At 52.1% G+C, this 72089-nt stretch overlaps 2 protein-coding genes and 1 long non-coding RNA gene across 3 annotated transcripts; 2 read left to right on the top strand and 1 right to left on the bottom strand.

The window, feature by feature from the left end:
• The first annotated feature begins 4841 nt into the window (after window positions 1-4841).
• Window positions 4842-6238, top strand: LOC142916527 (uncharacterized). Its single transcript, XR_012936533.1, has 3 exons — window positions 4842-4997; window positions 5425-5623; window positions 6063-6238. It is a non-coding gene; the product is annotated as an uncharacterized LOC142916527 (long non-coding RNA).
• Window positions 6239-13836: 7598 nt separating this feature from the next.
• Window positions 13837-48374, bottom strand: LOC142916550 (mutS protein homolog 4-like). The gene is made up of 21 exons (XM_076061672.1): window positions 45550-48374; window positions 44887-45044; window positions 43269-43520; window positions 41867-42063; window positions 39779-39886; window positions 38627-38742; window positions 37932-38105; window positions 36344-36513; window positions 35149-35216; window positions 34351-34425; window positions 31751-31815; window positions 27584-27761; window positions 26505-26633; window positions 24303-24406; window positions 22857-22981; window positions 22020-22220; window positions 21487-21605; window positions 20133-20261; window positions 19794-20034; window positions 15585-15673; window positions 13837-15488 (listed from the first exon to the last, which is right to left on the bottom strand). The coding sequence occupies exons 1-21, from the start codon at window positions 45552-45554 to the stop codon at window positions 15297-15299; spliced, it is 2895 nt and encodes a 964-aa protein (XP_075917787.1). The 5' UTR covers window positions 45555-48374; the 3' UTR covers window positions 13837-15296.
• A 219-nt stretch (window positions 48375-48593) lies between these two features.
• Window positions 48594-55464, top strand: LOC142916551 (uncharacterized). The gene is made up of 3 exons (XM_076061673.1): window positions 48594-48677; window positions 53980-55167; window positions 55414-55464. The coding sequence occupies exons 1-3, from the start codon at window positions 48627-48629 to the stop codon at window positions 55462-55464; spliced, it is 1290 nt and encodes a 429-aa protein (XP_075917788.1). The 5' UTR covers window positions 48594-48626.
• Window positions 55465-72089: the final 16625 nt, after the last annotated feature.

Consider the following 72089-nt stretch of genomic DNA (forward strand, 5'->3'; position numbering starts at 1 on the left):
AGAGAGGCCTGCTGTTCATCACACCCGTGCTGGTGAGAGAGGCCTGCTGTTGAGGGGCCTGCTGTTCATCACACCCATGCTGGTGAGAGAGGCCTGCTGTTCAGCACACCCGTGTTGAGGGGCCTGCTGTTCAGCACACCCGTGCTGGTGAATGGGGCCTGCTGTTGAGAGGCCTGCTGTTCAGCACACCTGCGCTGGTGAGAGAGGCCTGCTGTTGAGGGGCCTGCTGTTCAGCACACCTGCGCTGGTGAGAGAGGCCTGCTGTTGAGGGGCCTGCTGTTCAGCACACCCGTGCTGGTGAGAGAGGCCTGCTGTTCAGCACACCCGTGTTGAGGGGCCTACTGTTCAGCACACCCGTGCTGGTGAGAGGGGCCTGCTGTTCAACACACCCGTGCTGGTGAGAGGGGCCTGCTGTTCAGCACACCCGTGCTGGTGAGAGGGGCCTGCTGTTCATCACACCCGTGTTGGTGAGAGGGGCCTGCTGTTCAGCACACCCGTGCTGGTGAGAGGGGCCTGCTGTTCAACACACCCGTGCAGGTGAGAGAGGCCTACTATTCATCACACCCGTGCTGGTGAGAGGGGCGTGCTGTTCATCACACCGGTGTTGGTGAGAGGGGCCTGCTGTTCACCACTCCTGAGCTGGTGAGAGAGGCCTACTGTTCATCACACCCGTGCTGGTGAGAGGAGCCTGCTGTTCAGCACACCCATGCTGGTGCGAAGATGGCGCCGATGATGGTAGCCTCAGCTGGTCTGTGCGCCCTGTTTTGTCTTGTTTTGTCTGTCAATTCAGTGTTTTGACAAGATTTCCGGAGTTCTCTAACAAGAGACGAACTTTTAAATATCAGGGAAACAACTCCTGCGGATTTATTTCCTACTTTTCTGCTTCCAGCGGCAGAATTAGTAGGCATTCTAGTCAATGCCGCGCTAGGCTTTGCTCAAGCAGCGAAACTCCGCCCAAGGGGTAAACGGTCGGGGGCTCTAGTACGGCTACACAGACGTGGGATCCGAACAGTGCTTCCGAGCTTTTTCCTCTCCAACGTACGTTCACTGTACAACAAAATGGATGAACTTCAGCTACTGATGGTAAAAAACAAAGACTTTCTTTCAGCTTCTGTTTTGTGCTTCACGGAAACATGGCTGTGTGATTTGATTCCGGACACTTCGCTACAACTATCAGGATTCCATCTTGTAAGATCGGATCGTGACATAGCACTCTCCGGCAAGACGAAAGGCGGTGGTATTTGTTTTTACATTAACAGTGGCTGGTGTGTAGATGTCACAGTGATTCTGCAACATTGTTCTCCACTCCTTGAATAAATTTTTATAACCTGTAAACCGTTTTACTCGCCTCGCGAGTTCGCGTCGCTCATTTTGGTCGGAGTTTATTTGCCGCCTTGTCCACAGGTTAAAGAGGCCCAACGCATGCTCACCGATCAGATTCTGAGTGTGGAGCGAGCAAATCCAGATTCGTTGGTTATCGTACTTGGCGACTTTAACAAAGGTAATCTCAGCCACGAACTCCCCAAATACATACAATTCAATTTTGATTTAAAGCTTTCGTGACTGCAGTAATTCATATTCTTAGTTTTTTCGGTAAAGTCACGTTGAAGAAAAACAACAAAATATATATAAAACAATAAAAAATTCTCACGACGTTTAGACCATAACTCAAACGGTCATCATCAGGTGTGTTGGTTTGCATAAATTTATTTTTAAACGGCACATTTATTTATTTATAAAAAAAACGTTGGCGTCACGCGCAGCGATTGGCAGTTTGCCCAGGACTAGTCCATCTATTTTTTTTTTAAAGAGGAGGGGGGAGACGAAATTTTTTATAATGTATGCTGTCTGAAAGCCACTGTAAGCGTGAACAATCAATCAAGAACAGAAATGATTTATCAAATCTTTCCAATGATTGCTAAGATAGAATCCATCTTCTCGGTTGAAATTGTCTCTGTGCTTGTATATGTGGATAGCCTCATGAACGAATCTTTCATGGAAGCCAGATGGCTTACAAAGAACCTCCTTCTTGGAAAAGTCAATGTTTTATATATATATTTTGTTGTTTCTCTTCAACGTGACTTTACCGAAAAAACTAAGAATATACATACAATTCATTAAATGCGCAACCAGAGAAGGGAACACTCTGGATCACTGCTACACTACAGTCAGTAGAGCCTACCACGCCGTCCCCCGAGCAGCACTAGGACACTCTGACCATGCCATGGTCCACCTGATTCCTGCATACAGGGAGAAACTAAAACTCTGTAAACCTGCTGTGAGGACATCTAAACAGTGGACCAGTGTGGCTGTGGAAGATTTGCGGGCGTGCTTAGACTGTACTGACTGGGATATGTTCACGACTGCTACCAATAGTCTGGATGAACTCACAGAGGCTGTGACGTCCTACATCAGCTTCTGTGAGGACTGCTGTATCCCAACACGTACCAGGGTGAACTTTAACAACAATAAGCCCTGGTTCTCAGCAAAGCTCAGAAGGGTGAGGTTGGAGAAGGAGGAAGCGTTTAGGAGTGGGGATAGAGACAGATTCAAGGAGTCGAAGAACAGGTTTAGCAAAGCGGTGAGAGAGGCTAAACGACTGTACTCAGAGAGACTAAAACACCAGTTCTCTACTAACGACGACGCTGCTTCTGTCTGGAGAGGGCTCAGGCAGATCACCAACTACAAACCCAGAGCCCCCCACACCACTAACGACTCCCGCCTAGCCAACGACCTGAACGAGTTCTACTGTAGATTTGAAAGACAATTGGACTGTCCTGAACCACCCCTTCCCACCCAAGAGGCCCCACCCCCCACCCATACTACAGAGACGACTCTCTCCTTTCAGGAGGGAGAAGTTAATAGACTTTTCAAGAGGCTGAATCCACGCAAAGCAGCCGGGCCGGACTCTGTCTCTCCAGCCATCCTCAGGCACTGCGCTGACCAGCTGTCTCCGGTGTTCACCAACATCTTTAACACCTCCGTGGAGACATGCCATGTACCAGCCTGTCTCAAGTCCTCCACCATCATCCCTGTGCCCACAAAGCTAAGGCCAACAGGACTAAATGATTACAGACCGGTCACCCTTACATCTGTGGTAATGAAGTCTTTTGAGCGCCTGGTCCTGGCACACCTCAAAGCCATCACAGACCCTCTCCTGGACCCCCTTCAGTTTGCCTACAGAGCCAACAGGTTTGTGGACGACGCAGTTAACATGGCCCTCCACTTCACCCTACAGCATCTGGATGCCCCAGCATCCTACGCCAGGATCCTGTTTGTGGACTTCAGCTCTGCCTTCAACACCATCATCCCTGCCCTGCTTCAGGACAAGCTCTTCCAGCTGAACGTGCCCTACACCACCTGTAAATGGATCACAGACTTCCTGTCTGACAGGAAGCAGTGCGTTAAGCTGGGAACACAAATCTCCGACTCCAAGTCCATCAGCACCGGAACTCCTCAGGGCTGCGTCCTTTCCCCACTGCTCTTCTCCCTGTATACCAACAGCTGCACCTCCAATCATCTGTCCGTCAAACTCTTGAAGTTTGCGGACGACACCACCCTCATTGGGCTGATCTCTGGTGGGGATGAGTCTGACTATAGGTGGGAAGCTGACAACCTGGTGACCTGGTGTAGCCAGAACAACTTAGAGCTAAATGCTCTAAAGACAGTTGAGATGGTTGTGGACTTCAGGAAGAATACAGCCCCCCTCAACCCCATCACACTGTTAGACTCCCCAGTCAAAATTGTAGAGTCCTTCCGCTTCCTGGGCACTATTCTCTCCCGGGACCTCAAGTGGGAACTGAACATCAGCTCCCTCACCAAGAGAGCTCAACAGAGGATGTACTTTCTACGGCAGCTGAAGAAATTCAACCTGCCAAAGACAATGATGGTGCAATTCTATACAGCGATCATTGAATCCATCCTCACCTCCTCCATAACCGTCTGGTACGCTGCTGCCACTGCCAAGGACGAGAGCAGACTGCAGCGTATCATCCACACTGCTGGGAAGGTAATTGCCTGCAATCTACCAACCCTCGAGGACCTGCACACGACAAGGTCCATGAGGCGAGCGAGGAAGATTATGGCCGATTCCTCCCACCCTGGACACTCTCTGTTTCAGCTACTCCCCTCTGGCAGAAGGCTTCGGTCCATCAGGACCAAAACCTCACGCCATAAAAACAGTTTCTTCCCATCTGCTGCTGGCCTGTTAAACGAGGCCAAGGGCTAACACTGATTTTAACATTTTATCTACATGATGACACCTTGCCGATATTAACTATGTTAACCTGTTTGTATTTTTTATTTTTAAATTATATCTTAAAGCTATTTTATATTCGATATTTATTCAATTTTATATACTTCAGCCCCTTGGTGTTAGTTAGACTTTTAACCCTTATTATTATAGTAAGACTTGTTTAAAACTTATTTAAGATTTTAGATTCCTATATGTTGAATGTATGCACCATCCTGCCAAAGTAATTTCCGTGTCGGTGTGAAATGTCATGGCGAATAAAACCCTTTCTGATTCTGATTCATTCTCAATAAGAATCGATTCTGAACGCTCTCCTTTTCTAACACAATCGATTCTCATGGTAGGTATCCCAATGGGATTCGATTCTATGCGCTTTAAATCACTAGCTAGATCGATTCCTATGTTAGAACAAATCGCCATAATCAATTCCCATGTTATCGAAAATGTATTCGATTCCATTTTACACTCACGACCAACGTCAATTCCAATGCAGTCTCAATAGGGATCGATGCCATCGGCTACATTTTTGACCACTATCGATTCGCATTTGTTATCCACATAGGAATCGATCCGAGTTTTTAATTAAACCTTGAATCGATTTCCTCAGCACGTGACTTGGGTGAGGCGGACGCGTGGCTGCGTGTGGGGTTAATGGCGATGTCGAAACTCTACAAACTTGGCCTACTCTTCCCCTTCATCCTGCCTCTCCTCCTCCTCCACCACCTCGTCACGTGCAGCAGCCACGGTGAGCAGAGCCCGAGGTGGTCGATAAATCGGGTGCCAGGTTGTGATTGTGGGGTGAGTGGTGGTGCAGTGGTTAGCGCACTGTGTGGGGAGTGGTGGTGCAGTGGTTAGCGCACTGTGTGGAGAGTGGTGGTGCAGTGGTTAGCGCACTGTGTAAGTGTGAGTGGAGAGTGGTGGTGCAGTGGTTAGCGCACTGTGTGAGTGTGGAGTGGTGGTGCAGTGGTTAGCGCACTGTGTGTGTGTGTGGGGAGTGGTGGTGCAGTGGTTAACGCACTGTGTGTGTGTGGAGTGGTGGTGCAGTGGTTAGCACACTGTGTGTGGAAGTGTGTGGGGAGTGGTGGTGCAGTGGTTCACGCACTGTGTGTGTGAGTGAGGAGTGGTGGTGCAGTGGTTAACGCACTCTTGAATGTTTTTCCCCATCTGCCCAGCTCCGCTGTTCCCACTGAATGTTCGTTTGGAGTCTCGAGACCTCCTGGCGACCCTTTGCTGGGACCCCGTTGAAGCGGCTCCCAGTGGGGATGGAGGGGATAGACCCCCACTTGTTGATCCTTTCACCATCAACTCGACCACCACGACCACGACCAACTCAACGTTCCTGAATGTTACATACACAGTTCAGAGCAAACTGTGAGATGCTCACTCACTCAGCCACTCACTCACCAACCCACTCACTCACCCACTCACTAACCCACTCACTTACCCACTCACTCACCAACCACCTCACCCACTCACTCACCAACCCACTCACCCACTCACCCACTCACTCACCCACTCACCAACCCACTCACCAACCCACTCACTCACCCACTCACCAACCCACTGACCCACCCACTCACCAACCCACTCACCAACCCACTCACTCACCAACCCACTCACTCACCCACTCAATCACCCACTCACCCATTCACCCACTCACTCACCAACCCATTCACCCACTCACCAACCCACTCACCCACTCACTCACCAACCCACTCATCCACCAACCCACTCACACACACACACGTCTCTCTCACCCACTGGCTCCTCACCACCCTCACCACTCCTCCCTGTGTCTCTGTCTGCGCAGCTTCAGACGAGCCCGCTGGCAGACCGTCTGCGCTTCCACAACGGAGACACGGTGCGACGTCTCCTCGGCGCTGGACGATCCCGGTGACCGCTACCTCCTCCGTGTGAGATTCTCCTTCTCATCCTCGCCGTCGCGATCCTCACGCTGGGTCGCCGTTGTAGTCCTGCCCTTGATGGAAAGTGAGTGGCACGAGATTGTACATATGCCTCTGTCTTTATGTGTGTCTCTCTCTCTGTGTCTCTGTGTGTGTCTTTCTCTGTGTCTCTGTGTGTGTGTCTCTCTGTGTCTCTCTCTTTGTGTCTCTGTGTGTGTGTGTCTCTCTGTGTCTCTCTCTCTGTGTCTCTCTTTGTCCGTGTCTGTCTGGTGCTCACTAACAGCACTTGCCCCAACGGTCTTTTTCAGGCTACACGGAGGATCTTTGTCATCTTTGTCCCCCTGTCCTACAGAGTGAGTGAGTGGAGTTTGTGTGATCTCCCTATTGGGTAAAGTCACGTAGGTAAAAAATAAAATAACAAAAATCACGACGTTTTGGCCACAACACAAGCGGCCTTCATCAGGTGAAGGGACAAGACTGTCTGGAGGACAGCGCTGGAGTGGAAAAAGCCACGCGAAGATCACGACCTTTAAGCTGTGTGAGAAGAAACAAAGCGCCTTGACAAAGGAATTAGCATATAATTCAGCATTGAAATGGCTCATTGAAATAGCTAAGTTAAAGTATACACATCCGCAGAGGCACCCCTTGACAAAGGAATTAGCATATAATTTAGCATTGAAATAGCTGAGTGATTAGCTTGTAACTGGTCACAGAAATAGCTATGTTAAAGTCAGAGCATATACATTCACTGAGGCACCTAGTACAAATCAAACAGAAGAATTTAGCGAAACACAACCACGCTCAGACCGCGGACCTTTAAACTGTGTGCGAGCAAACAAGGTGTCCTGACAAAGAAATTAGCATAAAAATATCATTTGATTGGCCGATTTTAGAAAAGAGGTGGTGTACGTGCCGGTGGACTTGCCGTTTGGCGCGGGAGGGGGGGGGGGGAGTTTGCCTATTGATGGTGTGAAAAGGGAATTTATAAGAGCTACAAAAGTTTGGGGTACCACTACTTGAAAAATATACTGTACCATTGAAATTAGTTTAATGTTTAGTTCGATTTAGAACATCTTTCCAATGGTTGCTTAATTTGAAACCATCTTCTCGGTTGAAATTGTGTCTGTGTAGATCTGAATTGCCTCGTGAACAAATCTCTGATAAAAACCCGTGGGTTTGCAAAGAACCTTGGTATCGGAGAAAATTATATCGTGATCACCCACAGCGTTGTAACAGTGATCAGCCACGGCAGAAGAATTTGTTTTGTCGTGTTTCAAATCTGATTTGTGCTCGCGAATTCGGTCAGAGACATGTCGCTTTGTCTCCCCGATATAGCAATCACCGCAGGTACAACTCAATTTGTAAACCCCGGGGCACTGTAAGTCAGGAATCACATCCTTCACGGATGGGATCAGATCACGAATTTTGTGTACTGTATTGAACCGGACCTGGATCTTGTGTTTGTTTAGAATTTTGGAAATCTTTTTAGTAACGCCTGCTATATATGGTAGTGTGATGGTTTTGACCGGAGTATCAAGTGGTTGTTTCTGTATGGAGGGAGAAACAGCTTGGCGGATGGTACGGTCAGAGTAACCATTCCTTTTGAGGGCCAGGTGTACATGTTTTAATTCACTGGTCAGGTGGTGTTGGTCCGAAATGCAATGAGCCCTATGGTATAAAGTTTGATGAGAGAATTATTTTGGGCTGGGTGGTGGTGGGAATCAGGTTTCAAGTAGGAATCTGTGTGGGTGGGTTTCCTGTAGACAGAATGCCCCAATGAGCCATCAGGTCTCCTCTCAAACAGAACATCTAAGAATGGTAGCTTGTCATCTTTCTCCACTTCCATGGTGAATTTGATGGCGGGATGTTTGGAATTGATGTGGTGTAGGAAAAGGTTCAGAGCTGGGAGGCCATCTGGCCAAATGACGAAAGTGTCATCCACATATCTCTTCCACAGGGAAGGTCTGAGGGTGGAAGTCTGGATGGCATCTGATTCAAATTTCTCCATTAAAATATTGACTATCACTGGTGATAAGGGGGATCCCATGGGGGTACCCTCATTTTGTTTGTAGAAGGAGCCATTCCAAGTAAAGTAGGTATTGTTGAGGCAGTGCCTAACCAGTGCAGATGTGTCGGGGTCTAGTCCATGTTGGACCATATTTTCAATTATTTCAATGGTATCAGGTACTGGGACCTTGGTGAACAAAGAGACCACATCGAAGCTGACAAGGATATTGTCAGGGGACAGTACAACGTCTTTGACCATGGAGACCAATTAGGCTGAGTCAAGTACTGCTGAGGTGGTCTTGCCAGTGAAAGGCAGCAAGGTATCTGACAGAAAACGGGCTAGTCTATAGGTAGGGGAGTTGGTCGTGGATGCGATGGGTCGTAATGGGGTGCCTTCTTTATGAATCTTGGGAAGAACATAGAATCTAGGGGGTCTTGCAGCAGAACGTTTTAGGGAGGGACGTTTTGTTGGGTCGATTAGGGAGGTCGAACTTGCGATGATCTTGTTAGTTTTCATCGCTAGGCTATTAGTAGGGTCATTTTTTTATTTTTGAGTAACTTCCATCGTTGAGCAGATTCTGGATTTTGTTGTTGTATGAATCTTTATCCATAATAACAGTAGCGTTGCCTTTATCGGCTGAGAGGATGACTATATCACTTCTGTTTTTTAAATTCGCGAGTTCAGAGCGTTCATTTTTGCTGATGTTACTAATGGGTTTCTTAGCATTCTTAAGAATAGTGGCTATTTCAGCTCTCGCAACGTCTGCTTGGATGTGTCCTACGCCTTTGAGGGCTACATCGACCTGAGAGATGATATCATCTACTGGTATGTGTTTTGGGGTGACAGCAAAATTTAGTCCCCTAGCCAGTACTGTTTTCAGAATGTCCGAAATCGGGGTGCTACTCTGATTAATGACGATTTTGTTAACATCTAGTTTTGTTATATGTGGAACTGGGTTCTTCTTTGATAGGTGGTTGAATTTAGAAATCAGGTTAGCTTTACATTTGACTAACAGTGACTCAGCAGAAGAAGCAGTCATGTTGTCTACGTGATTCCAATCAGAAGGTGACATTTTTTGTGTTAACATTAAATGAGCTTGTAGGAGAGGCCTGTCTAAAGTATCGAGTTCAAATCGGAGTAGCCTTATCCTCTCTGAGATTAAAGATAGGCTGGCCTTAAGCAGAATCTGTTTAGAATTCGGAGAAGATACAGCAGCAGAAGTGAGTGTGAAAGCGATGGGTATTACCTTGTGATCGCGGCATCTTTTGAGGAAGGTCAGCGTCTCGATGAGTTGCGACTTCTTGTCCCGTTGTCTGTTAAAAGCTCTAACAGATAGGTGAAAACTCTCCCCATAGAGGTTATCAATTCTAGATTTAAAGCTTTCGTGACTGCTAGGATCCATACTCTTTGGTTCTATTGGGTAAAGTCACGTAGGTGAAAATAAAATAACAAAAAAATTAACAAAAAATCACGACGTTTCGGCCACAACACAAGTGGCCTTCATCAAGTGAAGGGACGAGACTGTCAGGAGGACAACGCTGGAGTGGAAGAAGCCACGCTCAGATCACGACCTTTAAGCTGTGTGAGAAGAAAAACACCAAGCGCCTTGACAAAGGAATTAGCATATAATTTAGCATTGAAATGGCTCATTGAAATAGCTAAGTTAAAGTATACACATCCGCAGAGTTACCCCTTGACAAAGGAATTAGCATAGAATTTAGCATTGAAATAGCTGAGTGATTAGCTAGTAACTGGTCACAGAAATAGCTATGTTAAAGTTAGAGCATATACATTCACCGAGGCACCTAGTACTCATCAAACAGGAGAATTTAGCGAAACACAACCACGCTCAGACAGCGGACCTTTAAACTGTGTGCGAGCAAACAAGGTGTTCTTCAGAATGCTAAGAAACCCATTAGTAACATCAGCAAAAATGAACGCTCTGAACTCGCGAATTTAAAAAAAACAGAAGTGATATAGTCATCCTCTCAGCCGATAAAGGCAACGCTACTGTTATTATGGATAAAGATTCATACAACAACAAAATCCAGAATCTGCTCAACGATGGAAGTTACTCAAAAATAAAAAAAATGACCCTACTAATAGCCTAGCGATAAAAACCAACAAGATCATCACAAGTTCGACCTCCCTAATCGACCCAACTAAACGTCCCTCCCTAAAACCTTCTGCTGCAAGACCCCCTAGATTCTGTGGTCTTCCCATGATTCATAAAGAAGGCACCCCACTTCGACCCATCGTATCCACGATCAACTCCCCTACCTATAGACTAGCCCGTTTTCTGTCAGATACCTTGCTGCCTTTCACTGGCAAGACCACCTCAGCAGTACTTAACTCAGCCCAATTGGTCTCTATGGTCAAAGACGTTGTATTGTCCCCTGACGATATCCTTGTCAGCTTCGATGTGGTCTCTTTGTTCACCAAGGTCCCAGTACCTGACACCATTGAAATAATTGAAAATTTAGTCCAACATGGACTAGACCCGACACACCTGCACTGGTTAGGCACTGCCTCAACAATACCTACTTTACTTGGAATGGCTCCTTCTACAAACAAAATGAGGGTACCCCCATGGGATCCCCCTTATCACCAGTGATAGCCAATATTTTCATGGAGAAATTTGAATCAGACGCCATCCAGACTTCCACCCTCAGACCTTCTCTGTGGAAGAGATATGTGGATGACACTTTGGAGAAAGATGGCAAGCTACCATTCTTAGATGTTCTGTTTGAGAGGAGACCTGATGGCTCATTGGGGCATTCTGTCTACAGGAAACCCACCCACACAGATTCCTACTTGAAACCTGATTCCCACCACCACCCAGCTCAAAAGAATTCTCTCATCAAAACTTTATACCATAGGGCTCATTGCATTTCGGACCAACACCACCTGACCAGTGAATTAAAACACGTACACCTGGCCCTCAAAAGGAATGGTTAGTCTGACCGTACCATCCGCCAAGCTGTCTCTCCCTCCATACAGAAACAACCACTTGATACTCCGGTCAAAACCATCACACTTCCATATATAGCAGGCGTTACTAAAAAGATTTCCAAAATTCTAAACAAACACAAGATCCAGGTCCGGTTCAATACAGTACACAAAATTCGTGATCTGATCCCATCCGTGAAGGATGTCATTCCTGATTTACAGTACCCCGGGGTTTACAAATTGAGTTGTACCTGCGGTGATTGCTATATCGGTGAGACAAAGCGACATGCCTCTGACCGAATTCGCGAGCACAAATCAGATTTGAAACACGGTAAAACGAATTCTTCTGCCGTGGCTGATCACTGTTACAACGCTGTGGGGGATCACAATATAATTTTCTCCGATACCAAGGTTCTTTGCAAACCCACGGGCTTTTATCAGAGATTTGTTCATGAAGCAATTCAGATCTACAAACACAGACACAATTTCAACCGAGAGGATGGTTTCAAATTAAGCAACCATTGGAAAGATTTTCTAAATCGAACTAAACATTAAACTAATTTCAATGGTACAGTATACTTTTTCAAATAGTGGTACACCAAACTTTCGCAGCTCTTATAAATTCCCTTCTCACACCATCAATAGGTAAACTCCCCCCCCCCCCCCCCCCCGCGCCAAACGGCAAGTCCACCGGCACGTACACCACCTCTTTCCGAAAATCCGCCAATCAAATGCTAATTTTTATGCTAATTTCTTTGTCAGAACACCTTGTTTGCTCGCACACAGTTTAAAGGTCCGCTGTCTGAGCGTGGTTGTGTTTCGCTAAATTCTCCTGTTTGATGAGTACTAGGTGCCTCGGTGAATGTATATGCTCTAACTTTAACATAGCTATTTCTGTGACCAGTTACAAGCTAATCACTCAGCTATTTCAATGCTAAATTCCATGCAAATTCCTTTGTCAAGGGGTACCTCTGCGGATGTGTATACTTTAATTTAGCTATTTCAATGAGCCATTTCAATGCTAAATTATATGCTAATTCCTTTGTCAAGGCGCTTGGTGTTTTTCTTCTCACACAGCTTAAAGGTCGTGATCTAAGCGTGGCTTCTTCCACTCCAGCGCTGTCCTCCAGACAGTCTCGTCCCTTCACCTGATGAAGGCCGCTTGTGTTGTGGCCGAAACGTCGTGATTTTTTGTTATTTTATTTTCAACTACGTGACTTTACCCAATAGAACCAAGAGTATGGATCCTAGCAGTCACGAAAGCTTTAAATCTAGAATGCATTTAATAACCCAACTTGTTTCTGTGATACTGTGCAAGCCCAGAGTTAATAAATACTCGTCAGGGCGCTTTGTCCGAGCTGTGTGTGTGTGGCGCTGACCCCTGGTGACCAGCACAGAGGGCACGGCACGGAGCCACAGCAATTCCACCACAGCTGTTGACGACCACGCCTTGTTCAACACCACACACACGTGACTTCCTCCTCATGCACCTAGCCTGGCACAGCAGTACAACACACACACGTCACCTGCTGGGTCTGTCACGTGACTTCATGCAACTAGCCTGGCACAGCAGTACAACACACGGCACCTGCTGGGTCTGTCTCTGTCACCTCCTGGTGCACCTAGCCTGGCACAGCAGTACAACACACACGCCACCTGCTGGGTCTGTCACGTGACTTCCTCGTGCACCTAGCCTGGCACAGCAGTACAACCCACGTCACCTGCTGGGTCTGTCTCTGTGACCTCATGCACCTAGCCTGGCACAGCAGTACAACACATGGCACCTGCTGGGTCTGTCTCTGTGACCTCATGTACCTAGCCTGGCACAGCAGTACAACCCATGGCACCTGCTGGGTCTGTCTCTGTGACCTCATGCACCTCGCCTGGCACAGCAGTACAACCCATGACACCTGCTGGGTCTGTCTCTGTGACCTCCTCATGCACCTAGCCTGGCACAGCAGTCAACACACGTCACCTGCTGGGTCTGTCTCTGTGACCTCGTGCACCTAGCCTGGCACAGCACTACAACCCACGGCACCTGCTGGGTCTGTCTCAGTGACCTCATACACCTAGCCTGGCACAGCAGTACAACCCATGGCACCTGCTGGTCTGTATCTGTGACCTCATGCACCTAGCCTGGCACAGCAGTACAACCCCGGCACCTGCTGGGTCTGTCTCAGTGACCTCATGCATCTAGGCTGGCTGATTTTAACGACACAACATTTATATATTTACGCCATCTAAACCAACAAAACCTCTATTACGGACTCAATCACTCACTCGGCACTCACTCACTCAGCCAGTCACTCACTCAGCCAGTCACTCACTCAGCCAGTCACCCACTCAGCCAGTGACTCACTCAGCCAGTCATTCACTCAGCCAGTCACTCACTCACTCAGCCAGTCACTCAGCCAGTGACTCACTCACTCAGCCAGTCACCCACTCAGCCAGTCACTCACTCACTCAGCCAGTGACTCACTCAGCCAGTCACTCACTCACTCAGCCAGTCACTTAGCCAGTCACTCTGCCAGTCACTCACTCAGCCACTCACTCACTCAGCCAATCACTCACTCACTCACTCAACCACTCACTCACTCAGCCAGTCACTCACTCAGCCAGTCACTCACTCACTCAGCCAGTGACTCACTCACTCAGCCAGTGACTCACTCAGGAGCTCAGCTGCTTACTCAGTCGCTTGCTCACGAAATTACTCAATCACTGAGCCAGTTTGACAGTAAACTTTATGTTTATATATCCAACAACACAGCACGAAATAACATCATCGTCTGGCTAATCAGGACCTCCGTCAGCCTACCCCACACCACACAATGGTACCCACATGCTTACCCCTCCACCGTGGTGGTGGTGGTGCTGGAATTGGTGGTGGTGGTGCTAGCATTGGTGGTGTTGGATCGTGGTGGTGTTGGTGGTGTCGTTCAGTGGGTGTTAGCGGTGGTGGTGTTGGTGGTGGTGGTGTCGTTCAGTGGGTGTTAGCGGTGGTGGTGTTGGTGGTGGTGTCGTTCAGTGGGTGTTAGCGGTGGTGGTGTTGGTGGTGGTGTCGTTCAGTGGGTGTTAGCGGTAGTGGTGGTGGTGTCGTTCAGTGGGTGTTAGCGGTGGTGGTGTTGGTGGTGGTGTCGTTCAGTGGGTGTTAGCGGTGTTGGTGGTGGTGTCGTTCAGTGGGTGTTAGCGGTGGTGGTGGTGGTGTCGTTCAGTGGGTGTTAGCGGTGGTGGTGGTGTTTATGGTGGTGTTGGTGGTGGTGTCGTTCAGTGGGTGTTAGCGGTGGTGGTGGTGTTGGTGGTGTCGTTCAGTGGGTGTTAGCGGTGGTGGTGTCGTTCAGTGGGTGTTAGCGGTGGTGTTGGTGGTGGTGTTGGTGGTGGTGTCGTTCAATGGGTGTTAGCGGTGGTGGTGGTGTTGGTGGTGTCGTTCAGTGGGTGTTAGCGGTGGTGGTGGTGTCGTTCAGTGGGTGTTAGCGGTGGTGGTGGTGTTGGTGGTGGTGTCGTTCAGTGGGTGTTAGCGGTGGTGGTGTTGGTGGTGGTGTCGTTCAGTGGGGGTTAGCGGTGGTGGTGGTGTTGGTGGTGGTGTCGTTCAGTGTGTGTTAGCGGTGGTGGTGGTGTTGGTGGTGGTGTCGTTCAGTGGGTGTTAGCGGTGGTGGTGGTGTTGGTGGTCGTGTCCTTCAGTGGGTGTTAGCGGTGGTGGTGGTGGTGTCGTTCAGTGGGTGTTAGCGGTGGTGGTGGTGGTGGTGTCGTTCAGTGGGTGTTAGCGGTGGTGGTGGTGTTGGTGGTCGTGTCCTTCAGTGGGTGTTAGCGGTGGTGGTGGTGGTGTCGTTCAGTGGGTGTTAGCGGTGGTGGTGGTGGTGTCGTTCAGTGGGTGTTAGCGGTGTTAGCGGTGGTGGTGTTGGTGGTGGTGTCGTTCAGTGTGTGTTAGCGGTGGTAGTGGTGGTGGTGGTGTCGTTCAGTGGGTGTTAGCGGTGGTGTTGGTGGTGGTGTCGTTCAGTGGGTGTTAGTGGTGGTGGTGTTGGTGGCGGTGTCGCTCAGTGGGTGTTAGCGGTGGTGGTGTTGGTGTCGTTCAGTGGATGTTAGCGGTGGTAGTGGTGGTGGCGGCGTCGTTCAGTGGGTGTTAGTGGTGTTGGTGGTGGTGTCGTTCAGTGGGTGTTAGCGGTGGTGGTGTTGGTGGTGGTGTTGTTCAGTGGGTGTTAGCGGTGGCGTCAGCGATGTGCTCCAGCTCGTCGAGGTACCGCTGTCTCAGCGACCCCAGGTACGTGGCCAGGCTGGCTCCGTCCAGCCGCGAGTGTCGCGCCGCCTGGCCCAGCCGCGTCGCGAGGCGGTGGACGGCCGCTCGGCGCAGCACGGGCGCGGAGTCGGCCTGACGCTCCATCTGGGGGGGGTCGCGGAGGGGTCACGGGGGGGGGGGGTCACGGGCGGGTCGCGGGGGGGTCGCGGCGGGGGTGTCGGCGGGGGTCAGCGTTGTTACCCAGCTCTTGCCGCCGATCCGAGCCAGAAGCCCCGTGGCGTCGCGCAGCAGGGAGGGCGGCAGCGATGACAGCGTGGCCATCTCCAGACCTGGACGCGGGGCACGCGGAGGGGGAGGGGGAGGGGGGGTGGGAGGGGGAGGGTGGTGGCCGTGAGACGCCGACCGCGTCGCGGAAGGCGACGGCTTCTTCTTCACGATGTTTGAGGCGCCGGCGGCCTCGGCAGGGCCGTCCCCACTTTGTGCCGCGATGAGTTTTTCCGGGCCGAGGGGTTTCCCCCCTCCCACTACCGGGACCTCGCGGAAATGCTCGGCAAATCTGAAAACCTGTTCCCTGGGGGTCGGAGATCGGGTCACCGTTCTTTCCCCCAATGATGGTAATTGGTTGTGGCGCCGCAGGTTACTTTCTTGATGGGAGTTAAAGAGCGATTTGTGATCGCGGGCCACTGATGCAGACTCCATCTCCTCGGCAACCCGCGACCGCCACCCATCCTTGCGGCGCCTCGCGGCTCTCCGAACCTCCGAGCGAGGGCTGCGGTAAGCCTCCTCATTCTCCGCCGTGGGATTCTGTAGCCGATGATAGTGGGCCTGTCGCCATCCTGAACACCTCCTCTGTCAGCCAGGGTCTCTGGGGAGGTCTGGACCGCGTACCCAAAGCAGCCATTTCAGCTGCATGAGTCACAGTCCTAAACCTCGCCCATTTACCCTCGACATCAGGAGGAGTGGGGGACGATGCCAATCCCAGCCGGCAGAGCATGCCACTAAGGGTTTGAATGGGGTCCTGGATGTACACCCACCACCGGAGTGGAAGAATTGCAGGTGCATCTTACAGATTACAAGTCGATGGTCAGAGGGCAGATCAGCTCCACGGTAGGTCCTGGTGTCAGGGACATGGGCTCGCATCCGCTGGTCCGTCACTATGTAGTCCAGCAGATGTTCTTGCTTGGACCCGGCATGCATCCATGATGTTGTGTGGATGCACCGATGCCGGAACAACGTGTTGGTATTTACAAGCCCATGGGCTGCACAAAAATGTAGCAGCCTCCTGCCGTTGTAATTGAGCTGGTCTGGCCCATTCCTTCCAATCACTCCAGACCAGGTGCATCATGACCAACTCGGGCATTCACCCAACAAGATGACTATCCCGAGGGGCCACTTTAGCTCGCACCTGTGACAGGAGGTCATAGAAGGCATCCGACTCATCGGCCTTGCCTGGATCCCTCCACGGATGTTCGTCTTCGGTGGGGGCATAAGTAACCACGACCACCACTCCTCACATCCGGTTGTTGGGAAGGCGAGCCCAAAGTAGCCTGGGGCTTACAGCTTCCCACACCTCACCACCACGCTCCCACGCCCCCTTCATTCTTTTGTTTAGAAGAAGAGCCACTCCCTGTTGTTTGGCAGTCTCCTGCCGTGAGAAGAGGACTGTCCACCCCTCATGGTGGTAGGAGCCAGAGCCGGTCCACCGGACCTCCTGAATACCACAGAGATCCAGGCGGTACCGGTCCAGCTCCCGACAGAGGAGTGGCAGCCTCTCCTCCGCAGTGAGCGTTCGAACATTCCACGTGGCCACCCGTAGTGGTTTTTCGTTGTTTCTGGAGGAGCCCCGAGGGTAGATATTCAGTCTCCTGGCTCTGCCAAATGGGGTTTGGTCAGGAGACGTCATAGACGCCTGTCCCCCCGGGGCCTCCGGCACAAGCTTATTAGTTACATATTTCGGTTTAACTCGTGGTTTCGTGGTAATTAATTGAAGGTGGAAGGGTTACCAGCCCCTCGCACCTGTCCAGAGCCCCCGTTTAGCCCCTGTGGTAGACACATTTGCCATGAGGGGAGGAGCCAATCAAAATTGGATCTCCCCCCAAAGCACTGTCCACGACAGAGTTGCCTGTCCGGCACCGCGAGGAGGTAGGGGGTTGTTTTGCCGGACCACACACACACACATGTACACACACACACACGTACACACACACACACGTACACAACAACAACAACAACAACCGCCATTCGCCACTAAGTGGCGGTGACGTCACCACGACGCTTGTGCCAGGCTATGTGCACCGTGAGGCCACGTGAAGTGTCGAACGCCCGCTGGCAGGAGGTCACTGGGCAGACCCAGGTGCCACGGGTCAACTGACTGAGATGACTGGCTGATGCACCACCTGTGCCCCCTACTGTGCCAACCTGCTGTGCTTTAGCCACCCGGCGCTCCGCTCGTTGTTCTGAGCATCGCTCCTCCGCCCTCCGTTGTTGTTGGAGGGCGACTGCCTCCAACTGCCCAGTAGCATCCTTCATGAGCCTCCTCCACAGAGGCCGATCTTGACACCGCTGGTACCAGTCATCGGCAAGTCCACTCAGCTCCACGTCCTCCTGTACCACATCACTCCATCTCTTCTCTAGCCCGTGCCGTGCCTGCTTAGCCCCCTCAATCCGGCCAAACAAAAGCTGTTTCGGCATGCGGGCTACATGACCCAGCCATCGCAGCCTTGCCTGCCGGAGGAGCTCACCGATGGGACCCTGCCCAGATCTTTCAAGGATTTGTGAGCTCCTCACACAATCCAGTCTGGTTAAACCCAGGATGGATCGTAGGCAGGCCAGCCTAAATGTTTCTAACCGGCGAAGATGTTCCACTAGGGGGGTCCACGTTTCGCAAGCGTAGAGAAGGGAGGGAATGACCGTGGCCGAGAAGACCTGAAGCTTAGTGCGGAGCGACAGACCAGGTAGCTTCCACACAGCGTTACGCAACCGATGAAAAGATATTGCCGCTCGACTGATTCGGAGTGAGACCTCTGCTGTTAAACTGGAGCCAGTCATAAGCACACTGCCCAGGTATGGGAAACTCTCCACTCTCTCCACAACTGCCCCATCACCGATTGGGAGTTGTGGGGGTGTAGTGTCCGATGGTACAAAATACCCAGGCAGGTGCTTAGTTTTGGTGGGGCTGATGGTAAGGCCCCACCTCTTAGTGGCACGCTCCAGTCTCAGCAGCAGCGTCTCCAACTCCTCCTCTGACTGAGCAGCTATTACCAAATCATCAGCATACATAACGTGGTTGAGCAATAGGGAGCCATCCCTTGACCGCACCCGGGCATCGATTAGCCTCCCATTATATCTGTACCATATGGAGATTCCCCCGGTACAGCTATTGAAGGCTTCACGAACTACGTGGTCAAAATAGATGTTAAATAATGTGGGAGCCAGAGGACATCCCTGTCGCACCCCAAGGTGTACAGGGAATGGCTCTGACTCCCAGCCACGTAGTTTTACCCGGGCCCGCTCACCATCATGAAGGTCCTTAATGATCGTGAGCAGAGGGTCAGGTACTCCAAAAGCACGAAGAACACACACACGTACACATACACACAACAACAACAACAACCGCCATTCGCCACTAAGTGGCGGTGACGTCACCACGACGCTTGTGCCAGGCTATGTGCACCCTGAGGCCACGTGAAGTGTCGAACGCCCGCTGGCAGGAGGTCACGGGGCAGACCCAGGTGCCACGGGTCGACTGACTGAGATGACTGGCTGATGCACCACCTGTGCCCCCTACTGTGCCAACCTGCTGTGCTTTAGCCACCCGGCGCTCCGCTCGCTGTTGTGAGCGTCGCTCCTCCGCCCTCCGTTGTTGTTGGAGGGCGACTGCCTCCAACTGCCCAGTAGCATCCTTCACGAGCCTCCTCCACAGAGGCCGATCTTGACACCGCTGGTACCAGTCATCGGCAAGTCCACTCAGCTCCACGTCCTCCTGTACCACATCACTCCATCTCTTCTCTAGCCCGTGCCGCGCCCGCTTAGCCCCCTCAATCCGGCCAAACAAAAGCTGTTTCGGCATGCGGTGGCTGGGCATGCGGGCTACATGACCCAGCCATCGCAGCCTTGCCTGCCGGAGGAGCTCACCGATGGGACCCTGCCCAGATCTTTCAAGGATTTGTGAGCTCCTCACACAATCCAGTCTGGTTAAACCCAGGATGGATCGTAGGCAGGCCAGCCTAAATGTTTCTAACCGGCGAAGATGTTCCATTAGGGGGGTCCACGTTTCGCAAGCATAGAGAAGGGAGGGAATGACCGTGGCCGAGAAGACCTGAAGCTTAGTGCGGAGCGACAGACCAGGTAGCTTCCACACAGCGTTACGCAACCGATGAAAAGATATTGCCGCTCGACTGATTCGGAGTGAGACACATACACACACGTACACACACACACGCGTAGTACCATAGTGCGTGTCCGGCGTGTGCCCCTGCACCAGCTTGTACGTGCACGTTACACGTGGCACCGTCCGCGAGTCGTCGGCACCAGCGGCTTTACCGTCACGACGGCCGGCCCAGGGCAGCTGCTGCTGCTGCTGCTGCTGCTGATTGCGCGACTCCACCAGGAAGTGGCTGTTGGAGACGTTGGGGTAGAGGGTAGAGAGGTGGCTCAGCTCCAGGTGGTGGGTGGCGAAGATGGTGAACGTCTGGGGGGGGGGGGGGGGAGACACACAGGGGTGGTGAGGGTGGTGAGGGTGGTGAGTGTGAGTGGTGAGTGTGAGTGGTGAGTGTGAGTGGTCACCACCTTGCGCTGCAGGAGACACTCACAGACCGAGTGACAGATCCCCAGGGCCTCGTGGACCCCGGTGCCCCTCCCGAGCTCGTCGATGATCACCAGAGAGCGGTCGGTGGCTGTGCGAACTATGTAGTTCACCTGGGGTCATGGGGGTCACCGGGGGTCACCCACCCACTCACCCACACACACACCCACCCACTCACCAACTCACTCACTCACCAACTCACTCACTCACCAACCCACTCACTCACCCACCCACTCACCCACCCACTCACACACCCACACACCCACCCACTCACCAACTCACTCACTCACCCACCCACTCACACACCCACTCACCAACCCACTCACCCACCTACCCAACCACTCACCCACCCACTCACCCACCCAACCACTCACCCACCCACTCACTCACCCACCCACTCACCCACCCACTCACCCACCCAACCACTCACCCACCCACTCACTCACCCACCCACCCACTCACCCACCCACTCACCCACCCAAACCACTCACCCACTCACTCACTCACCCACCCACTCACCCACCCACTCACCCACCCAACCACTCACCCACCCACTCACTCACCCACCCACCCACTCACCCACCCTCTCACTCAACCACCCACTCACCCACTCACTCACCCACCCAACCACTCACCCACCTACCCACTCACCCACCCACTCACACACCCACTCACCAACACACTCACGCACCTACCCAACCACTCACCCACCCACTCACCCACCCAACCACTCACCCACCCACTCACCCACCCACTCACTCACACACCCACTCACCCACTCAATCACACACCCACCCACCCACTCACCCACCCACTCACACACCAGCCCACCCACCCACTCACCCACCCTCTCACTCACCCACCCACTCACCCACCCACTCACACACCCACTAACCCACCCACTCACCCACCCACTCACCAACCCACTCACCCACCTACCCAACCACTCACCCACCCACTCACCCACCCAACCACTCACCCACCCACTCACTCACCCACCCACTCACACACCCACCCACCCACTCACCCACCCTCTCACTCAACCACCCACTCACTCTCTCACACACCCAACCAACCACTCACCCACCCACTCACACACCCACCCACTCACCCACCCAACCACTCACCCACCCACTCACTCACCCACCCACTCACACACCCACCCACCCACTCACCCACCCTCTCACTCAACCACCCACTCACTCTCTCACACACCCAACCAACCACTCACCCACCCACTCACACACCCACCCACTCACACACCCAACCAACCACTCACCCACCCACTCACCCACCCACCCACCCACTCACCCACCCACCCTCTCACTCCCCACCCACCTCTCTCATCTCGATGGTGAAGGTGGAGGAGAGTGGCTGGATGTCGTCGTCCACACCGATGCGAGTGAAGATCTGATCAGCGATCCTCACGCAGGCAAAGTCGGCTGGCACGAAGCAACCTGAAGCAGTGGTAGCACCCAAACACTCACTCACTTACTTACTCACCTACTCACTCACTCAAACACTCACTCACTCACTTACTCACCTACTCACTCACTCAAACACTCACTCACTTACTTACTCACCTACTCACTCACTCAAACAATCACTCACTTACTTACTCACCTACTCACTCAATCACTCAAACACTCACTCACTCACTTACTCACCTACTCACTCACTCAAACACTCACTCACTTACTTACTCACCTACTCACTCACCAACTCACTCACTCACCCACCCACTCACTCACCAACTCACCCACTCACTCACCAACCAACTCACTCACCAACTCACCCACCCACTCACCAACTCACTCACTCACTCACCCACCCACTCACTCACTCACCAACTCACCCCCCCACCCACTCACCGATCTGTGCCATCACCTGGCAGAGTGCCACCTGTCTCAGCAGCGTGGACTTGCCGCTGTTGTTGGGCCCCGTGACAATGAGGAAGTTGGAGGCGTCCGACAGGAAGACGTCGTTAGGCACCAGCGGCCAGCCCAGCACCCGCTCCAGGATGGGGTGGCGAGCCCCTTTGAGGGCCAGCGTGTCAGAGAATTCCGGACGGACTGCAGCTCACCACAGACAGTGGGGGGGAGGTCACGGGAGGTCACGGGGGTGAAGGTCATGGGGGTGGAGGTCAAGGGGGGGAGGTCACGGGGGGGAGGTCATGGGGGGGAGGAGTCAAGGGGGGAGGTCGCGGGGTAGAGGTCACAGGGCGGAGGTCACGGGGGCGGAGGTCATGGTGGCGGAGGTCACATGGGGAGGTCACAGGGGTGAAGGTCACGGGGGCGGAGGTCACGGGGGCGGAGGTCACGGGGGGAGGTCACGGGGGGTGAAGGCCACTCACTCACTCATCCACTCACCCACTCACTCCCTCACTCACTCACCCACCCACTCACTCACCCACCCACCCACTCACTCACTCCCTCACTCACCCACTCACCCACTCACTCACTCACTCACCCACCCACCCACTCACTCACTCCCTCACTCACCCACTTACCCACTCACTCACCCACCCACCCACCCACTCACTCACCCACCCACCCACTCACTCACTCACCCACCCACCCACTCACTCACTCACTCACCCACCCACCTACTCACCCACTCACCCACTCACTCACCCACCGACTCACTCACCCACCCATCCACTCACCCACTCACTCACCCACTCACTCACCCACCCACCCACCGCGTACCGGACTTGGTGAGCGTGGTGCGGTGAGCAAATGCCAGCAGCATGTCCACCATGGACACTGCGTCAGCAAGCTTGTAGAGACACACAATGTCCTCCCGGATCTCCGCAAACAGCTTAGACAACACCCTGGGCACGGAGACAGAGCGGGGGTCACCCTCCCCCCCCCCAAAGGGTGTTGTGTAAAGAGTAGTGTACAGTAGTGTATAGTGTGCATAGTGTAGTGTACAGTAGAGTATAGTGTAGTGTATAGTGTAGTGCATAGTGTAGTGTAGTAGTGTACAGTAGTGTATAGTGTAGTGTATAGTGTAATGTATAGTGTAGTGTAGTAGTGTACAGTACTGTATAGTGTAGTGTATAGTAGTATAGTGTAGTGTATACTGTAGTGTATCGTGTATAGTGTAGTGCATAGTGTAGTGTATAGTGTAGTGTACAGTAGTGTATAGTGTAGTGTATAGTGTAGTGCATAGTGTAGTGTACAGTAGAGTATAATGTAGGGTATAGTGTAGTGTAGAGTGTAGTGTATAGTGTAGTGTATAGTGTAGTGCATAGTAGTGTATAGTGTAGTGTATAGTGTAGTGTATAGTGTAGTGTAGTAGTGTACAGTAGTGTATAGTAGTGTATAGTGTAGTGCATAGTGTAATGTATAGTGTAGTGTATAGTAGTGTATAGTGTAGTGTATAGTGTAGTGCATAGTGTAATGTATAGTGTAGTGTATAGTGTAGTGTAGTAGTGTACAGTAGTGTATAGTGTAGTGTATAGTGTAGTGTATAGTGTAGTGTATAGTAGTGTATAATGTAGTGTATAGTGTAGTGTATAGTGTAGTGCATAGTGTAGTGTATAGTAGTGTATAGTGTAGTGTATAGTGTAGTGTATAGTGTAGTGTATATTGTAGTGTATAGTGTAGTGTATAGTGTAGTGTATAGTAGTGTAGTGTATAGTGTAGTGTATGGTGTAGTGTATAGTGTAGTGTATAGAAGTGTAGTGTATAGTGTAGTGTATAGTAGTGTAGTGTATATTGCAGTGTATATTGTAGTGTGTAGTAGTGTAGAGTATAGTGTAGTGTATAGTAGTGTAGTGTATAGTGTAGTGTATAGTGTAGTGTAGTGTATAGTGTAGTGTATAGTAGTGTATAGTGTAGTGTATAGTGTAGTGTATAGTAATGTATAGTGTAGTGTATAGTGTAGTGTATAGTAGTGTATAATGTAGTGTATAGTGTAGTGTATAGTAGTATAGTGTAGTGTATAGTGTAGTGTATAGTAGTGTATAGTGTAGTGTATAGTGTAGTGTGTAGTGTAGTGTATAGTGTAGTGTATAGTGTAGTGTATAGTAGTGCAGGGCATAGCCAGGGGGTTCCTCTGCAACCCCCACAGGTAGAAGCGGCAGTGAGTCAAGGAACAGATGGAGATTAGTCCACCACACTCTGCCTGGGGCAGGGGTGTTCCCTCACACGTTGGACATGAGGTAGATCTCCTCCACGGCCTCTTGGCTGCGGCAGTTCAGCCTCATGAGGTCCATGGTGGTGTAGCTGAGAAGGTTCCCACGTTTGCTCACCTGGTGAGTGAGGGGTGTTGAGTGGTGAGTGAGGGGTGGTGAGTGAGGGGTGTGGTGAGTGGTGAGTGAGGGGTGGTGAGGGGTGGTGAGTGGTGAGTGAGGGGTGGTGAGTGGTGAGTGAGGGGTGGTGAGTGGTGAGTGAGGGGTGGTGAGTGGTGAGTGAGGGGTGGTGAGTGGTGAGTGAGGGGTGGTGAGTGGTGAGTGGTGAGTGAGGGTGGTGAGTGGTGAGTGAGGGGTGGTGAGTGGTGAGTGAGGGGTGGTGAGTGGTGAGTGAGGGGTGGTGAGTGGTGAGTGGTGAGTGAGGGTGGTGAGTGGTGAGTGAGGGTGGTGAGTGGTGAGTGGTGGGGTGAGTGGTGGTGATTGGTGAGTGGGGGGTGGTGAGTGATGAGTGAGTGGTGGTGAGTGGTGAGTGAGGGGTGGTGAGTGGTGAGTGATGAGTGAGTGGTGAGTGAGGGGTGGTGAGTGGTGAGTGAGGGTTGGTGAGTGGTGAGTGAGGGGTGTGGTGAGTGGTGAGTGAGGGTGGTGAGTGGTGAGTGAGGGGTGGTGAGTGGTGAGTGAGGGGTGGTGAGGGGTGAGTGAGGGGTGTGGTGAGTGGTGGGGTGAGGGGTGAGACTCACACGTAGACACATAGACTCACACATAGACTCACACATAAACACATAGACTCACACATAGACACATAGACTCACACATAGACTCACACATAGACTCACACATAGACACATAGACTCACACATAGACTCATAGACTCACACATAGACACATAGACTCACACATAGACTCACACGTAGACACACACATAGACTCACACATAGACACATAGACTCACACATAGACTCATAGACTCACACATAGACACATAGACTCACACATAGACTCATAGACTCACACATAGACACATAGACTCACACATAGACTCACACATAGACTCACACATAGACACATAGACTCACACATAGACTCATAGACTCACACATAGACACATAGACTCACACATAGACTCACACGTAGACACACACATAGACACATAGACTCACACATAGACACATAGACTCACAGATAGACTCACACACAGATACACATAGACTCACACATAAACACATAGACCCACACATAGACACATAGACTCACACATAGACTCACATATAGACTCACACGTAGACACATAGACTCAAACATAGACTCATAGACCCACACATAGACTCACACGTAGACACATAGACTCACACATAGACACACACATAGACACATAGACTCACACATAGACACATAGACTCACACATAGACACAGACCCACACGTAGACACATAGACTCACACATAGCCTCACACCTAGACACATAGACTCACACGTAGACACAGACTCACACATAGTCTCACACCTAGACACATAGACTCACACATAGACTCACACATAGACACAGACTCACACATAGACACAGACTCACACTTAGACACATAGACTCACACATAGACACAGACTCACACCTATACACATAGACACACCTAGACACAGACTCACACCTATACACATAGACTCACACATAGACTCTGGGTCTATGAGTGGTGAGTCTGTGAGTGGTGAGTCTATGAGTGGTGAGTCTGAGTCTCTGTGTGATGAGTCTATGGGTCTCTGCGTGGTGAGTCTGTGGGTCTCTATGTGATGAGTTTATGGGTCTCTGCATGGTGAGTCTATGGGTCTCTGTGTGATGAGTCTCTGGGTCTCTGTGTGATGAGTCTATGGGTCTCTGTGTGATGAGTCTATGGGTCTCTGTGTGAGTCTATGAGTCTCTGTGTGGTGAGTCTGTGGGTCTCTGTGCGATGAGTCTATGGGTCTCTGTGCAATGAGTCTATGGGTCTCTGTGTGATGAGTCTATGGGTCTCTGTGTGATGAGTCTATGGGTCTTTGTGTGATGAGTCTATGGGTCTCTATGTGATGAGTCTATGAGTCTCTGTGTGGTGAGTCTGTGGGCTCTGTGCGATGAGTCTATGGGTTTCTGTGCGATGAGTCTATGGGTCTCTGTGCGATGAGTCTATGAGTCTGTGTGGTGAGTCTGTGAGTCTCTGTGTGGTGAATCTGTGAGTCTCTGTGCGTTGACCTTGATGAAGACCTCTGGCAGACGCTGTTCGGGCTGCAGGGAGTGAGCGGACGTCTGGATGTAAAAGCCACGCACGGCGCTGTAGCTCATGGACATGGGCAGGTTGTGAATCTCGGAGAGCTGTTTGATGATCTCTGGGAGAGAGAGAATGGGCAGGTTGTGAATCTCGGAGAGCTGTTTAATGATCTCTGGGAGAGAGAGAATGGGCAGGTTGTGAATCACGGAGAGCTGTTTGATGATCTCTGGGAGAGAGAGAATGGGCAGGTTGTGAATCACGGAGAGCTGTTTGGTGATCTCTGAGAGAGAGAATGGGCAGGATGTGAATCACGGAGAGCTGTTTGATGATCTCTGGGAGAGAGAATGGGCAGGTTGTGAATCACGGAGAGCTGTTTGATGATCTCTGAGAGACAGAATGGGCAGGTTGTGAATCACGGAGAGCTGTTTGATGATCTCTGGGAGAGAGAGAATGGGCAGGTTGTGAATCTCGGAGAGCTGTTTGATGATATCTGGGAGAGAGAGAATGGGCAGGTTGTGAATCTCGGAGAGCTGTTTGATGATCTCTGAGAGAGAGAATGGGCAGGTTGTGAATCTCGGAGAGCTGTTTGATGATCTCTGAGAGAGAGAATGGGCAGGTTGTGAATCTCGGAGAGCTGTTTGATGATCTCTGGGAGAGAGAGAATGGGCAGGTTGTGAATCACGGAGAGCTGTTTGTTGATCTCTGGGAGAGAGAGAATGGGCAGGTTGTGAATCACAGAGAGCTGTTTGATGATCTCTGGGAGAGAGAGAGTGGGCAGGTTGTGAATCACGGAGAGCTGTTTGTTGGTCTCTGAGAGAGAGAGATTGGGCAGGGGAGAGAGGGGGAAGAGTGGGGGAGAAAGGAGGAGAGGGGGGGGGAGATGATGGTGGAACCCACGACCTCCTGCGTACCAGGCGAGGTAGTTGACATCTCGCAGCCACCGTGATGATGACGATGATGAGAGAGACACGCAAACTCCAAACGTACAGCAGCAGGCGGTAGAGAGAGAGGAAGAGAGAGATACAAAGACGGCCGGGGAGGGCTACGGGTGGGTCAGCCGTGCCGTGCCTTCGATGTCTCCGACGGCCTCGGAGAGGATGCGCCGAGCGAGGTCCAGGAAGCCGTTGAGGCCGGGGCGCACGACGTGGCAGCGCCGTGTCCTGGCCGAGAGGAGGTTGCCCTTGCGGAAGGGCAAATCGTCGGTCAGCACCGTGCGCAGCTTGGCCAGGATCGCAGGGAACCTGGCACGGGGACAGCGGGGGAGGAGACGCGGTGGGGGTTGTGGTGTCGCCGCCGCCATCGACGCCGCCACCGTCGCCGACAACAACAACGACAACGGCAACCGCCGTTCACCACTAAGTGGCGGTGACGTCACCACGACGCTTGTGCCAGGCCATGTGCACTTCGAGGCCACGTGAAGTGTTGAACGCACGCTGGCACGAAGGTCACGGGGCAGACCCAGGTGCCAGGGGGGGACTGAGTGAGATGAGTGGCTGATGCACCACCTGTGCCTCCTACTGTGCCAACCCGCTGTGCTTTAGCCACCCGGCGCTCCGCTCGTTGTTGTGAGCATCGCTCCTCCGCCCTCCGTTGTTGTTGGAGGGCGACTGCCTCCAACTGCCCAGTAGCGTCCTTCATGAGCCTCCTCCACAGAGGCCGATCCTGACACCGCTGGTACCAGTCATCGGCAAGTCCACTCAGCTCTACGTACTCCTGTACCACGTCACTCCATCTCTTCTCTAGCCCGTGCCTCCTGTACCACACCACTCCATCTCTTCTCTAGCCCCCTTGATCCGGCTGAACAAAAGCTGTTTCGGCATGTGATCGCTGGGCATGCGGGCTGCATGACCCAGCCAACGCAGTGTTGCCTGCCGGAGGAGCTCACTGATGGGACTTTGTCCAGATCTTTCAAGGATTTGTGAGCTCCTCACACAATCCAGCCTGGTTAAACCCAGGATGGATCGTAGACAGGCCAGCCTAAATGTTTCTAACCAGCAAAGATGTTCCATTAGGGGGGTCCACGTTTCACAAGCATAGAGAAGGGAGGGAATGACTGTGGCCGAGAAGACCTGAAGCTTAGTGCGGAGCGACAGACCAGGTAGCTTCCACACAGCGTTACGCAACCGATGAAAATATAATGCCGCTTGACCGATTCCGAGTGCTGTTAAACCGGAGCCGGTCATGAGCACACTGCCCAGGTATGGGTAACTCTCCACTCTCCCCACAACTATCCCATCACCAATTGGAAGTTGTGGGGGTGGAGTGTCCGATGGCAGAAAATACCCAGGCAAGTGCTTAGTTTCAGTGGGTAAGGCTCCACTTCTTAGTGGCAAGCTCCTGGTTCAGCAGCAGCGCCTCCAACTCCTCCTCTGAGTGAGCAGCAATTCCCAGATCATCGGCATACATTACATGGTTGAACAATCGGGAGCCATCCCTTGACCGCACCCGGGCATCGATCAGCCTCCCATTCTATCTGTACCAGATGGGAATTCCTCCGGTACAGCTACTGAAGGCTTCACGAACTACGTGGTCAAAATAGATGTTTAATAATGTGGGAGCCAGAGGACATCCCTGTCGCACCCCAAGGTGTACAGGGAATGGCTCCGACTCCCGGCCACGTAGTTTTGCCTGGGCCCGCTCACTATCATGAAGGTCCTTAATGATCATGAGCAGAGGGTCAGGGACTTCGAAAGCACGAAGAACAACCCAGAGCCCAGGCCTACTGATGGTGTCATAGGCCTTGACCAGGTCAATAAAGCGGAGATGTAGGTCTTGTTGGAATTCCCTACACCTATACTATACTGTAGACAGAAAATATGACATGTTGCAGGAACGCCTTTTCCTGAAACCGCATTGGGGTTCCGCATGCCTCTCCTAAGCGTGCCTTGAAAGGCGATGTTGAATAATCCTTGCCAGGACCTTTCCCGGCACACTGAGGAGTGAGATACCCCTGTAGTTGTTACAGTCTGTGCGGTCCCCTTACTACAAAGAGGGGGACCACCAGGGCATTCTTCCAATCCTGCGGAACCCATCCAGTGGTCCAGACTGTTGTTATGATGTCATGTAGGGCAGTTTGTGAACAAACGCCACCCTCCCTCAGCATTTTGCTTGGGAGATCGTCTCTGCCCGGTGCCTTTCCTGGTCTCAGACTCTGGATCGCCTTCAGTACTTCCTCAACAGATGGCACCTCAGCCAGCTACTCAAGGGGGTGACTTCTTCCAATATTTGAGGCACCGCAGCCTCAGTAGTGTCATCCCCACTTTGGCCCACGATGTTTTCCAGGTTGAGGGATTTTCCCTCCCCCAGGACCTCACAGAAATGCTCAGCAGATATGCAAACCTGTTCCTCGGGGTCGGAGATTGGATCACTGTTCTTTCCCCTAATGATGGTAATAGGTGTGGCGCTGCTGGTTATATTTTTTATGGAGTTAAAGAGCGATTTGTGATCGCGGGCCATTGAGGCAGACTCCATCTCCTCAGCAACCCGCGACCACCACCCATCCTTGCAGCGCCTCACGGCTCTCCAAACCTCCGAGCGAAGGTTGCGGTAAGCCTCCTCATTCTCCGACGTGGGATGCTGTAGGCTATGAGAGTGGGCCTGTCGCTTTTTCTCAGCCAGCCTGAACACCTCCTCTGTCAGCCAAGGTCTCTGGGGAGGTCTGGACCGTGTACCCAAAGCAGCCATTGCAGCTGCATGAGCCACAGTTCTAAATCTCGCCCATTGTCCCTCGACATCAGGAGGAGTGGGGGACGATGCCAACCCCAGCCGCACTGAGACCAGGCCACTATGAGTTTGAATGGGGTCCTGGGTGTACACCCACTACCGGAGTGGAAGAATGGCAGGCGCATCTTACAGATGACTAGTCAATGGTCAGTGGGCAGATCAGTACCACGGAAGGTCCTGGTGTCAAGGACATGGGCCCGCATCCGCTGTTCCGTCACTATAACATCCAGTAGATGGCCTTGCTTAGACCTGGCATGCATCCATGATGTTGTGTGGATGCGCCGATGCCGGAACAGCGTGTTGGTAATTATAAGCCCATGGGCTGCACAAAAATCTAGCTGCCTCCTGCCGTTGTTATTGAACGGATCTGGCTCATGCCTTCCAATCACTCCAGACCAGGTGCCAGCATCATGACCAACTCGGGCATTGAAGTCACCCAACAAGATGACTCTATCCCGAGGGTCCACTTTAGCTAGCACCTGTGACAGGAGGTTATAGGAGGCATCTGACTCATCGGCCTTGCCTACATCCCTCCACGGATGTTCATCTTCGGTGGGGGCATAAGTAACCACGACCACTACTCCTCACCTCCGGTTGATGGGAAGGCGAGCCCAAAGTAGCCTGGGGACTACAGCTTCCCACACCTTACCGCCACGCTCCCACGCCCCCTTCATTCTTTTGTTTAGAAGAAGAGCCACTCCCTGTTGTTTGGCAGTCTCCTCCCCTGAGTAGAAGACTGTCCACCCCTCACGGTGGCAGGAGCCAGAGCCGGTCCACCGGACCTCCTGATTACAACAGAGATCCAGGCGGTACCGGTCCAGCTCCCAACAGAGAAGTGGCAACCTCTCCTGCGCAGTGAGCATTCGAACATTCTACGAGGCCATCCGTAGTGGCTTTTCGTTGTTAAAGGAGGAGCCCCGAGGGGAAGGATTCAGTCTCCTGACTCCGCCAAATAGTGTTTGGCCAGGAGACGTCATAGATGCCTATCCCCCCGGGGCCTCTGGCACAAGCTTATTAATTACATTTTTCATTCATGGTTTGGTGATAATTAATTGAACGTGGATGGGTTACCAGCCCCTCGCACCCATCCAGAGCCCCCAATTGGCCGCTGTGGTGGCTACAAACGTCATGAAGGGAAAAGCCAAAAATCTAAATAGGCACCTCCCCCCATGGCACTGCCCACCACAGCGTTGCCATCCAGCACCAAAGAGGAGGTAGGGGGTTGTTTTTGCCACCGTCACAACCCCCACCATCACCACCATCACCCTCACTACCGTCACCACCACCACTATCACCACCACCCCCACCACCACCCACACCACCACCCCCACTACCACCACCGTCACCACCGTCACCACCGTCACCACCACCCCCACCACCACCCCCACCACCAGCACCACCACTACCACCGTCACCACCATCACCCCCACCACCACCACCACCCCCACCACCACCCACACCACCACCCCCACCTCCACCACCACCACCAGCCTGGTCTCCTCGTCACCTGCAGTCCAACAGGGAGCTCTGGTAGGCTGTCAGCAGTGGAGTCTTGCAGGGGCTAAGCGCTCGCTGGGAACACAGCAGGGGAGAGATAGGTGAGGGTGACACCTGCACCTGTCACTCACCACTCACCACCTCACCACTCAACTCACCTCACCCTTCACTCAACACTCACCCACCCCTCACCAACCCCTCACCTCACCACTCACCACCTCACCACTCACCACCTCACCACTCACCACCTCACCACTCACCCCACCACCCACCTCACCACGCACCACCTCACCACTCTCCTCACCACTCAACTCACCTCACCCTTCACTCAACACTCACCCACCCCTCACCAACCCCTCACCTCACCACTCACCACCTCACCACTCACCTCACCACCCACCTCACCACTCACCTCACCACGCACCTCACCACTCACCTCACCACTCACCTCACCACTCACCTCACCACCCACCTCACCACTCACCTCACTACTCACCTCACCACTCACCTCACCACCCAACTCACCACGCACCACCTCACCACTCACCTCACCACCCAACTCACCATGCACCACCTCACCACCCAACTCACCACGCACCACCTCACCACTCAACTCACCTCACCCTTCACTCAACACTCACCCACCCCTCACCAACCCCTCACCTCACCACTCACCTCACCTGCCACTCACCCTACCTGTGGGTGTTGTGGAGGCACCCCCAGTGGCAGCTGTCTCTGTGTGTGAGTCTGCTGTTGCCTAGGGGCACCCCCAGTGGCAGCTGTCTCTGTGTGTGTCTGCTGTGGCCTAGGGGCACCCCCAGTGGCAGCTGTCTCTGTGTGTGAGTCTGCTGCTGCCTAGGGGCACCCCCAGTGGCAGCTGTCTCTGTGTGTGAGTCTGCTGTGGCTTAGGGGCACCCCCAGTGGCAGCTGTCTCTGTGTGTGAGTCTGCTGTTGCCACGGGCACCCCCAGTGGCAGCTTAATGATAATGATAGTGATGATAGTGATGATAGGGATTAACGATAATTAGTGATGACAGTGATTAATAATAATTAGTGATGATAGTGATTAACAATAATTAGTGATGATAGTGATTAACAATAATTAGTGATGATAGTGATTAACAATAATTAGTGATGATAGTGATTAACAATAATTAGTGATGATAGTGATTAACAATAATTTGTGATGACAGTGATTAATAATAATTAGTGATGATAGTGATCAACAATAATTAGTGATGATAGTGATCAACAATAATTAGTGATGATAGTGATTAACAATAATTCGTGATGATAGTGATTAACAATAATTAGTGATGACAGTGATCAATAATAATTAGTGATGATAGTGATCAACAATAATTAGTGATGACAGTGATCAACAATAATTAGTGATGATAGTGATTAACAATAATTAGTGATGATAGTGATTAACAATAATTAGTGATGATAGTGATTAATAATAATTAGTGATGATAGTGATTAACAATAATTAGTGATGATAGTGATTAATAATAATTAGTGATGATAGTGATTAATAATAATTAGTGATGATGGTGATCAACAATAATTAGTGATGATAGTGATTAATAATAATTAGTGATGATGGTGATCAACAATAATTAGTGATGACAGTGATCAATAATAATTAGTGATGATAGTGATTAACAATAATTAGTGATGATAGTGATTAATGATAATTAGTGATGATAGTGATCAACAATAATTAGTGGTGATAGTGATCAATAATAATTAGTGATGATAGTGATTAACAATCATTAGTGATGATAGTGATTAATGATAATTAGTGATGATAGTGATTAACGATAATTAGTGATGACAGTGATTAACAATAATTAGTGATGATAGTGATTAACAATAATTAGTGATGACAGTGATTAATAATAATTAGTGATGATAGTGATTAATAATAATTTGTGATGACAGTGATTAACGATTAGTGATGATAGTGATTAATTTAGTGATGATAGTGATTAACAATAATTAGTGATGACAGTGATCAATAATAATTAGGGATGATAGTGATTAATAATAATTAGTGATGATAGTGATCAACAATAATTAGTAATGATAGTGATTAACAATAATTAGTGATGATAGTGATTAACAATAATTAGTGATAGTGATTAACAATAATTAGTGATGATAGTGATTAATAATAATTGGTGATGATAGTGATTAACAATAATTAGTGATGACAGTGATCAATAATAATTTGTGATGATAGTGATTAACAATAATTAGTGATGATAGTGATTAATAATAATTAGTGATGATAGTGATTAACAATAATTAGTGATGATAGTGATTAACAATAATTAGTGATGATAGTGATTAGCGATAATTAGTGATGATGGGTGATCAACAATAATTAGTGATGACAGTGATCAATAATAATTAGTGATGACAGTGATCAACAATAATTAGCGATGATAGTGATTAACAATAATTAGTGATGATAGTGATTAACAATAATTAGTGATGATAGTGATTAACAATAATTAGTGATGACAGTGATTAATGATAACTAGTGATCATAGCGATGAACAATAATTAGTGATGACAGTGATCTTGGGCAGGCGATGTAACCTGCAGTGGAGACACCAACTCCAGGACATGCTTGAGGTGGATGGCGTAGTTGATCTTAGACTCAGCAGTTCTCAACTGGAACAGGGTAGATGGATAGACAGATACATAGATAGATACATTTTGATTTAAAGCTTTCGTGACTGCAGGGATTAATATTCTTAGTTCTTTCGGTAAAGTCACCACGTAGAAAGGGAAACTATAAAATAATAAAAATATAAAACAATAAAATTATCACGAAGTTTCGACTGCAACACGAGCAATCATCATCAAGGTGTGAAAACCACAGCAAGAAAATGTTATTCTTTTATATTTATATTATTTCCCTTCTACGTGACTTTACCGAATATAGATAGATACATGTAGAGATAAATATAGACAAATAAATAGATCACTAAATAGCCTCTCTCTCTACATCACGGGTGGGGAACCTTTTTTCTACCAAGGGCCATTTGGATATTTACAACATCATTCGCGGGCCATACAAAATTGATCAACTTAAAAATTAGCCCGTTATATCTGGTCAAACGTTTAATTAACTCGCCCCTAATGTGATGGCCTGGAACTGCTTCTCTTTGGCGAGGCGTTTGGTGATGTTAGCCGGTATTGACGATGTTGTTGCTACTCACAACTGCTCTTCCAGGATTGCTCTACCTAGATTTATTGAATTTCGAGTCCCGCCTGCGGTTGCCTTGGCAGGGCCAGAGGCTGGACGTTCCCCACCCCTGTTTAACGTGATGAAGGGGTACTGTGTGGTGCTGAGCGAGGTGATGCTGATGATGATTAAAGTGATCATCTCACCGTCTCTGTCTTAGGGATTTGAATCAGCATTGAGAGCAGGTGGTCTACATCCAGAAACTGACTGATAGCTGCACACACATACACACAAACATCACACATATACACACAGACACACACACACAGACATACACAACAACAACAACCGCCATTCGCCACTAAGTGGCGGTGACGTCACCACGACGCTTGTGCCAGGCCATGTGCACCTTGAGGCCACGTGAAGTGTCGAACGCCCACCGGCAGGAGGTCACGGGGCAGACCCAGGTGCCACGGGTCGACTGACTGAGATGACTGGCTGATGCACCACCTGTGCCCCCTACTGTGCCAACCTGCTGTGCTTTAGCCACCCGGCGCTCCGCTCATTGTTGTGAGCGTCGCTCCTCCGCCCTCCGTTGTTGTTGGAGGGCGACTGCCTCCAACTGCCCAGTAGCGTCCTTCACGAGCCTCCTCCACAGAGGCCGATCTTGACACCGCTGGTACCAGTCATCGGCAAGTCCACTCAGCTCCACGTCCTCCTGTACCACATCACTCCATCTCTTATCTAGCACAAGCAGCATCCGTTTAGCCCCCTCGATCCGGCCGAACAAAATCTGTTTGGGCATGTGGTGATTGGGCATGCGGGCTACATGGCCCAGCCAACGCAGTCTTGCCTGCCGGAGGAGCTCACCGATGGGACTTTGTCCAGATTTTTCGAGGATTTGTGAGCTCCTTACACAATCCAGCCTGGTTAAACCCAGGATTGATCGTAGGCAGGCCAGCCTAAATATTTCTAACCGGCGAAGATGTTCCATTTGGGGGGTCCACGTTTCACAAGCGTAGAGAAGGGAGGGAAGACCCAAAGCTTCGTGCGGAGCGACAGACCAGGTAACTTCCACACAGCGTTACGCAACCGATGAAAAGACATTGCCGCTCGACTGATTCGGAGTGCGATCTTTGCTGTTAAACCGGAGCCGGTCATGAGCGCACTGCCCAGGTATGGGAAACTCTCCACTCGCTCCACAACTGCCCCATCACCCACCCACCCACTCACCCACCCACATACCCACTCACCCACCCACGCAACCACTCACCCACTCACCCACCCACCCACTCACTCACCCACTCACGCACTCACTCACCCACTCACGCACCCACTCACCCGCCCACCCACATACCCACCCACCCACTCAGCCACCCACCCACCAACCCACCCACCCACCGGCCTGCACTCTATAGAAGTTGTCTTCCTGCATCAGCTCATCCACACAGTCGAGACGGCCTCTGAGCGTCTCTTCGTCCACCAGCGGCTCGTGGATGTTGGCTCTGAGCCGGCGCGCTCCTCCACGCGTCCTCGTGTAGTTGAGCACCCCGAATAGCGAGTGGGAGCTCCTGGGTGCACGCTCGCACGCACACACACACACACACGCACACACACGGGTGGAGGAGGGTCACACACACACACACACCAACACACACCCACACACACTCATACCACACTCAAACCCACACATACACGCACACACACCAACACACACACACACTACCACACTCGCACCCACACACACCCCCACACACACCAACACACACCAACACACACACTAACACACACACACCAACACAAACCACAAAACAACAACAACAACCGCCATTCGCCACTAAGTGGCGGTGACATCACCACGACGCTTGTGCCAGGCTATGTGCACCCTGAGGCCACGTGAAGTGTCGAACACCCGCTGGCAGGAGGTCACGGGGCAGACCCAGGTGCCACAGGTCGACTGACTGAGATGACTGGCTGATGCACCACCTGTGCCCCCTACTGTGGCAACCTGCTGTGCTTTAGCCACCCGGCGCTCCGCTCGTTGTTGTGAGCGTCGCTCCTCCGCCCTCCGTTGTTGTTGGAGGCCGACTGCCTCCAACTGCCCAGTAGCGTCCTTCACGAGCCTCCTACACAGAGGCCGATCTTGACACCACTGGTACCAGTCATCGGCAAGTCCACTCAGCTCCACGTCCTCCTGTACCACATCACTCCATCTCTTCTCTAGCCCGATCCGCACCCATTTAGCCCCCTCAATCCGGCCAAACAAAAGCTGTTTCGGCATGCGGTGGCTGGGCATGCGGGTTGCATGACCTATCCGAGGGGCCACTCTATCCCGAGGGGCCACTTTAGCCAGCACCTGTGACAGGAGGTCATAGAAGGCATCTGACTCATCGGCTTTGCCTGCATCCCTCCACGGATGTTCATCTTCGGTGGGGGCATAAGTAACCACGACCACCATTCCTCGCCTCGGGTTGATGGGAAGGCGAGCCCAAAGTAGCCTGGGGCTTACAGCTTCCCACACCTCACCGCCACGCTCCCACGCCCCCTTCATTCTTTTGTTCAAAAGAAGAACCACTCCCTGTTGTTTGGCAGTTTGCTGCCCCGAGTAGAGGACTGTCCACCCCTCATGGTGGCAGGAGCCAGAGCCGGTCCACCGGACCTCCTGAATGCCACATAGATCCAGGCGGTACCGGTCCAGCTCCCGACAGAGGAGTGGCAGGCTCTCCTCCGCAGTGAGCGTTCGAACATTCCACGTGGCCACCCGTAGTGGTTTTTCGTTGTTTCTGGAGGAGCCCCGAGGGTAGATATTCAATCTCCTGGCTCCACACACAACCACACACACCACACACACCCACACACCCACACCACACCAACACCCACACACACACACCACACACACCAACACACACACCAACACACACACCAACACACAGAAGGGGGAGTGGCTATCCCCGCTAGCGAGGGAGGAGGAGGAGGAGGCATCGTCTACCGAGGGTCGTGGGAGTTGCGCAGCAGCTCCAGGTTGGCGGCCGTGGTGCCGTCGATCATGGCGGTGCGCTCACTGCCGCAGAAGGAGACGCGCACGGAGGCCGGGGCGAGCACCACGCCCTGGATGAACTCCACATACTGCAGCAGCGCCGCCAGCGAAGCCAGGCAGTAGTATCTGGGGGTGGTGGGCAGGGGCGAGGGTGAGTGGGAGGGTGAGAGGGGGGTGGGTGAGTGGATGGGTGAGTGGGTGGATGAGTGGATGGGTGAGTGGATGGGTGGGTGGGTGAGTGAGTGGGTAACCCTAACCCTAACCACTCCATCTCTTCTCTAGCCCGTACCGTGCCCGTTTAGCCCCCTCGATGCGGCCGAACAAAAGCTGTTTGGGCATGCGGTGGCTGGGCATGCGGGCTACATGGCCCAGCCAACGCAGCCTTACCTGCCGGAGGAGCTCACCGGTGAGCTCCTCACCCACTCACCCACACACTCACCCATAGACCCACACACTCACCCACACACTCACCCACACACTCACCCACACAATCACCCACAAACTCACCCACTCACCCACATACCCACACACTCACCCACACACTCACTCACCCACTCACCCACCCACACACCCATAGACCCACACACTCACTCACCCACCCACTCACCCACACACACCCACACACTCACCCACACACACCCACTCACTTCCCCTGCACGTCCATGAGCACGGTGGCCATGTGGGGCACGCAGAGCCTTCGCACGGCGTCCATGCCCCGCTCCTCGTTGAAGTATTTCCTCAGCACCGTGGTCACGTGGGCCTCCTGCACACGCACTCACCACGAGGTGGCAGCACCCACTGTGGTGCGTCTGTGGGTCTCTGTGTGATGAGTCTATCGGTCTCTGTGTGGTGAGTCTATGGGTCTCTGTGTGGTGAGTCTGTGGGTCTCTGTGTGATGAGTCTATGGGTCTCTATGTGATGAGTCTATGGGTCTCTGTGTGATGAGTCTGTGGGTCTCTGTGTGATGAGTCTATGGGTCTCTGTGTGATGAGTCTATGGGTCTCTGCGTGATGAGTCTATGGGTCTCTGCGTGATGAGTCTATAGGTCTCTGTGTGGTCTGTGGGTCTCTGTGTGGTGAGTCTATAGGTCTGTATGTGATGAGTCTATGGGTCTCTGCGTGGTGAGTCTATGGGTCTCTGTGTGATGCGTCTGTGGGTCTCTGTGTGGTGAGTCTATGGGTCTGTATGTGATGAGTCTATGGGTCTCTGCGTGGTGAGTCTATGGGACTCTATGTGGTGAGTCTATGGGTCTCTGTGTGGTGAGTCTATGGGTCTCTGTGTGGTGAGTCTAGGAGTCTCTGTGTGATGAGTCTATGGCTCTCTGTGTGATGAGTCTATGGGTCTCTGTGTGATGAGTTTATAGGTCTCTTTGTGATGAGTCTATGGGTCTCTGCGTGATGAGTCTATGGGTCTCTGTGTGGTGAGTCTATGGGTCTCTGTGTGGTGAGTCTATGGCTCTCTGTGTGATGAGTCTATGGGTCTCTGTGTGATGAGTCTATGGGTCTGTATGTGATGAGTCTATGGGTCTCTGCGTGATGAGTCTAGGAGTCTCCGTGTGCTGAGTCTATAGGTCTCTGTGTGATGAGTCTATGGGTCTCTGTGTGATGAGTCTATGGGTCTCTGTGTGATGAGTCTATGGCTCTCTGTGTGATGAGTCTATGGCTCTCTGTGTGATGAGTCTATGGGTCTCTGTGTGATGAGTCTATGGCTCTCTGTCTGATGAGTCTAGGAGTCTCTGTGTGATGAGTCTAGGAGTCTCCGCGTGGTGAGTAGTGGCGATGCCGTCCGTGCGTGCTCACAGGGAAGTAGTCCCTCAGCAGGGTGAACATTTTGCTGGCGTTTGGGTTGCAGGCCGTGTGGGGCATCACCACCTCCAGTGGGCGTAGCACCTGCAGCTTGGTGATCGCCTGAACAAGCAGCAGCAGCAGCAGCGCCAGCAACGAGAACAACAGGCTGAGGTGCAGCAGGAGGAAGTCACGGGACAGACCCAGGTGCAGTGGGTTGACTGCTGTGCCAGGCTAGGTGCACCAGGAGGAGGTCACGGGACAGACCCAGGTGCAGTGGGTTGACTGCTGTGCCAGGCTAGGTGCACCAGGAGGAGGTCACGGGACAGGCCCAGGTGCAGTGGGTTGACTGCTGTGCCAGGCTAGGTGCACCAGGAGGAGGTCACGGGACAGGCCCAGGTGCAGTGGGTTGACTGCTGTGCCAGGCTAGGTGCACCAGGAGGAGGTCACGGGACAGACCCAGGTGCAGTGCGTTGACTCCTGTGCCAGGCTAGGTGCACCAGGAGGAGGTCACGGGACAGATCCAGGTGCAGTGCGTTGACTCCTGTGCCAGGCTAGGTGCACCAGCAGGAGGTCACGGGACAGACCCAGGTGCAGTGGATTGACTGCTGTGCCAGGCTAGGTGCACCAGGAGGAGGTCACGGGACAGACCCAGGTGCAGTGGGTTGACTGCTGTGCCAGGCTAGGTGCACCAGGAGGAGCTCACGGGACAGACCCAGGTGCAGTGCGTTGACTCCTGTGCCAGGCTAGGTGCACCAGGAGGAGGTCACGGGACAGACCCAGGTGCAGTGGGTTGACTGCTGTGCCAGGCTAGGTGCACCAGGAGGAGGTCACGGGACAGACCCAGGTGCAGTGGGTTGACTGCTGTGCCAGGCTAGGTGCACCAGGAGGAGGTCACGGGACAGACCCAGGTGCAGTGCGTTGACTCCTGTGCCAGGCTAGGTGCACCAGGAGGAGGTCACGGGACAGACACAGGTGCAGTGGGTTGACTGCTGTGCCAAGCTAGGTGCATGAGGTAAGGTAAAATAAAAAAAACTAGTGTTTAATAGTTTAAGACTAACCTAACCTGTCAATGTATATATACTGCATACCGCCAGAATAACGACACGCACACATTGGCACGTAGCTACTTACGTGGCTATGGGGCCCCGCACTTTCAAGGGCCCCGCGCTAAACGCTTTCAAGCAATCAATTCCGGTTCGGTGATTCCGCTCTCTTACCAGAGTTCGAAACCGCCCTTCAGCTTTTACGAACGGCCGAGTGTGTTGAAGGTTCAGTTTCAGTTTTCAGTTTATTTTGGGTATAGTCCTGTGAGCCATCCGGCTCTTGAATCGGAGTGCAACCGCAACAAACCAACAAAAACACGAGCAAGAAAAGCATCAAATTTTGACTTAAAGCTTCCGTGACTGCAGTGGTTCATATTCTTAGCTCTTTCGGTAAAGTCACGTTAAAGGGAAATAATAAAATAATAAGCACAGAGACAATTTAAACCGAGAAGATGGATTCTGGCTTAGCAATCATTGGAAGGATTTGATAAACCATTTCAGGTCTTAATTGATTGTTCACGCTTACGGTGGCATTTAGACAGCATACATTAATTTTTCGTCTCCCCCCTCCTCTTTTCAGAACATAGATGGACTCGTCCTTCTAAATAAACTGTCAAATCGCTGCCCGTGGTGCTAACGTTTTATAAATAAATAAATGCACCCTTTAAAAATAAATACATAAATGCAAACCGACACACCTGATGACGACTGTTTGTGTTATGGTCGAAACGTCGTGAGAATTTTTATTGTTTTATATATATTTTATTATTTTATTGTTTCCCTTCAACGCGACTTTACCGAAAGAGCTAGGAATATTAATTACTGCAGTCACGAAAGCTTTAAATCAAAACAACCACAGCCACAAGCAAACTTAGGTTAGAGATGCGTCGCATTATCCGGCCGTACGGCAAGTGACAAAAATGACAATCGCTATACCGCACAGGTGAAGAATGTGCGTGTTTTAGTTTTTAATTCAGGGCCCGCTTCATAACACGCACTGCACGGGGGGGGGGGGGGGGCCCTTTATGTTCATGCACGGAGAGAGAAGGAGGCTGACCTTGACGTAGGGCTGGCTGTCGGGGAACTGACACAGGACCAGCTCGGGGCAGCGCAGGTCGATGCTGGCCAGGCCGACCTCGCCCCGAGCGATACCTCGGCCCTCTGCCAACGCCACCACCACCGACCTCGCCTCCACCTCCTCCTCCTCGTCGTCGTCGCCGGCGTCGGCGTCGTCAGTCGTGGAGAACGAGGTCGCTGCGGGGCCACAAGAGAGACGGGGTGCTGCCTCCTGTCGTGAGTCGATGAACGGTGGTGAGTCTACGGGTCTCTGTGTGAGTCTACGGGTCTCTGTGTGAGTCTACGGGGCTCTGTGTGTGAGTCTACGGGTCTCTGTGTGAGTCTATGGGTCTCTGTGTGAGTCTACGGGTCTCTGTGTGAGTCTACGGGGCTCTGTGTGTGAGTCTACGGGTCTCTGTGTGAGTCTATGGGTCTCTGTGTGTGAGTCTACGGGTCTCTGTGTGAGTCTATGGGTCTCTGTGTGTGAGTCTACGGGTCTCTGTCTGAGTCTATGGGTTTTTGTGTCAGTCTATGGGTCTCTGTGTGAGTCTATGGGTCTCTGTGTGATTCTACGGGTCTCTGTGTGAGTCTATGGGTCTCTGTGTGAGTCTACGGGTCTCTGTGTGAGTCTATGGGTCTCTGTGTGAGTCTACGGGTCTCTGTGTGAGTCTATGAAGGGTGGTGAGTCTATGGGTCTCTGTGTGAGTCTATGGGTCTCTGTGTGAGTTTACGGGTCTCTGTGTGAGTCTATGTGTCTCTGTGTGAGTCTATGGGTCTCTGTGCGAGTCTACGGGTCTCTGTGTGAGTCTATGAAGGGTGGTGAGTCTATGGGTCTCTGTGTGAGTATATGGGTCTCTGTGTGAGTTTACGGGTCTCTGTGTGAGTCTATGTGTCTCTGTGTGAGTCTATGGGTCTCTGTGCGAGTCTACGGGTCTCTGTGTGAGTCTATGAAGGGTGGTGAGTCTATGGGTTTCTGTGTGAGTCTGTGGGTCTCTGTGTGAGTCTATGGGTTTCTGTGTGAGTCTATGGGTCTCTGTGTGAGTCTACAGGTATCTGTGTGAGTCTATGGGTTTCTGTGTGAGTCTATGGGTCTCTGTGTGAGTCTATGGGTCTCTGTGCGAGTCTACGGGTCTCTGTGTGAGTCTATGAAGGGTGGTGAGTCTATGGGTCTCTGTGTGAGTCTATGGGTCTCTGTGTGAGTTTACGGGTCTCTGTGTGAGTCTATGTGTCTCAGTGTGAGTCTATGGGTCTCTGTGCGAGTCTACGGGTCTCTGTGTGAGTCTATGAAGGGTGGTGAGTCTATGGGTTTCTGTGTGAGTCTGTGGGTCTCTGTGTGAGTCTATGGGTTTCTGTGTGAGTCTACGGGTCTCTGTGTGAGTCTACGGGACTCTGTGTGAGTCTACCGGTGGACGTGGTGGCCCTGCTGCTGCTGCCGGGCGCATGCCTCTGGCGTTGCCGCCGCGAGCTGCCCGGCGCTGCACGGAACCGGGAAGCGGGGAGGGGCACCCGCGGGGCCCACGAGGAGAAGCCTGGCATCACCATGGTGGGAGCATCACCGCAGCCGCCACCGCCACCACCGCCGCCGCGGGCCCTGCCGCCGCCGCTGGTGGTTGTGGCGGTGTCGGCGTTGCCGCTCCGGTCGGCCCAACCCGACTCTGGGAACAAGAGAAACGGGGGGGCGGCGGACGGAGACTTAATTAAAGCGATCCGTTTTCTTTGAGGCTTCTCACGCTCTCGGCCCTGTTCTAACGTGGCACGTGGGGAGTGCGATGGCGTCCCCAGTGGACGCGGGCCCCAGAAGACCGACATCGTTCAAGAGAGAGGCTTCACCAAAAACAGAAGCGAGAGAGCTTGCATACTTCGACAGCTGGCGAGGAACGACGCCTCCCTCTCGTCTCCCACCCACCAACCCCAGCGAGGTCTTCTGCAAAAATCCTGTTCGGCAGGATTAACGGTGCTCCCCTTTGACAAGACCCTAGCGGAGGGTGCGAGCTGATTTTTGAAAGGGGGGGGGGGGGGTGGAGAGGCTGCGTAGGGCCACACATTCGCTCGACGCAATATCACAGAACGGTGCCCGGAATGGAAAGCCGTGGGCTTGTTGGGGCCTTAACGCTCCGCAGGGAGCGGAGAGCAGCGAGATGCAATCTGTTCCTTAAAACTGCCGTGACCGCAGGAATTCGTGTTGTTGAGTTATTTCGGCAAAAACTCACGTAGGTACGAAAACATTTTAATGGATCACGACGTTTGGATCGCGACACAAGCAACCGTCACCAGGTGTGAAACGAACACAGAAGGTGGACCGCCGACGTAGGAGCTGACGTAGGAGCAGTCCACGTGACCTCACCGAAAGAACCAAAGGATAAGGAGCAAGAGGATCCAAAGTACGGTAATCCGTCAACATCAAAATAATCCGCGGAGAGGCGTCATCCCCCTCAGGGGCGGAGCCAGGATTTTCAGCCCGGGGTGACATTCAACAAATGTTAACTTCAAAAATGATTAGAGATTTCGATTTAAAGCTTTCGTGACTGCAAGGATTCATCTTCTTTGGTTCTTGCGGTAAAGTCACCACGTAGAATGAGAATAAAATAATAAAACAATAAAATTCTCACGACGTTTCGGCCACAACACAAGTGGCTTTCTTCAGGTTTAAAGGGACAGACCTGTTTGGACGACAGCTGGCCTGAAGAAGGCCACCTGCGTTGCGGCCGAAATGTCGTGAGAATTTTATTGTTTTATTTTATTATTTTATTCTCATTCTACGTGGTGGTGACTTTACCGAAAGAACCAAAGAAGATGATTAGAGAGTCAGGCTTGTTGAACCAGACGCCATCGGTTTGGCGACACGCTCTGACGGTGCAGTTACACGAAGTCCGCCAGACCAAGTGTCGTGCACTTACACGCACAATGTTTCAGATTTTTCGATTTTTTATTTTTTTTCAGGGGTGACAATTGTCTAACCCTGTCACCCCCCCCCCCGCCCCCTGGCTCCGCTGCTGATTGCCCTCCTGCACTCTCTCCGACCTTGCATCCTGGAGTGGCGTGCCGCGGGCGTGGAGCTGAGCAAAGACGAGGAGGCGGAGGAGGTGGTGGTGCTGTGTAGCTTGGCTCTGGTCTTTGTGCGCCGGGGAGGAGAATCCAGCAGTAGGCCAAACGAGTACTTGGGACCCTTCGTGGACATCCTGCAACCAAGCCTGGGGGTGAGCGAGATGTTGACTACCTCACCTGGTATACAGCAAGACGTCGTGTGTTCCACCACCATCATCATCATCACGGTGGCTAGGAGATGTTGACTACCTCGCCTGGTATACAGCAGGAGGTTGTGGGTTCCACCATCATCATCATCACGGTGGCTAGGAGATGTTGACTACCTCGCCTGGTATACAGCAGGAGGTCGTGGGTTCCACCACCAACATCATCATCACGGTGGCTAGGAGATGTTGACTACCTCACCTGGTATACAGCAGGTCGTGGGTTCCACCACCACCATCATCATCACGGTGGCTAGGTGATGTTAACTACCTCGCCTGGTATACAGCAGGAGGTCGTGGGTTCCACCATCATCATCATCACGGTGGCTAGGAGATGTTAACGTCTGAGCCTGGCAGTGATTAGGAAGCTTGGGGAATATTCAAATCTGTGCGAGGGGCTTAACGCTGCTCAAACGATGAGGATCTGCGAGATTACCTCATCCGATTTCAAAAGAGCGGATCACCTGTCAGACACACACACAGACATCACACACACACACACAAGACACACACAGACATCACACACACACACAAGACACACACAGACATCACACACACAAGACACACACACAGACATCACACACACACACATCACACAAGACACACACAGACATCACACACACACAGACACACACAAGACACACACAGACATCACACACACAGCCATCACACACACACAATACACACACAGACATCACACACACACACAAAAGACTCACACAGACATCACACACACATCACACACACAGACATCACACGCACACAGCCATCACACACACACACAAGACACACACAGACATCACAAACACACAAGACACACACACAGACATCACACACACAGACATCACACACACAAGACACACACACACACAGACATCACACAAGACACACACACATCATACACACAGACATCACACACACACAGACACACACAAGACACACACAGACATCACATACACACAGCCATCACACACACACACAAGACACACACAGACATCACACACACATCACACACACACAGACACACACAAGACACACACAGACATCACACACAGCCATCACACACACACACACAAGACACACACAGACATCACACACACATCACAAAAGACTCACACAGACATCACACACACATCACACACACAAGACACACACAGCCATCACACGCACACAGCCATCACACACACACACACAAGACACACACAGACATCACAAACACACAAGACACACACAGACATCACACACACAGACATCACACACACAGACATCACACACACAAGACACACACACACACATCACACAAGACACACACAGACATCACACACACATCATACACACAGACATCACACACACACAGACACACACAAGACACACACAGACATCACATACACACAGCCATCACACACAAGACACACACAGACATCACACACACATCACACACACACAGACACACACAAGACACACACAGACATCACACACACACAGCCATCACACACACACACGCACAAGACACACACAGACATCACACACACATCACACACACACAGACACACATAAGACACACACAGACATCACACACACACAGCCATCACACACACACACAAGACACACACAGACATCACACACACAACACACACAGACATCACACACACAAAGACATCACACACACACGACACACACAGACATCACACACAGACATCACACACACACACAGACATCACACACACACGACACACACACAGACATCACACACACACAGACATCACACACACATCACACAAGACACACACAGACATCACACAGACACACACAAGACACACACAGACATCACACACACAGCCATCACACACACACACACAATACACACACAGACATCACACACACACACAAAAGACTCACACAGACATCACACACACATCACACACACAAGACACACACAGACATCACACGCACACAGCCATCACACACACAAGACACACACAGACATCACAAACACACAAGACACACACACAGACATCACACACACAGACATCACACACACAAGACACACAGACACACACACAGACATCACACAAGACACACACAGACATCACACACACATCATACACACAGACATCACACACACACAGACACACACAAGACACACACAGACATCACATACACACAGCCATCACACACACACAAGACACACACAGACACACACACACAGCCATCACACACACACACACAAGACACACACAGACATCACACACACACAGACACACATAAGACACACACAGACATCACACACACACAGCCATCACACACACACACAAGACACACACAGACATCACACACACAACACACACACAAGACACACACAGACATCACACATACAAAGACATCACACACACACGACACACACACAGACATCACACACACAGACATCACACACACATCACACACACACAGACATCACACACACACAGACATCACACACACACAAGACACACACAGACATCACACACAAAGATCCCCCGTACAGCCTTAACAATCTGTAGGGGCAAGTGCTGTAAGAGAGTAGCAGCACCTATAAGGGCCGGCACTGTGGCACACAAGGGGGTGGGTGGCCAGTACCACGCCCGACCGCCTTTGTCTCCCCCAGTGGTGATGTTTACTACACACCACCACACCAGGTACTCATTTGAGGCTGAGTCGACCTAGGGGAGGCCCAGGACCGGTTCAGAGAATCGTAGCGCGGCGTAGCGCTAATCACTACACTACCGCTCCCCACATACACACACACAGACACACACACAGAGACACACACATCACACACAGAGACACACACACATCACACACAGAGACACACCCAGAGACACACACACAGAGACACACACATCACACACGGAGACACACACATCACACACAGAGACACACACAGAGACACACACACCACACACAGAGACACACACACAGAGACACACACAGAGACACACACGGAGACACACACACATCACACACAGAGACACACACCACACACAGAGACACACACACAGAGACACACACGTACACACACAGAGACACACACCACACACAGAGACACACACACGTACACACACGGACACACACGGAGACACACAGAGACATACACAGATACATACTCACATACACACAGATACACACACATACACACAGATACACATACACACACAGAGATAAATACACATACACACAGACACACAGATACACACAGATACACACACACTATTACACTATTCAACTACAGACGAGAGACCTTCTGCAGTGATCTATCAGTGCAGGAGCGGAGCTGCTGTGAGGCGAGGCGCTTGGAGCTCTCTGATTGGTCCAAGCGGCGACTTGGAGCCAATCAGATTTGGTTCCTCCCTAGCCACGTGACGCGGGATTTTTTTCCCGCCAAATTTTTGAGACTCCTCCTCGGCCAGGCGCCATTTTGAGAGTCGTGAGGTGCGTATTTGAATTTTTTTTATTTCGGAGCAGAAATTAACGACGATGACGACCCCCCAGGGGTGCGAGATCGCCTCTCGTGAGGGAAAACGTGAGGTAAAAAGTGGCCTCAAATGTCCAGCCCGTGATTCGCAGATAGTTTAAATATGCACTGTTGAATTTATGGGCAGTGTTGGGTCTATGGGCGCGGTACTGAGTCTATGGCCATTGACAAAATACAAACGATTTAATTTGTGAATAATAATGTAGCCTGGTTATTAAGTATGGTGAGTGTACTGACAGTCTATAATGTAGACTGTAGCCTGGTTATTAAGTATGGTGAGTGTACTGACAGTCTATAATGTAGACTGTAGCCTGGTTATTAAGTATGGTGAGTGTACTGACAGTCTATAATGTTGACTGTAGTAATGGTTATTAAGTATGGTGAGTTTACTGACAGTCTATAATGTTGACTGTAGTAATGGTTATTAAGTATGGTGAGTGTACTGACAGTCTATAATGTAGACTGTAGCCTGGTTCTTAACCTTGGTGAGTGTACTGACAGTCTATAATGTAGACTGTAGTAATGGTTATTAAGTATGGTGAGTGTACTGACAGTCTATAATGTAGACTGTAGCCTGGTTCTTAAACTTGGTGAGTGTACTGACAGTCTATAATGTAGACTGTAGTAATGGTTATTAAGCTGAGTGAGTGTACTGACAGTCTATAATGTAGACTGTAGCCTGGTTATTAAGTATGGTGAGTCTACTGACAGTCTATAATGTAGACTGTAGTAATGGTTATTAAGTATGGTGAGTCTACTGACAGTCTATAATGTAGACTGTAGTAATGGTTATTAAGTATGGTGAGTGTAATGACAGTCTATAATGTAGACTGTAGCCTGGTTATTAAGTATGGTGAGTCTACTGACAGTCTATAATGTAGACTGTAGTAATGGTTATTAAGTATGGTGAGTGTAATGACAGTCTATAATGTAGACTGTAGTAATGGTTATTAAGTATGGTGAGTGTACTGACAGTCTATAATGTAGACTGTAGCCTGGTTGTTAAGTATGGTGAGTTTACTGACAGTCTATAATGTAGACTGTAGTAATGGTTATTAAGTATGGTGAGTGTACTACAGTCTATAATGTAGACTGTAGTAATGGTTATTAAGCATGGTGAGTGTACTGACAGTCTATAATGTTGACTGTAGTAATGGTTATTAAGTATGGTGAGTGTACTGACAGTCTATAATGTTGACTGTAGTAATGGTTATTAACCAGAGTGTACTGACAGTCTATAATGTAGACTGTAGTAATGGTTATTAAGTATGGTGAGTGTACTGACAGTCTATAATGTAGTCTGTAGCCTGGTTATTAAGTATGGTGAGTGTACTGACAGTCTATAAGGTAGACTGTAGTAATGGTTATTAAGTATGGTGAGTGTACTGACAGTCTATAATGTAGACTGTAGCCTGGTTATTAAGTATGGTGAGTGTACTGACAGTCTATAATGTAGACTGTAGTAATGGTTATTAATCTGAGTGAGTGTACTGACAGTCTATAATGTAGACTGTAGTAATGGTTATTAAGTATGGTGAGTGTACTGAGAGTCTATAATGTAGACTGTAGCCTGGTTATTAAGTATGGTGAGTGTACTGACAGTCTATAATGTAAACTGTAGCCTGGTTATTAAGTATGGTGAGTGTACTGAGAGTCTATAATGTAGACTGTAGTAATGGTTATTAATTCTGGGTGAGTGTACTGACAGTCTATAATGTAGACTGTAGTAATGGTTATTAAGCTGAGTGAGTTTACTGACAGTCTTTAATGTAGACTGTAGAAATGGTTATTAAGTATGGTGAGTGTACTGGCAGTCTATAATGTAGACTGTAGTAATGGTTATTAAGCTGAGTGAGTGTACTAGCAGTCTATAATGTAGACTGTAGCCTGGTTATTAAGCTGGGTGATTGTACTGACAGTCTATAATGTAGACTGTAGTAATGGTTATTAAGTATGGTGAGTGTACTGACAGTCTATAATGTAGACTGTAGTAATGGTTATTAAGCTGAGTGAGTGTACTGACAGTCTATAATGTAGAATGTAGCCTGGTTATTAAGCTGAGTGAGTGTACTGAGAGTCTATAATGTAGACTGTAGCGGTACGTAGCTAACCGTGCTAATTGTGTTCTGGTTGCATTTTGCACAATTATAATCGTACAATATGGCACCAATCTTTAGCACGAATGTTCAGTTTTATCCTGAAAATTCATCTCTGACACTTTCAGTGAATACCTGAAATGATTTCCATTGAGAATGTCAATCTCTTGACGCGTAAGGGAAAAATATCCCGGTGGGTTATGACCACGCGATGCCATGCATTCACCAAGACAATGCAGTGAATGTGCTGGGGGAAAGTAAGCACATTAAGAGCAAATATCCTAAATAAATTTAAAATAAAACTTGACCATAACTTACTTTTTGGATTTTTCGGTGAAGTCACATAACGGCCAGCATGTTTTTTTTCCCTCCAAATGTTATTGTAATCTGTGCACATGACCTGATGAAACGAATAACCTTTTTTATTTAAATAACCCACGTGACAGATCCAACTCATCTCTCTTCTTCAACTATAAACTAGTTTTTCTATTTTATTGTACAAGGTAAGGCCCACTGAGCTATGTGGCGTTTTTTCACAAGCGACCTGGCCATCACGAATGAAAGCTCAACACAACGTGACTTCATCGTGTGGAAATGTATCGCAGTGAAATATTTTAAATGCGTGATGTTAATTCTAAATCTGGAGGGGGGGAAACCGGAGGAACCAGAAACAAATCCACGTGACCACGAGGCGAGAGACACACACACTCCAAATATACTACCAGCAGCTCCACTATCAACAACAACAAGCGCCATTCGCCACTCAGTGGTGGTGACGTCACCACGACGCTTGTGCCAGGCCATGTGCACCTTGAGGCCACGTGAAGTGTCGAACGCCCGCTGGCAGGAGGTCACGGGGCAGACCCAGATGCGACGGGTCGACTGACTGAGACGACTGGCTGATGCACCACCTGTGCCCCCTACTGGGCCAACTTGCTGTCCTCAACGGATGGCACCTCAGCCAGCCACTCACAGGGGGTGACTTCCTCCAATATTTGAGGCACCGCAGCCTCAGTAGGGTCATCCCCACTTTGTCCCACGTTGTTTTCCTGGCTGAGGGATTTCCACTTCCCCAGGACATCAGGAATGCTCAGAAAATCTGCAAACCTGTTCCTGGGGGTCGGATATTGGATCACCGTTCTTTCCCCTAATGACGGTAATAGGTGTGGCGCTGCAGGTTACTTTTTTGATGGAGTTAAATAGAGATTTGTGATCGCGGGCCACTGAGGCAGACTCCATCTCCTCAGCAACCCGTGACCACCACCCATCCTTGCAGCGCCTCACGGCTCCCCGAACCTTCGAGCGAAGGCTGCGGTAAGCCTCCTCATTCTCCGACGTGGGACGCTGTAGCCGATGAGAGTGGGCCTGTCGATTTTTCTCAGCCAGCTTGAACACCTCTTGTCAGCCAGGGTCTCTGGGGAGGTCTAGACCGTGTACCCAAAGCAGCCATTGCAACTACATGAGCTACAGTCCCAAACCTCGCCCATTTCCCCTCGACATCAAGAGGAGTGGGAGACAATGCCAATCCCAGCCGCAAGCGATGATGAAATTCTCGTTTGTAACTTTCATCAGCTAGCTGAGACCATGCCACTAAGGGTTTGAATGGGGTCCTGGGTGTACACCCACCACCGGAGTAGAAGAATTGCAGGTGCATCTTACAGATGACAAGTCGATGGTCAGTGGGCAGATCAGCTCCACGGTCGGTCCTGGTGTCAAGGACATGGGCTCGCATTCGCTGTTCCGTCACTATGTAGTCCAGCAGATGTTCTTGCTTGGACCCGGCATGCATCCATGATGTGGTGTGGATGCGCCAATGCCGGAACAGTGTGTTGGTAATTACAAGCCCATGGGCTGCACAAAAATTTAGCAGCCTCCTGCCGTTGTTATTGAGCTGATCTGCCCGATGCCTTCCAATTACTCCAGACCAGGTGCCAGCATCATGACCAACTCGGGCATTGAAGTCACCCAACAAGATGACTCTATCCCCAGGGACCACTTTAGCCAGCACCTGTGACAGGAGGTCATAGAAGGCATTTGACTCATTGGCCTTGCTTGCATCCCTCCACGGATGTTCGTCTTTGGTGGGGGCATAAGTTACCATGACCACCACTCCTCGCCTGTGGTTGATGGGAAGGCGAGCCCAAAGTAGCCTGGAGCTTACAGCTTCCCACACCTCATCACCACGCTCCCACAGCCCTTCATTCTTTTATTCAGAAAAAGAGCCACACCCTGTTGTTTGGCAGTCTCCTGCCCCGAGTAGAGGACTGTCCACCCCTCATGGTGGCAGGAGCCAGAGCCAGTCCACAGGACCTCCTTATTACCACAGAGATCCAGGCAGTACTGGTCCAGCTCTTGACAGAGGAGTGGCAGCCTCTCCTCCGCAGTGAGCATTCGAACATTCCACGTGGCCACACGTAGTGGCTTTTTGTTGTTTTTGGAGGAGCCCCGAGGGGAAGGATTCAGTCTCCTGGCTCCGCCAAATTGGGTTTGGTCAGGAGACGTCATAGACGCCTGTCCCCCCGGGGCCTCCGGCACAAGCTTATTTATAAAATATTGTGGTCGTGGTTTAGTGGTAATTAATCGGAGGTGGAGGGGTTACCAGCCCCTCACACCTGTCCAGAGCCCCCACTTAGCCACTGTGGTGGTTACAAACGCCATGAGGGGAAAGGCCAATCCAAATTGACCCTCCCCCCCGGCACTGCCCACGGCAGCGTTGCCCGTCCGGCACCACAAGGAGGTAGGGGGTTGTTTTGCCGGACACCACCACCATTACCACCACTACTACCACCAACACTACCACCACCATTACACCACCACTACTACCACCACCACTAGCACCATCACCACCACCACTTCCACCACTTCCACCATTACCACCACTACTACCATACACTACCATCACTACCACCACCACCATTACCACCACTACTACCAGCAACGCTACCACTACCATTACACCACCACTACTACCACCACCACTAGCACCATCACCACCACCACTTCTACCGCTACTTCCACCATTACCACCACCACCACCACCACTACTACCATACACTACCATCACTACCACCACCAATACCACCACCACCACTACTACCGTACACTACCATCACTACCACCACCATTACCAACATCACTACAATCACTGACCACCACCGCTACCACCAATACCACCACCACTACCAGGACGTTTGCGTGCTGAATGCTGGAATCTGATCCCGCATCTCCTCCCTCTCCTCCGGCCCTCCCCCTTCACCAGCAGCCTCCCAGACGGCCTCCCCCGGCCCGGGCCCCGGCCCCGGCCACGGCCACGGCCGCCCCCTCCGCGAGGGCTCGCTCCTCCTGGCCCATCCGGGTGCCCAAGCGCTCCGCGGATGACGCCGGAGGAGGAGGAGGAGCCGAGTCCCACGCGGCGCCCTTCAAGGTCGCTCGCCCGCTCCACGACGACGATGCCGGGGGGCCGGGGCCTGCGCCGGGGCCTCCCCGCCGCGACCGTCGTCTTCGTCGCCCCGTGACGCTCCGGGCTCTCGAGGGGGGGCGCCGCCGCCGGGAGACTCCGGCGGCGGCGCCCCCCCAGGAGAGCTCCCACGGCGGCGGCGGCGGCGGCGGCGGCGGCGCCCGGACGACGCCGACACCGGGAATCGGCCCGAGGGTCGCCCCGGAGCGCGGAGATGGCGGCGGAGAGTCGGGGCCGGCGCTCGGTGCCGACGAGGTGGCGGGCAAGGAGGAGGCGGAGGAGGCGGAGAGATGCAGGGAGGCCGCGGTTGAACCGCGTGCGGCGTGGAAGAGACACTTCGACTTTTGGTGGCAGGGCGTGGGCAGGAGGGCGAGCAGCAGGAGGGGCGGAGGAGGAGGAGGCGGAGCGAGAGGAGGAGGAGGGGAAGAGGAGGCCGAGGCGGTGATGAAGGCGGAGGAGGAAGAGGAAGAGGAGGAGGTTTTGGCCGGGCGGTCGCCGCTAAGCAAGCGGCGGGAGGTGGCGGCGGCGGCGGATTGCCCGGCGGGACCGAATCCCGATCCCTGCCCGGGCTCCTCTACCTGCCGCGCTCCTCCGCCTCCTCCGCCTCCTCCGTCTCCTCCGTCGCCGCCGGCTCCTCTTCCGCTGCCGCCGCCACCGGCGCCGGCGGTCGCGGGCAAGCGGCGCTCGGCCCCGCGTGGGGCGACGTTCCACTTCTCCTCGCTGATGACGCGGCCGCTGGCTGAGCCGCCGCCGCCCACCGAGAGGCGCCGGGGTCGCGCCCTGGAGAAGCAGCGGCAGCGACGGAAACAAATTCAGCAACAATACCGGCAGCAGAGAGCGTCGCCGTCGTCGTCCAGCTGTTGGTCGTTCTCGCACGCATCGTCGTCGTCGTCTTCATCATCGTCATCGCCGGAGGAGGTGGTGGAGGGGGACGAGGCGAAGGAGCGGAGGGACGACGAGGAGGAGGAGGTGGTGGTGGAGGGTGACGAGGTGAAGGAGCGGAGGGACGATGAGGAGGGGGAGGTGGTGGTGGAGGATGGCGAGGTGAAGGAGCGGAGGGACGAGGAGAAGGTGGTGGTGGGTGACGAGGTGAAGGAGCGGAGGGGCAAGGAGGAGGGGGAGGTGGTGGTGGAGGGTGACGAGGCGAAGGAGCGGAGGGGCGAGGAGGAGGAGGTGGTGGAGTCTACGGGGGGCGTCCGCAGGCTGCTGCTGAAGTTTTGCGCCAGCCGCCTGCAGCCGAGCGTCGACAACGCAGGAGACGATGGGGAGGTGGCGGACAACGAGTAGGAGGAGAACGAGGAGGAGGAGAGGAAGACGAGGAGGAGGAGGAAGAAGAAGAGGAGGAGGGGACTACGGAGATCACGCAGTGCAGCCGATGATGGCGACTGCAAGTCGGGCGACGAGGTGGAGGAGGAGAGGGTGGCGAGTCTCAAGAGGGTGGAGGAGTGCCGGATTCTCAAGCAGATAGACGACATCATGGCTGAGATACCCCAGCTGGAGGGGAGATGCAGGGTGAGGAGGAGGAGATGAGGTGTAGGGTGGTGAGGAGGGGCTGGGTGGTGAGGTGTAGGGTGGTGAGGAGGGGCTGGGTGGTCAGATGTAGGGTGGTGAGGAGGGGCTGGGTGGTGAGGTGTAGAGTGGTGAGGAGGGGCTGGGTGGTGAGGTGTAGGGTGGTGAGGAGGGGCTGGGTGGTGAGGTGTAGGGTGGAGAGGAGGAGGGTGAGGAGACTCCAGGGCAGCGGGTGAGGGCGTTGGGAGTGGCTCACTCAGTCACTCACTCACTCAGTCACTCACTCAGTCACTCACTCAGACACTCACTCAGACACTCACTCAGACACTCAGTCACTCACTCAGTCACTCACTCGCTCACTCAGTCACTCACTCAGACACTCACGCAGTCACTCACTCGCTCACTCGAACACTCAGTCACTCACTCAGTCACTCACTCAGTCACTCACTCAGACACTCACTCAGTCACTCAGTCACTCACTCAGACACTTACTTAGACACTCACTCAGACAGTCACTCACTCAGTCACTCACTCAGACACTCAGTCACTCACTCAGTCACTCACTCAGACACTCAGTCACTCACTCAGACACTCAGTCACTCACTTAGTCACTCACTCAGACACTCACTCAGACACTCAGTCACTCACTCAGTCACTCACTCAGACACTTACTCAGACAGTCACTCACTCAGTCACTCACTCAGACACTCACTCAGACACTCAGTCACTCAGACACGTACTCAGACACTCAATCACTCACTCAGTCACTCACTCAGACACTCAGACACTCACTCAGACACTCAGTCACTCACTCAGTCACTCACTCAGACACTCACTCAGACACTCACTCAGACACTCAGTCACTCACTCAGTCACTCACTCAGTCACTCACTCAGACACTCACTCAGTCACTCACTCAGTCACTGACTCAGACACTTACTTAGACACTCACTCAGACAGTCACTCACTCAGTCACTCACTCAGACACTCAGTCACTCACTCAGACACTCAGTCACTCACTCAGTCACTCACTCACTCAGACAGTCACTCAGTCACTCACTCAGACAATCAGTCACTCAGACACACACTGACACACTGACACACACACACTGACACACACACTAACACACACACACTCAGACACACACTGACACACACACTGACAAAGCAAAAAACCAAGATCCCCCGTATAGCCTTAACAGACAGTAGGGGCAAGTGCTGTTAGCGAGCACCTACACACACTGACAACAACAACCGCCATTCGCCACTACGTGGCGGTGATGTCACCACGACGCTTGTGCCAGGCTATGTGCACCCTGAGGCCACGTGAAGTGTCGAACGCCCGCTGGCAGGAGGTCACGGGGCAGACCCAGGTGCCACAGGTCGACTGACTGAGATGACTGGCTGATGCACCACCTGTGCCCCCTACTGTGGCAACCTGCTGTGCTTTAGCCACCCGGCGCTCCGCTCGTTGTTCTGAGCGTCGCTCCTCCGCCCTCCGTTGTTGTTGGAGGGCGACTGCCTCCAACTGCCCAGTAGCATCCTTCACGAGCCTCCTCCACAGAGGCCGATCTTGACACCGCTGGTACCAGTCATCGGCAAGTCCACTCAGCTCCACGTCCTCCTGTACCACATCACTCCATCTCTTCTCTAGCCCGTGCCGCGCCCGCTTAGCCCCCTCAATCCGGCCAAACAAAAGCTGTTTCGGCATGCGGTGGCTGGGCATGCGGGCTACATGACCCAGCCATCGCAGCCTTGCCTGCCGGAGGAGCTCACCGATGGGACCCTGCCCAGATCTTTCAAGGATTTGTGAGCTCCTCACACAATCCAGTCTGGTTAAACCCAGGATGGATCGTAGGCAGGCCAGCCTAAATGTTTCTAACCGGCGAAGATGTTCCATTAGGGGGGTCCACGTTTCGCAAGCGTAGAGAAGGGAGGGAATGACCATGGCCGAGAAGACCTGAAGCTTAGTGCGGAGCGACAGAACAGGTAGCTTCCACACAGCGTTACTCAACCGATGAAAAGATATTGCCGCTCGACTGATTCGGAGTGAGACCTCTGCTGTTAAACTAGAGCCAGTCATAAGCACACTGCCCAGGTATGGGAAACTCTCCACTCTCTCCACAACTGCCCCATCACCGATTGGGAGCTGTGGGGGTGGAGTGTCCGATGGTACAAAATACCCAGGCAGGTGCTTAGTTTTGGTGGGGCTGATGGTAAGGCCCCACCTCTTAGTGGCACGCTCCAGCCTCAGCAGCAGCATCTCCAACTCCTCCTCTGACTGAGCAGCTATTCCCAAATCATCAGCATACATAACGTGGTTGAGCAATAGGGAGCCATCCCTTGACCGCACCCGGGCATCAATTAGCCTCCCATTATATCTGTACCATATGGAGATTCCCCCGGTACAGCTATTGAAGGCTTCACGAACTACGTGGTCAAAATAGATGTTAAATAATGTGGGAGCCAGAGGACATCCCTGTCGCACCCCAAGGTGTACAGGGAATGGCTCTGACTCCCGGCCACGTAGTTTTACCCGGGCCCGCTCACCATCATGAAGGTCCTTAATGATCATGAGCAGAGGGTCAGGTACTCCAAAAGCACGAAGAACGACCCAGAGCCCAGGCCTACTGATAGTATCATAGGCCTTGACCAGGTCAATAAAGCAGAGATGTAGGTCTTGTTGGAATTCCCTACACCTCTGCTGTAGCAGACGGACAGAAAATATGGCATCTGTGCAGGACCGCCCTTTCCTGAAACCGCATTGGGGCTCTGCAAGCCTCTCCTCAGCGTGCCTGGCAAGGCGATGCTGAATAATCCTTGCCAGGACCTTTCCCGGCACACTGAGGAGTGAGATGCCCCTGTAGTTGTTACAGTCTGTGCGGTCCCCCTTCTTAAAAAGGGGGACCACCAGGGCATCCTTCCAATCCTGCGGAACCCGTCCAGTGGTCCAGACTGTAGTTATGTCATATAGGGCAGTCTGTGCACAAACACCACTCTCCCTCAGCATTTCGCTTGGGAGATCATCTCTGCCAGCTGCCTTACCTGGTCTCAGACTCCGGATCGCCTTCAATACTTCCTCAGCAGATGGCACCTCAGCCAGCCACTCACAGGGGGTGACTTCTTCCAATATTTGAGGCACCGCAGCCTCAGCAGGGTCATCCTCACTTTGTGCCACGATGTTTTCCTGGCTGAGGGATTTTCCCTCCCCCAGGACCTCACAGAAATGCTCAGCAAATCTGTGAACCTGTTCCTGGGGGTCGGAGATTGGATCACCGTTTTTTCCCCTAATGATGGTAATAGGTGTGGCGCTGCAGGTTACTTTTTTGATGGAGTTAAATAGAGATTTGTGATCACGGGCCACTGAGGCAGACTCCATCTCCTCAGCAACCCGCGACCACCACCCATCCTTGCAGCGCCTCACGGCTCTCCGAACCTCCGAGCGAAGGCTGCGGTAAGCCTCCTCATTCTCTGACGTGGGATTCTGTAGCCGATGACAGTGGGCCTGTCGCTTTTTCTCAACCATCCTGAACACCTCCTCTGTCAGCCAGGGTCTCTGGGGAGGTCTGGACTGCGTACCAAAAGCAGCCATTGCAGCTGCATGAGTCACAGTCCTAAACCTCGCCCATTTACCCTCGACATCAGGAGGAGTCGGGGACGATGCCAATCCCAGCCGCAAGCGATGATGAAATTCTCGCTTGCAACTTTCATCAGATAACTGAGACCAGGCCACTTTATGTTGGAATGGGGTCCTGGGTGTACACCACCACCGGAGTGGAGGAATGGCAGGCGCATCTTACAGATGACTAGTCGATGGTCAGAGGGCAGATCAGCTCCACGGTAGGTCCTGGTGTCAAGGACATGGGCTCGCATTCGCTGGTCCGTCACTATGTAGTCCAGCAGATGTTCTTGCTTGGACCCGGCATGCATCCATGATGTTGTGTGGATGCGCCGATGCCGGAACAGCGTGTTGGTAATTACAAGCCCATGGGCTGCACAAAAATCTAGCAGCCTCCTACCGTTGTTATTGAGCTGATCTGGCCCATGCCCTCCAATCACTCCAGACCAGGTGCCAGTATCTATGACCAACTCGGGCATTGAAGTCACCCAACATGATGACTCTATCCCGAGGGGCCACTTTAGCCAGCACCTGTGACAGGAGGTCATAGAAGGCATCTGACTCATCGGCTTTGCCTGCATCCCTCCACGGATGTTCATCTTCGGTGGGGGCATAAGTAACCACGACCACCATTCCTCGCCTCCGGTTGATGGGAAGGCGAGCCCAAAGTAGCCTGGGGCTTACAGCTTCCCACACCTCACCGCCATGCTCCCACGCCGCCTTCATTCTTTTGTTCAAAAGAAGACCCACACCCTGTTGTTTGGCAGTCTGCTGCCCCGAGTAGAGGACTGTCCACCCCTCATGGTGGCAGGAGCCAGAGCCGGTCCACCGGACCTCCTGAATGCCGCATAGATCCAGGCGGTACCGGTCCAGCTCCCGACAGAGGAGTGGCAGCCTCTCCTCTGCAGTGAGCGTTCGAACATTCCACGTGGCCACCCGTAGTGGCTTTTCATTGTTTCTGGAGTAGCCCCGAGGGTAGGTATTCAATCTCCTGGCTCCGCCAATTGGGGTTTGGCCAGGAGACGTCATAGACGCCTGGCCCCCCGGGGCCTCCGGCACAAGCTTATTAGTTACATATTTCAGTTTAATTCGTGGTTTCGTGGTAATTAATGGAAGGTGGAGGGGTTACCAGCCCCTCGCACCCATCCAGAGCCCCCGTTTAGCCCCTGTGGTGGACACATATGCCATGAGGGGAGAAGCCAATCAAAATTGGATCTCCCCCCACAGCACTGTCCACGACAGAGTTGCCCGTCCGGCACCGCGAGGAGGTAGGGGGTTGTTTTGCCGGACACACACTGACACACACACTGACACACCATGATACACACACTGACTGGAGGAGGTGGAGCGTGGTCAACACATCTACGCCTGAAACATTTTAGAAAGAAGCGGAGAACACGGAACAACCCACCTGTTGTCCATTTCGATTTCCGTGTTGCCTCTAATCTTCAGTCTTGCTGTGTATCCACCGTCTGCTGGAGCTCACCTTCTATAGCGAAGATATCCATCATCTCCAGTTTGTGTGTCTTTAATAAATTGTCTCGAATATTTCTTGCTGCTCTCTATGTCCTTCATACATGCTGCTGCATTGACATTAAGGTTTCCGCATGGTCCATGAATCATATTTGCGGTCACTACTGCAAACAGATTTTGGGTCTTCCTCTGGATTTGGAAACTCGGCAGATATAACATCGATTTGGATTGCATGATTTTTTTCTTTCAGCCAGATTAAAATATGAGCGTGGGGAAGTCATCTACATCATTAGACCACCTTTGGCGGTACCAAAATTAAGAACGGAAATGGTTTAAAACATCTTTCCAATGGTTACTAAGCCAGAATCCATCTTCTTTGTTGAAATTGTCTCTGTGCTTGTATATGTGAATGGCCTCATGAACAAATCTCTCATGGTGGCCGGTTGGTTTGCAAAGAACCTCCGTCTTGGAGAAGTCAATGTCATGTGAGCCCACTGAATTATAACAGTGATCTGCCACGGCAGAGGAGTTCGTTCTACCGTGTTTCAAGTCTGCTTTATGTTCGCGGATGCGGTCCGAGATATGTCGTTTGGTTTCTCCAATGTAGCTACTACCACAGAGGCACTTTAGTTTGTAAACGCCCGGGTACTGTATGTCTGGAACAGCATCTTTTACAGATGGAATCAGATCACTTATTTTATGTACTGTGTTGCATCGGACCTGGATCTTGTGTTTATTCAGGATTTTGGAGATCTTTTTAGTGACCCCTGCAATGTAGGATAAGGTGATGGTTTTGAGTGGATCCACAAGAGGATCCTTCATGACTGGAGTGATGGCTTTGCGGATTGTGTAGTCGGTGTAACCATTAGCCCTGAGAGGCTGAGAGCCTGGTGTACGTGCTAAAGTTGAGGGTAAGAATCCACCCATTTTTTCGCCATATAGCATTGTGATATATAACGACTTATTGTTGGTAGCTTAGCTGATTGGAGAATATATAGAGTTTATTGATAACATTGAGGTAATTTATATTTTAGTTTTTTATTGGTTCACTATATAATATTCATTATATAGTGTAGTGTATACCCAGTTACTGTGAATAGCTCAGATGTGTAGGCTTTGACTTCAAGATAGCCATTTCTGTGACCAGTCACAAGCTAATCACTCAGCTATTTCAATGCTAAATTCTCCTAGTTATTTAAATGTTAAATTCTCCTGTTTGATTTGTAATAGGTGCCTCTGTGAATGTGTATGCTCTGACTTTAACATAGCCATTTCTGTGACCAGTCACAAGCTAATCACTCAGCCGTTTCAATGCTAAATTCCAAGCTAATTCCTTTGTCAAGGCGCTTTGTTTCTTCTCACACAGCTTAAAGGTCGCGATCTGAGCTTGGCTTTGTTCGCTCCAGCGCTGTCCTCCAGACAGTCTCGTCCCTTCACCTGATGAAGGCCGCTTGTGTTGTGGCCGAAACGTCGTGAGGATTTTTTGTGTTATTTTATCAATTTATTATTTTATTCTCATTCTACGTGACTTTACCGAAAGAACCAAAGAAGATATCCTGGATCGTTTTAGTGAACGCTACAACAACAATACTCATTTCTATACAACGTCTGCCTCACGTGATTACTCTGTGTGGTTCATAAGGTGGCGCGTGTGCTGCTTTGATGATGGCAATTCAACCCCCGACCCACCACCCTCCCCAACAACTCGCTCCAACCATTCTGTGGTCATGATTTGGGACTGTGATTCTATTTGCAAGTAAGCTTACATTCTAACAATGAGGGTTGAAAGCATTAAGCATTAGCTCTGTCTGCATGTCTGCTCTGTTGTAAAGATGATCCAATATGAACACAATTGTAGTACAACAGCTCACGTTGCTATTAGGGACCTAACAATGTTGAAAACTGGCCAAAATTGATTAAACGGCCCACTCATGGTCCAGAGCAGAACTCGGTACCACCTAAGGTAGCAAAACTTCAGTCGCACCCATTTATTTGGATGGAAAATGAAAGTAAATTACTTGATAGTCTCACTCATTGCATTTGTTTATCACTGGCCACATAGAGAAATTGAAACTGCTCAATGTAGGCCACCTCACGTGGTACCGACAAAGGAGACATCTCATGGGCTATGAAAAAATAAGAATAGGTTGTATCCTTTCTGGCAATAAAACAGATCTTAAGATTCATTGAAGAAGGTTTCTGTTTGGTGTTTGAACATCTAAACACCCGTTTTATTGCCAAAAAAGGATCAAATCTATTCTTATTTTGTCATACTTTGAAACCGGCAAAACAGTCTCATTTTGAAGCGTCTCATGGACTATTGGATGGGGAGAAAAAAACCGGCGCTAAAAGTCAGCGCCGACCTCTCCTGTCGTGCCCAGTGACGTCATCACGGGCGAAGTTCACCGCGCGAAGTCATACGCCGCTCAAAACGCAAAATCATCGCTCGGTGAACATTTCCGAGGACAAACAAACGCATGCCGGGAACCGTGTGAGTTTGTGTTTCTTGTTTCCTCTGCGCAATGTGGGGGAGGGCTTCATCCAGCAGTGGATTGACAAAAGTGCTGTATGCATACTGCACAGGCTACGCTAACGTCACATTTAGGCCCACGGACCGAACAAACGCGTCTCTCCTTCTCCATCCGTCTCCACTCTCTCTCTTCCTCTCTCTACTGCTGGCCTGTAGGTTTGGGCCGAGCGAGTTCCTGCCGGGGATTTGGCTTTTCAGGAGCTGATTCCCCCCGTGGCTTTGTCGGCACGAGGCGACCGCGTGGAGTGTCAAGGGCTCCACCCGGCCCCAAGGGGCTGCCCCAGCACCACCGTAGTAGCCAAACCATCGGCGCTCGGCATGGCCTGTATGAAGGTCCTGCCGGACCTCATGTTGCGCACGGGGTACAACATCGTCCAGGAGAACGGACAGAGGAAGTTCGGACCGCCGCCCGACTGGCAGGGACTCCCTCCCGCCCATGGCTGCGAGGTGTTTCTGGGGAGGATCCCGCGCGACCTCTACGAGGACGAGCTGGTGCCCGTGCTGGTGACGGTGGGGAAGCTCTACCAGCTCCGCCTCATGATGGATTATAGCGGAGAGACCCGCGGCTATGCGTTCGCTACCTACGCGATGCTCGCCCAAGCCACGGATGCCGTCAAGAAACTCGACAAGGTAGAGATCCGTCCCGGACGCCGCATTTTGCAGTCTGCATCAGCGTGGACAATCGCCGCCTCTTCATTGGGGGGCTGCCAAAGGACAAGAAGCGAGCGGAGGTGATGATGGCGATGAGCGGTGCCACGGAGGGCGTGGTGGACGTCAAGATGAGCGTCTGTTACTGGGACAAAACCCTCAACCGAGGCTACACGTTCATCGAGTACGAGAGCCATCGCGCGGCCGCCATGGCCCGGAAGAAGCTCCTTCGAATTGACTTCCTGCCGTGGGGCCGGACCATCAAGGTGGACTGGGCCATCCCGGAACGGGCGGCCGCGGCCGCGGCGGCGGCGGCGGAAGACGAGGAGGAGACGGAGCCGGCGGTGCCAGACCTACTGCAGCCGGAGTGCACGGCCACCGGCAAGGCCGCCCACAGCCTGTTTGGGGGCTGGGGGGCACGCACGTGGCTGTGGTGGGTACCTCTCCACCCGCGGCCCATGCCCATTGCTCTCGAGGCGCTGCCGGAGGCGGCCATGCTGTCGTGGCAGGCGCGGCTGCGGATGCTGTGCCGGACCACCGGCGTCAGCTACCCGACCTTCGAGCTGCACGCTCACTCGGGGCCCGGGATACCCACGGGCCTCCTCTATAAGGTGTCGATTCCCGGGGTGGGAGAAGGCGCCGGCATCTTCTCCGCATTTCTGAGCTCCAGCGAGGAGGGATCACGGGAGGTGGCGTGTCAGCTCGCCTACAACATCCTCAGCGATGCGAATCCTCTGAGAATGCGCCCAGCCCCCGCCGCGACACCGCCTCCCAGCCGTCTCTCCCAGGACCTCTCGGCGTAACCCGGCTCCTTCCCCGTGACCCAGCAGGTGATCGCCACGTGCTGTACCTGCTCCAAAAACGACATGTACCCGTAGCGACATGCGTCCATTGCAGCGGCGTTCGTCAGACCGCTGACGATGTTCTACCCACGAGCCCTCACTTAGCCTTCGCTCTGAACCTCACGTCCGTTGCGGCGTTCAAACTGCAAATTATCCGGCCGCTCACTCTCCACGTTCCCGCACGCTCTCCACTCAGCCATCCACCCCCTTTCCTTTTTCCCTCGTGGGGGGGGGGGGGGACCACCCCTGACTTCATTTGACTCGTCGCCCCGTACGCGTCCTCATTCGCTCCTTCTCACCGGACCATGCGCCGCTACCTCGCTCGCTATGCACGTCTCACCAAATGACTCTCCACGTTACGTCTCGTCACTGTGCCGGCTCTTCTTGGCCACGATTCCGGCTGGCGGCGTGACGGCGATGGAGAGAGATGCCGGCGAACGGCGACACGCCAGGACCCGGGACCCCACGCACGAGGCCCGAGCTCCGGGTCCGCTCCCCCTTATATCCCCCCCAGGCGTGGCTAGGCCCCGCCTCCGGCCACGCCCTCTCGTGGAACCTTCGAGCAGGTGACCGGAGTAACTCGGCTAGCCCCACCTGTTGCCTTTGCCCCAGATACGCCTCCTTCCCTGATTGGTTGTTACCTCTGTGGCCGTACCCGTGAAGCCCTTGCCAGGCCAGCGGGTGTCACCCTGTCATGTCAGCAGGTGTCACCCTGTCATGTCAGCAGGTGTCACCCTGTGATGTCAGCAGGTGTCACCTTGTCATGTCAGCAGGTATCACCCTGTCATGTCAGCAGGTGTCACCCTGTCATGTCAGCAGGTGTCACCCTGTCATGTCAGCAGGTGTCACCCTGTCAAGTCAGCAGGTGTCACCCTGTGATGTCAGCAGGTGTCACCCTGTCATGTCAGCAGGTGTCACCCTGTGATGTCAGCAGGTGTCACCCTGTCATGTCACCAGGTGTCACCCTGTCATGTCAGCAGGTGTCACCCTGTCAAGTCAGCAGGTGTCACCCTGTGATGTCAGCAGGTGTCACCCTGTCATGTCAGCAGGTGTCACCCTGTGATGTCAGCAGGTGTCACCCTGTGATGTCAGCAGGTGTCACCCTGTGATGTCAGCAGGTGTCACCCTGTGATGTCAGCAGGTGTCACCCTGTCATTACACTTCAATGAAAACCGACAACAGAATCCTTGAAGAAAAAAACTCATTCAGGTGTTTGACATGTCGACGCCATTTCGTTTTGAAAATGTACGGGAGAAAAATATATTTTGTTCACGTCGCATTCTGATGTCAGAACATTTGATTGTTTATCAAATTGAAAAACCCCTGAACAACTTTGCTGCACACGGAGATGTCCGTGCACCGCCTCGTTTCCACGGCCTCTATCCCGGTGCCATCTGTATTTCAGTTCTGTTCCTTCACCTGAAGAAGGCTACTTGCGTTGTGGCCGAAACGTCGTGATTTTTGTTGTTTTATCTTTTTACTTACGTGGTGACTTTAGCGAATAGAACCAAAGAGTACACATAGAGCTGTTAAGAGTTTGATGTTTTATTGATTTTCAGTTTAGATGTTTTTTTCCGGTAATGTTTCTGTTGTTTATGTTTCAGTGGAAATAAAGTCCTAAAAAGTCTCTCTCCACTCTCTCTCTCTCTCCACTCTCTCTCTCCACTCTCTCTCCACTCTCTACTCTCTCTCTCCACTCTCTCTCCACTATCCCTCTCTCTCCACTCTCTCCACTCTCTCTCTCCACTCTCTCTCCACTCTCTCTCTCCACTCTCTCTCTCTCCACTCTCTCTCCACTCTCCACTCTCTCTCTCTCCACTCTCTCTCTCCACTCTCTCTCTCCACACTCTCTCTCTCTCCACTCTCTCCACTCTCTCTCTCTCCACTCTCTCCACTCTCTCTCTCCACTCTCTCTCTCCACTCTCTCTCTCCACTCTCTCTCTCTCCACACTCTCTCTCTCCACTCTCTCTCTCCACTCTCTCCACTCTCTCTCCACTCTCTCTCTCCACTCTCTCTCTCTCCACTCTCTCTCTCCACTCTCTCTCTCCACACTCTCTCTCTCTCCACTCTCTCTCCACTCTCTCTCTCCAACCTCTCTCTCTCCACTCTCTCTCTCCACTCTCTCTCTCCACTCTCTCTCCACACTCTCTCTCTCTCTCTCCACTCTCTCTCTCTCCACTCTCTCTCTCCAACCTCTCTCTCTCTCTCCACTCTCTCTCTCTCTCTCCACTCTCTCTCTCTCCACTCGCTCTCCACTCTCTCTCTCTCCACTCTCTCTCTACTCTCTCTCTCTCTCCACTGCCACTTGTGGTTCTGAGTGTCGCACGCTTGGGATCCTTCTCGCCCTCCTCTGCGGTTCTGTGTGTGACCGATGACGTGTGTGGAGAGCTGAAGGGTAGCGGTCAGCGCTACGCTGCCCCACGATCCTGGCGACCCAAGTTCGATTCCCACTCACGTCCAACACCGGTGACGATTATCTGAACCGGTCCAGGGCCTCCCCTAGGTCGACTCCGCCTCAAATGAGTACCTGGTGCGGTGTGTAAACATCGCCACTGGGGAGACAAAGGCGGTCGGGCGTGGCGTTGGCCACCCACCCCCTCGTGTGCCATGCCGGCCTTCATAGGTGCTGCTCGCTAACCGCACTTGCCCCTACAGTCTGTTAAGGCTACACGGGGGATCTTTGTCTGTGTGCGGCACGGTGAGTGTGTGTAGCGAGTGTCTCTGCTGGGCGTATCAGAAGGCAACGAAAATAATGACAACTTGGTAGTCACACAGACACAGTGACACACACGCGCAGAGACACACACACACATACAGAGACACATAGACATACACACGCAGAGACAGACACACACATGCAGAGACACATAGACATACACACACAGAGACAGACACACATACGCAGAGACAGACACACACATGCAGAGACACAGACATACACACGCAGAGACAGACACATACGCAGAGACACATAGAAACACACACGCAGAGACAGACACACATGCAGAGACATATAGACACACACGCGCAGAGACAGACACACATGCAGAGACACAGACATACACACGCAGAGACAGACACATACGCAGAGACACAGACACACACACGCAGAGACAGACACACATGCAGAGACACATAGACATACATAAGCAGAGACAGACACACACACAGAGACACATAGACACACACACGCAGAGACAGACACACACACGCAGAGACAGACACACGCAGACACACACGCAGAGACACAGACACCCGCAGACACATAAACACACACGCAGACACATAGACACACACACGCAGACACATAGACACACATGCAGAAACAGACACACAGACACACACAGACACACAGACACACACGTAAAGACAGACACACATAGACACGCACGCAGAGACACAAAAACACGCAGAGGCACATAGACACACACGCACACACCGATACAGACACACACACAGACACATGCAGAGACACAGACACACACCGATACAGACACACAGTCACACACAACAACAACAACCGCCATTCGCCACTAAGTGGCGGTGACGTCACCATGACCCTTGTGCCAGGCCATGTGCACCTTGAGGCCACGTGAAGTGTCAAACGCCCGTGGGCAGGAGGTCACGGGGCAGACCCAGGTGCCACGTGTCGACTGACTAAGATGCCTGAGATGACTGGCTGGTGCACCACCTGTGCCCCCTACTGTGCCAATCTGCTGTGCTTTAGCCACCCGGCGATCCGCTCGAGACAGACAACAACAACAACCGCCATTCGCCACTAAGTGGCAGTGACGTCACCACGACGCTTGTGCCAGGCTATGTGCACCCTGAGGCCACGTGAAGTGTCGAACGCCCGCTGGCAGGAGGTCACGGGGCAGACCCAGGTGCCACGGGTCGACTGAGATGACTGGCTGATGCACCACCTGTGCCCCCTACTGTGCCAACCTGCTGTGCTTTAGCCACCCGGCGCTCCGCTCGTTGTTGTGAGCGTCGCTCCTTCGCCCTCCGTTGTTGTTGGAGGGCGACTACCTCCAACTGCCCAGTAGCATCCTTCACGAGCCTCCTCCACAGAGGCCGATCTTGACACCGCTGGTACCAGTCATCGGGAAGTCCACTCAGCTCTACGTCCTCCTGTACCACATCACTCCATCTCTTCTCTAGCCCGTGCCGCGCCCGCTTTGCCCCCTCAATCCGGCCGAACAAAAGCTGTTTCGGCATGCGGTGGCTGGGCATGCGGGCTACATGACCCAGGCATCGCTGCCTTGCCCGCCGGAGGAGCTCACCGATGGGACCTTGCCCAGATCTTTCAAGGATTTGTGAGCTCCTCACACAATCCAGTCTGGTTAAACCCAGGATGGATCGTAGGCAGGCCAGCCTAAATGTTTTTAACCGGCGAAGATGTTCCATTAGGGGTGTCCATGTTTCGCAAGCGTAGAGAAGGGAGGGAATGACCGTGACCGAGAAGACCTGAAGCTTAGTGCGGAGCGACAGACCAGGTAGCTTCCACACAGCGTTACGCAACCGATGAAAATATATTGCTGCTCAACTGATTCGGAGTGAGACCTCTGCTGTTAAACTGGAGCCAGTCATAAGCACACTGCCCAGGTATGGGAAACTCTCCACTCTCTTCACAACTGCCCCATCACCGATCGGGAGTTGTGGAGGTGGAGTGTCCGATGGTACAAAATACCCAGGCAGGTGCTTAGTTTTGGTGGGGCTGATGGTAAGGCCCCACCTCTTAGTGGCACGCTCCAGTCTCAGCAGCAGCGTCTCCAACTCCTCCTCTGACTGAGCAGCTATTACCAAATCATCAGCATACATAACGTGGTTGAGCAATAGGGAGCCATCCCTTGACCGCACCCGGGCATCGATCAGCCTCCCATTATATCTGTACCATATGGAGATTCCCCCGGTACAGCTATTGAAGGCTTCACGAACTACGTGGTCAAAATAGATGTTAAATAATGTGGGAGCCAGAGGACATCCCTGTCGCACCCCAAGGTGTACAGGGAATGGCTCTGACTCCCGGTCACGTAGTTTTACCCGGGCCCGCGCACCATCATGAAGGTCCTTAATAATCGTGAGCAGAGGGTCAGGTACTCCAAAGCACGAAGAACGACCCAGAGCCCAGGCCTACTGATGGTATCATAGGCCTTGACCAGGCCAATAAAGCAGAGATGTAGGTCTTGTTGGAATTCCCTACACCTCTGCTGTAGCAGACGGACAGAAAATATGGCATCTGTGCAGGACCGCCCTATCCTGAAACCGCATTGGGGCTCCGCAAGCCTCTCCTCAGCGTGCCTGGCAATGCGATGCTGAATAATCCTTGCCAGGACCTTTCCCGGCACACTGAGGAGTGAGATGCCCCTGTAGTTGTTACAGTCTGTGCGGTCCCCCTTCTTAAAAAGAGACAGACACACACAGACACACAAACACGCAGAGACACATAGACATACACGCACACACCAATAGACACACACAGACCCACGCAGAGACAAAGACACATACCGATACAGACACACACCGAAACAGACACATAGACACACGCAGAGACACAGACACAAAGACACACGCAGAGACACGCACACACCGATACAGACACACAGACACAAACACGTAAACACACACAGACACACACATAGACACACGCAGAGACAGGCGTGTGTTTGTCGGGATGAGTAAAACAAAGCGTTGTTGTTGTTGTTGTGTTTGGTGTTGTTGGGGGAGTTTTTGGTGTTTTGACTTTGGGAGCTCATTGATGAGAGATGTAAAAATCTCTAATAAATACATCAGTCAGTGGGTTCATAATGGCCGTGTCAGAGACACTGACACCCTGGGTTCAAGCCCTGGGTCTGGGTGTCTCTCTCAGTGGGTTCATAATGGCCGTGTCAAAGACACTGACACCCTGGGTTCAAGCCCTGGGTCTGGGTGTCTCTCAGTGGGTTCATAATGGCCGTGTCAGAGACACTGACACCCTGGGTTCAAGCCCTGGGTCTGGGTGTCTCTCTCTCAGTGGGTTCATAATGGCCGTGTCAGAGACACTGAGACCCTGGGTTCAAGCCTGGGTCTGGGTGTCTCTCTCAGTGGGTTCATAATGGCCGTGTCAGAGACACTGAGACCCTGGGTTCAAGCCCTGGGTCTGGGTGGATCTCTCTCAGTGGGTTCATAATGGCCATGTCAGAGACACTGACACCCTGGGTTCAAGTCCTGGGTCTGGGTGTCTCTCTCAGTGGGTTCATAATGGCCGTGTCAGAGACACTGACACCCTGGGTTCAAGCCCTGGGTCTGGGTGTCACTCTCTCATGTGGGTTCATAATGGCCGTATCAGAGACACTGAGACCCTGGGTTCAAGCCCTGGTTCTGGGTGTCTCTCTCTCTCAGTGGGTTCAATATGGCCGTGTCAGAGACACTGAGACCGTGGGTTCAAGCCCTGGGTCTGGGTGTCTCTCTCTCAGTGGGTTCATAATGGCCGTGTCAGAGACACTGAGACCCTGGGTTCAAGCCGTGGGTCTGGGTGTCTCTCTGAGTGGGTTCATAATGGCCGTGTCAGAGACACTGAGACCCTGGGTTCAAGCCCTGGGTCTGGGTGTCTCTCTCTCTCAGTGGGTTCATAATGGCCGTGTCAGAGACACTGACACACTGGGTTCAAGCCCTGGGTCTGGGTGTCTCTCTCTCAGTGGGTTCATAACGGCCGTGTCATTGACACTGACACCCTGGGTTCAAGCCCTGGGTCTGGGTGTCTCTCTCTCAGTGGGTTCATAACGGCCGTGTCAGAGACACTGACACCCTGGGTTCAAGCCCTGGGTCTGGGTGTCTCTCTCAGTGGGTTCATAATGGCCGTGTCAAAGACACTGACACCCTGGGTTCAAGCCCTGGGTCTGGGTGTCTCTCAGTGGGTTCATAATGGCCGTGTCAGAGACACTGACACCCTGGGTTCAAGCCCTGGGTCTGGGTGTCTCTCTCTCAGTGGGTTCATAATGGCCGTGTCAGAGACACTGAGACCCTGGGTTCAAGCCTGGGTCTGGGTGTCTCTCTCAGTGGGTTCATAATGGCCGTGTCAGAGACACTGAGACCCTGGGTTCAAGCCCTGGGTCTGGGTGGATCTCTCTCAGTGGGTTCATAATGGCCATGTCAGAGACACTGACACCCTGGGTTCAAGTCCTGGGTCTGGGTGTCTCTCTCAGTGGGTTCATAATGGCCGTGTCAGAGACACTGACACCCTGGGTTCAAGCCCTGGGTCTGGGTGTCACTCTCTCATGTGGGTTCATAATGGCCGTATCAGAGACACTG

Source organism: Petromyzon marinus, unplaced genomic scaffold (assembly GCF_048934315.1).
Source record: "Petromyzon marinus isolate PM22_M1 ecotype Great Lakes invasive population unplaced genomic scaffold, UKy_Petmar_22M1.pri1.0 PM_G_Scaffold_4, whole genome shotgun sequence".
Classification (NCBI taxonomy): domain Eukaryota; kingdom Metazoa; phylum Chordata; class Hyperoartia; order Petromyzontiformes; family Petromyzontidae; genus Petromyzon; species Petromyzon marinus.

Coding starts and splice junctions, on each gene's coding strand:
- LOC142916550 (XM_076061672.1), bottom strand. Junction 22,982..24,302: donor ATCTACCTCATGTCCAACGT/GTGAGGGAACAC, acceptor CTCCGTGCCCAG/GGTGTTGTCTAAGCTGTTTG. Junction 22,221..22,856: donor CACCACGCTCACCAAGTCCG/GTACGCGGTGGG, acceptor GGTGAGCTGCAG/TCCGTCCGGAATTCTCTGAC.
- LOC142916551 (XM_076061673.1), top strand. CDS start 48,627: ATGACGACCCCCCAGGGGTGCGAGATCGCCTCTCGTGAGGGAAAACGT. Junction 48,678..53,979: donor CTCGTGAGGGAAAACGTGAG/GTAAAAAGTGGC, acceptor CCCCTTCACCAG/CAGCCTCCCAGACGGCCTCC. Junction 55,168..55,413: donor TGGTGGTGGAGGGTGACGAG/GTGAAGGAGCGG, acceptor AGCCGCCTGCAG/CCGAGCGTCGACAACGCAGG.